The 72,089-nt window shown below is 38.6% G+C and overlaps 3 protein-coding genes and 1 pseudogene across 3 annotated transcripts; all 4 read right to left on the reverse strand.

Moving 5' to 3' along the window:
• Positions 1-3,288: 3,288 nt before the first annotated feature.
• LOC118589506 (olfactory receptor-like protein I9) lies at positions 3,289-4,233 on the reverse strand. The gene has a single exon (XM_036196841.1). The coding sequence runs from the start codon at positions 4,231-4,233 to the stop codon at positions 3,289-3,291; it is 945 nt and encodes a 314-aa protein (XP_036052734.1).
• A 23,088-nt stretch (positions 4,234-27,321) lies between these two features.
• On the reverse strand, positions 27,322-32,959 carry LOC118588701 (annotated as a pseudogene).
• A 10,636-nt stretch (positions 32,960-43,595) lies between these two features.
• LOC118589553 (olfactory receptor-like protein I9) lies at positions 43,596-44,540 on the reverse strand. Its single transcript, XM_036196943.1, has one exon. It carries the CDS (start codon positions 44,538-44,540, stop codon positions 43,596-43,598), a length of 945 nt encoding a protein of 314 aa, XP_036052836.1.
• A 10,849-nt stretch (positions 44,541-55,389) lies between these two features.
• On the reverse strand, positions 55,390-56,337 carry LOC118588702 (olfactory receptor-like protein I9). Its single transcript, XM_036195254.1, has one exon. The coding sequence runs from the start codon at positions 56,335-56,337 to the stop codon at positions 55,390-55,392; it is 948 nt and encodes a 315-aa protein (XP_036051147.1).
• Positions 56,338-72,089: the final 15,752 nt, after the last annotated feature.

The following is a 72,089-nucleotide window of genomic DNA, read 5'->3' on the forward strand; positions in this document are numbered from 1 at the left end:
TCTAAACAGTCTATTAAATAAGAAATACAGACCCAGGGTGAATGTTGTAAAGATCAGAGAAATAGGAATAGCTGCCAGCTAACCTCACATGCCATCCTAACTTCCCAAGAGAACCAGGTTCTTCCTGTCTAACCCATGCCTTTATTGCCTTGATATTCTGCCTTCTCATTGACTCAGCCCACTTCCTCATCACTGCCTGTCTGTACAGACCTCTAGGTGTCTGTGGTTGGTACTGGGATTTAAGACATGTGTCACCATGCTTGGTTGTGTCCTTGTGCACATAGAGACTCTGCATGCCATGTAATTGAATTAAGGGTGTGTGATACCACTGCCTGACTTTTGTTTATGGCTGGCTATGTCCTCTGATCTCCAGACAAACTTTATTTATTAACATATAAATAAAAAATCACCACATTTCAACACAAATAAAGTATCATCACCTCCATAGCATCAGGTTTCTCCCTATTATCATGATATCTCCCTCTATCATGGTATCTTTTTGCTTGCTCTCCCATTCTGTCCCTGTTCCAGCTCAACTATACTGTTCCCTTGTGTCCTCATTCCCCAGTCCCTTACTCTATATTATCACCCTTATCCTCATTTTACTCATGGAGATCTCATCTATTTCCCCTTCCCAGTGTGATCCATGTGCCCTTCTTAGGGTTATCCTTGTTAGCTAGCTTCTCTAGAGCTGTGGCATGTAGTCTGGTTATTCTTTGCTTTATATCTAGTATCCACTTATGAGTGAGTATATACCATGTTTGTCTTTCTGAGTCGGGATTACCTCACTCAGGATGATATTTTCTAGTTCCATCTGTTTGCCTGCAAAGCTCATGATGTCATTGCTTTTCTCTGCTGAGTAGTACTCCACTGTGTACCACATTTTCTTTATGCATTCTTCAGTTGAGGGGCATCTAGGTTGTTTCCAGGTTCTAGCTATTATGAATAATGCTGCTGTGAACATAGTTAAGCATGTGTTCTTGTTGTATGATTGAGCATTCCTTGGGTATATGCCCAAGAGCGGTATAGCTAGGTCTTGAAGAACATTGATTCCCAATTTTCTGAATCACCATACTGATTTCCAACGTGGTTGTATAAGTTTGTACTCTCACCAACAGTGTATGAGTATTCCCCTTGCTCCACATCCTCTCCAACATAGGCGGTCATCAGTGTTTTTGATATAGTCATTCTGACAGGTATAAGATGGGATCTCAGAGTCATTTTTATTTGCATTTCCCCGATGACTAAGGATACTGAACAATTCCTAAAATATCTTTTGGCCATTTGAGATTCTTCTGTTGAGAATTCTGTGTAGTTGTTTGCTTTTAATTGCCTCCCTGGTATTCTCAGTCTCACAATCTTCCTGCTCCTGTGATGCTCCCTGAGCACAGGAGGCAGTAGCTATGTTGCCCATTTACCCATTGAAGCAGGATTCCCCACAATACATTGATCTTTGCATTGTGTGCAGTTTGTAACGTATTGTTTAGATAATGTTAGATGATTTCAGACATGTACATAATTCTCATACCCCAGTTCCCTAAGCTCCCTGACATAATCATCCTCCCCACAAATCTCTTTTCACATTCATGACTATTCATTTTTTTTGCGACCCACTGAGTTTAATTAGTACACTCTCCATGTAGATTTTGGGTTTGGAGCTATATGTTGTAGCCTGGTGGCTCCAACATTTATTTTATTTTTGAGAATTTCATAAGCTTCAGGCCATAACTTGGAATTTCAACAACAAGCCAAACTTCAGAATAGCAGAAAACATTACATGAGAAGACTTACTATACATATTATATAAGGAACACTTACAACTCAATAAAATCCATTAACTGTCCAGAAGCTTATTAGTTTGATGTAATCTAATTTGCCTCTATTTGATATTGTTTTTGTGCTCTTTTGTTTATTTTTCTGTCTGTGTTCACCCTCAAATCTTGAATCTTTTCATTGATGTTTCCTTCTAATAATGGTCTCATATTTCCGTGTCTTACATCTAAGACATCTATTTCTTGGGCTTCAGAATTTTAAAATAATTATTATTATATTTTTTATTATTTAGAAAATTTTCAATGTTAAGTATATGTGAATCATATTCTCACCCTCCATGTATTCTTCCCCTCCCTTCTCACCCAATTTTAAGATCTTCCTAAAAAGCAAACCAATACTAAAACAAATCCCTCGAAAACCAAGAAAGCAAAAATAAAATCATGCCCCTAAAGGAAGAGAAAAGTAAACAAAACAAAACAAAAATCTGTAACTAAATATTTTTTATCTGGTTTCGAGAAAATACATTAAGGTGTTTCTGGCTACTGATTAATATCTGTTTTAGATAAAAATAACCATAATCAGAGCACAATACTAAAGGATTACCAAAGCCTGTTAAGGGTCAAGACAGGTTAGACAACCAATATCAACAATGAAATAAAGATAGGCTCTAGGGATTTAAGTGATGTAATTATTTAATGGCAGACTGTAGAAAGAACTTGTGAAAGATTGAAAAATGGCTGGTTGAAGTAAAATACTTGAATATTATTAGGTATTAATCAGAGATCATAGAGTACCCATTTATAATTACACAGTCACAGTAGACATTTGGACAAAATGAGAAAACCGTGGGATAACCATGGGGATCAGATATGATTTTAAGTCTACACTACATTTTCCAGGATCACATGGGCAAGACAATGAATGCATATTTGTATCCCCTAAACTTATTTACCTAATTCAACAACTTGTATAAACTCCCTGTAATTTGTGTAGTGAAAGTTACATTTTGAGATCTTTAAACTGAAACATCCAAAGTGATGTAAAATTCTGTAGCAATGTCCAATGTTAGTATTAATATTTTCTAGAAGAAAATGTATAAATGTCCTGACCAGTGGGATCTACAGCAGAGAATCTTGAAGGGGGAATGGTTAATGAAAGGGACAAGAGACACAAACAATTGACAGCAAGACAGTATTCTGATCAAGGTGCAAAATTTTATTTTTCTCAGGTGTGTTTTATAGTAAGCAGACCAGGAAACTTTCTTTGGGAAAAGATCAGGGGACTGTTGAGTTGCCAAGAAACCCAACCAAGCAACAAAGCATTGTTACTAATGGTAACTGTAGCTGAAAGATAAGGAAATGCTAAGGTATTTTCTAATAGCTCAAATCTTGTCCAGGCATGTCAAATGTTTCTGCTTAGTGGCTTAATACTGGACAACAGAAACTTAACTCAGGCACGCAATATGGCATGGCTCTTAAAACTGACCATGGCATATACAAATCTGAAGAGTTACCATCACAGGAATGAGGGACGTTGCTTATAGCAAACTACTCTTTCTAATGCTCCCTTCACATCTCTGTTCCTCAGGCTGTAGATGAAGGGGTTCAGCATAGGAATCACCACTGTGTAAATCAAAGACATGACAATCTCCTTCACAGCAGAGTTATTAGCTGAAGGACATAAGTAGAGACCAATGACTGGCCCATAGAATAGTGATACTACAGACAGGTGGGAGCCACAGGTAGAAAAGGCTTTACGGACACCTTGAGAAGAAGGGACCTTGAAGATGAAGGAGACAACTTTTGCATAGGAAACAATGATGAGAAGGAAAGGGAGTACAACTATAGGGCCTCCCAAGATATATATCGCCAATTCATTATCATGAGTGTTAGTACAAGCCAGTTTCAGCAGAGTAGACATATCACAGAAATAGTGGGGAATCACATTGTCCTCACAGAATGACAATCTAGCCATGAGCAGAGTGTGCAGCATGGCATGGAGTGTGGTCAGCACCCAGGACAGCACCACAAGACTCACACAGAAGTTAGGACTCATGACACTGGTATAATGAAGGGGGTAGCAGATGGCCACATAGCGGTCATAGGCCATGACTACAAGAAGGAAACTCTCCACGACTCCAAAAATCAAGGAAAAGTACATTTGTGTCAGGCATCCTGCATAGGTGATGGATGGGTCCTGGCTCTGCATGTTCTGCAGCAATTTGGGCATTGTGACCGAGGAGAAGCAGAGGTCAGAGAAGGACAAGTTGCTGAGAAACAAGTACATGGGTGTGTGGAGATGGGAGTCCAGTAGAATGAGGATGATGATGATGAGGTTCCCCAGGACAGTTGTGAGATACATGGCTAGGAACAGGACATAGAACAGGTGCTGTTGCTCTGGGGGTATCGGCAGGCCCAGGAGGAGGAATTGGGAGATGACAGTTTGGTTTCTTCTAGTCATCTGTTTACTCCAATGCCTTTTCAAAAAAAAATAATAGTGGCACTTAACTATCCAAATGAAGATGAATATATTTCAAATTCATTGGATAAAGAACAGAAGATGTGACAAATTTACATGCTCTACAAATATTATCACAATAACTATCCTGCCCAGATCAACATGTCTCTATTAATATTTATTAAGGAGTTACTAAATCTGTCTAACATATCTTAGCAGCTAGTCTTTTCCTAAACAGTTTTTGCAAATTTGATTTTCATGAAACATATTTGTTTCTCTTGAACTTACCTGGTTAGTCATCCTAGACATATTTGATCCCCTTGTGCTTTATCATTCTCTCACAGTGTATTAGTTCTAAAGACATTTTTCATTATCTATCTATCCTTCTATCTATCTGTCTGTCTACCTATCTATCTATTATCTGTCTATCTGTCAGGCTCTCTGCCTGTCTATCTATTGCTCCAAGAAAAAAATTTATGTACATTAAAGTTTTATATTGCCACTTAAAACTCACCTGTAGGTGTCTTTCCTAACTACAGACTATATATCCTATCATTAATGAATTATCTTCCATTGGGTGTATCAAGGATGTCTGTGTCACAATAGATTCCCAAAGAAACTGATGACCCTACTCTTGTTGTACCTTCCTTTGTTGTCTTTTATGTTAGTAAATGTAATCCAAAATTTAAAAGGATATATTTTATTGCACCAATTCATTTCTTTAACTTTAAAGAAATTCTAATTCTATTTCTCTTTTTCATTGTATTTCAGCCCCCTGCATTCCTCACCACTAGACCATATTCCTATAAGGCTGTGCATCTCTAGCAATATCATATAAGATTATTAATTCATACCCCCCCATTTCCTGCCTCAGTGCCCTCCTTCTACATGCTGCATTTACACCTTTGCAATCTAAGACAGCAATCTGATTCTCTCTTTTCTAATAAATGTTTCAAGGAATTATCATTGCTTTTAAGATAAAGGCACATTCTTTTTGAATGCACAAATGATACTTCATTGCTGGACCTGTGCCTACCTTGGGCTCACAGTGACTCTTGCATTCCACTTATCTGTGGATAACAACTGAAGCCAAGATTTCCAGTCCATTCTTCAACTTTTTTCCTTGTAACTGTTAACTTCTTCTAACGACTCTTGCTTTATCTGTCTTATTCCTATTTATTTTCATATATAGTAGCTACTGCTTGCTTGGAAAAAATATTTGCCTACCTGCCAGGTAAGACCTACTGCCATGGTCTCATAGCATTCTGAACTCAACCTACAGTCCCTTGGTGCTCCTGATCACTGGTTTACAGCTGACCTCCCTCCAGAATTCAAATTCCATGCAAGAATAATCATGTCTCCTTTTATCTTATAACAGGGACAACACTTGTCATGATATCTGGATGTTTCCTGAATATTTATTGCCTGTAATGCAGACTAGGTATGTAAAGGTAAGATTCTTCATCTTTAAAAATAGAAAATTCCCATTAAAATTAGAATGCACATACTTATTTAAATTTTTGCAGAATGCAAACTCACTGGCTTCACCACTCAAAATATTGACACAATGTGATCAAGTTCAGAAAGGTAATATGGTATTTACTAAACACTGAGGGTATGAGGGTATGACTGTTTTCAGCAATTATGGTGACTCAAAGTGCCACAGAGGATGTCACTAATATTGATGTAGGAAAATCAATATGATGATCATTTTATAAATTATTGAAAATACAAAAAGAAGCACAAGGTATGTACAGGCATGCAAAATTTATCTTGAGTTCTCCCTCATATATACATAACACCAAGTAATGGATCCTTTCTTAGTCCCTGATTCCAACTCTTGACAAGTGTCAGTTCTTAATACTGTTAGGAAGATATCTCAAACAGATATTATTAACGTTGAAGTCAGTAGACCTATCAAATCACCCTTCAAAACATGACAAGCCTCATGGAGCAAGTTGAAGGATATACAAGAAAATGTGCTGTCTTCTCAAGAAAAATTCTCTCTCCAGACTTCTCTGGATCAAGCCTGCAGCCTCTACTCTTCCTAGAGACTCTTGGGGCTGGCTTTGTAGATATTAGACCCTCAGTTGTCAATATTGTCTAAGTTGTATGCTGTATCCTTAAAATAAATGGCTCTTTCTGTTCTGTCTTCCTGGTTTCTTCTAGACAGTCTTGACTAATGAACAAACCAGCATGTTTTAAGATGGCAAAGGAAACAAGGGGGGCATTAAGAGACATGTGATGCTAGGTATGTAGCTCAACTGTATAATACTTGGCTAGCATGCCCAACATGCCATAAAACCACACATAAGAGATTTTCACTCTGTTGATGGGTATTGAATGCAGCTGCATTCATTGATGTATACTTTAGAATCATGTTTCAGTATTATGGAGGGATGACACATGTACAGAACACCATAACCCAGTTTCCCAAATTCTGCTTCAGCCATTAAGGGTATCCCAGGTGTCTCTGTTGTCCCAGTTCTCTTATGGAATATAAGAGTTGGAGACAAGAGAATCTCTAAAAGATTGCAGGACAGCTAGCCTGGCATATGACTTGGCAAACAATATAACATTGTGTGTTGTGAAATGTGAGTTCATGGATGTCAGATACCCTCTGACCTCTACATAGACAGAGACAGCAAGAGACAAAGAGAGACAAAGACATACACAGAGACAGAGAGGAAGAGAGAGATTTAAAAACAGAAGAACTACAAAACATATCCCTGTGTAATAGTGCAGACCGAGGTCCCAGCACTTTGCAGCTTGAGGCTAGAGATCACCACAAGTTTGAATCCAACCTGGAATAGAGAAAGTCTCTCCCCACAAAAACCCAAAGTAAGATACGGAATTGAAATCAATATCCCAGCCCTGTTATTAGCTTGAAATGATATGTTTTGGGAGAAAGGATAAAGAAAGAGTAATTACAAAGACACTCATAGATAATAAGATGTTTATTAATGTTGATCACAAAACATATACTCCACTATATAACAATAATGTGAGTCAGAGAGATGGCAAAGATGAATATTATCACATCCAAAAAACTATCCTGAGAATATGCAAGTTTATTTTTAAAGATAAAATACTCTCCAGTTGGAAGGTCAGCAAAGAAATAGCCCAGTCTCCTGATAATTACCTGGATGGCCAAGGGTGATTCCTAAATCATGATGAAAGATCCTGCTCTTCTTATTCACTATGGGCATAGGAAGTCACCAGGTCTGCAGTCCTCTCCAATGTCTATACCACATTTCACACACCTCCCCTGCTCTGCACCCTTACATAAGATGCTCTGTGTCCCAGAGGAGTCCAGGTGCTGCAGCAACTCATTAAAGGCAATCATTATCCAGGACCTCTAAATGACCAGTTCTCTCAGAGTCCTACTGAAGTGACTGATAATAGATAATAGCCAGTGATCACATGTGACTACATTTTAGGGGATGGTAGTGTGGGAGAGAAACTCATGGAGAGTTTGAACAGTTGCTGAAAGTAACCAGAAAGTACATTTTCAAGGACATAACATAATATTTCGTATAACATAATTTTTTTGTAAGTGGCTTTTAAAGACACACCATTTCTCTTTAAAAAAAAAAAACAATTAATTTTTTTACACACCAGACAGTTTCCCATCTCTCCTTTCTGCCTACTCCCTCCCTTTGCTCTCTCATCCACTCCTCATATATATATATATTTAGAAAAGGGCAGGCCTCCCACTGACATAAAAAAACATGCCCTTTCATGATGCAGTAAGACTACAAACCTCCCTTTGTATTAAGACTGGGCAATGCAACCCAGTTTGAGGAATAGGGTTCCAAAAGCCAGTAAAAGAGTTAGAGACAGGCCCTGCTTATACTTTTAGGAGTCCCACAACAAAACCAAGCTATAAAACTGTCACATAGAGGCAGAGAAGACACCATTTTCAAAGGTTACAATTTGGCATTCTGTGGATACATTGTAACCCTCTGTAAACATGTAAAAATGCAGAGAAGACATCATTTTCAAGGTTGCAATTTGGCACTCTATGGATACATTGTAACCACCTAAAAACAAGCCCTTTGAGGAATGATTGTGTTACTGGCATACATAAGACTTCTATGACCCACTTTCTATACCTGATAATATATATTAAGAATAGGAATGTGTGAAAATTACACAACCCCACATCATGTTTAATTGCTAAGAAAAAAATGAAGCACACATTCCTACTTTTTAGGTGACTATTGACTCCTTAGCTTTAAGAGAAATCTTAATGTCTTCCATCACCACCATCTTCTGAGCTACTCTATTTGTTATATTCCTGCCTAATAACAAAGTCTATGTCCCTGTTATTTTGAAGCAATAGCTTAGAGCCATAGTTCTGCATTTGACTAATCCTTTATTGTATATAGCAAACATCAGTTGGATGAAATTAGTGATGCTGTGTTATAATGCAAGTTTTCCTTGTTCTCCCACTCTGTTCCTGATCCAGCTGGTACCTCCTACTCCCCTAAGCTCGCTTTCCCCTGACCCTTGCCCTCCAATTACCCCCATAGCCCCCAGTTTGCTCATGTAGATCTCATCCATTTCTCTGTCATTTGGCGATCCCTGTGTCTTTCTTAGGGTCCTCTTTACTAGGTAGCCTTTCTGGAGTTGTGAGTTGTAGTCTGGTTATCCTTTGCTTTACATCTAGTATCCACTTATGAGTGAGTACATACTATGTTTGTCTTTCTGAGTCTGGGTTACCTCATTCAGAATGATTTATTCGAGGTCCATCCATTTGCCTGCAAACCTCATGCTGTCATTGTTTTTCTCTGTTGAGTAGTACTCCATTGTGTATATGTACCACATTTTATTTATCCATCCTTCAGTTTTCATTTTTGGGAATCTGCATCTCCATTATTCTTACATTATTTGGGCTAATATAGGTCATAATAATATTTACTTTGGAACATGCAAAGATTCCTATTTCTTAGAGAATGTCGCAGGAACCCAGGAAATTACACAGTATTACTTGTTTTACTTTTGCATATCAACAATGTGTAGCTGGAGTTTTCCTGCATTGCCCAGAGTCAGGACAAATCTCTCTCACCCGCCAGGCCCATAGACACTCAGACCCAACCAAGTAAACACACAGAAACTTATATTGTTTACAAACTGTAAGGCTGTGGCAGGCTTCTTGTCATCTACTTCTTCTATCTTAAAATAACCCATTTCTATTAATCCATAAGTTGTCACGTGGCTCGTGGCTTACCAATACCTTACATCTTTCTTGTCACAGCGGTAGCTGGCAGCATCTCTCTCCAGCCTTTCACCTCCCAGAATTCTCTTCTCTCTTGTCCTGCCTATACTTCCTGCCTGACCACTGGCCAATCAGAATTTTATTTACACAGAGAGATATCCACAGCACTTCCCCTCTTCTTTTTCTTTTTTTTTTTTTTAAGGAAGGTTTTAACTTTTACATAGTAAAATTACATATAACAAAACAATTATCAAGCAAGAATTATAGTTACAATATTAAAGAAGATATCCTATCTATCTTATATTTGTGAGTCCAAGGTTTTATATCTAATTTATTTTTTATCATAACTCAGAAAATTATAACTATCTAGTCTTCAACCACATCAAAGACCTCAGAAGGATATCATATTACCTGAGAACCAGGAGATGGATACAAGCAATTTTCAGGAGTCTTGCAGGCGAGACAGAGACAGCTGGCAGCCTGGACTGTCACCTAATGTTCCTGTGTAAAGTTGGGGCATTTGTCTTCAGCCCACAGGGCAAGAGTCTCTTGGTCATTTTTTTTTCAGTGTCCTGTTTCCTCTGCGAAGCAGGAACCTGAGGGACCATTTTGTCAAGCAAAGTTCAATGGTCTCCTTTCTATGGGTCCTGCATGTCCAGTTGATCAAGCAGTCCAGGCAAGAATAGTTTCTTGCCCAAATGGCTATTTTTGGCAAGGTGAAGATAAATTCCGTATGAAGTGTCTTCAATGACCATCCTCCTCTCTGAAGTAAATCCGTGCTGCCAGGAGCAGACATGTCTCATTGTCCAGAAAGTCTAAATTTTAAAAATATTTTAAATGCCATATTCTGTAGGTCTTTGAAGTGTTTGAAGATTACCTGTCTATCTGAAATATATCTATGTATTCCTAGAAAACTTAACATGACTATAAGTTTGACTATCATAGAAGACTAATTGATCTGTATTTCTTAATTATCCATTACAATATAAATGAGTTGCATAAACATAATACCTCAAACGAGAGTAGAAATATATATATATATATATACAGTATAACAAAATTAACTCTAAGTGTGTATCAATAGACTAAAATCTATACCAATTTAAGACATTTTAAACAAGTTGTTGTTCTTTAAAAGTTCATTAATCTACCCTTTCATACCCTGTCATCCTATATCTATGTCATATGCCCTTTCTTTTCTTTTTTTCTTTAGAAAGAGATTGCATTTATAATCAACCTGTTTTAAATAAAACTATTGGTTTTTTTTTATGTACCACACCAGAGGGCTCTTCTGATTTGGGACACAAAATCTCTTAACCATTTTTTTTTTTTTTTAGCAATATGTCTGGGTTTAGAGAAGGGGTGAGCCAATTCCATCTCCAAAGCCAGCTTGATAATTTTGGGAAATTGGGTGTAGTTTTTCTTACTACTTCCTGCTGGAGGTGGGCGCTGTATCTTATGGGGACACAAAGAAAATTTTAGGATTATGGAGTAGTCCATGAGGGTAAACCTCTGAGCCAGTTGCCTTGGAACCATTCTGGATGTTGGATAATCTGGGCCATGGTGTCATCAGAGACAATTCATGGGGTCTTGTCTGATCAAACCTGATGTTTCTTAATCTGGAACAATTAATATGGAAACAAAAGCAGAGACTCTTTTCCAAAGCAACATATCCTTATATCCAAATTTTGAAATTAAGGTACCTTTAAAATTTACATATTTGTTTAACTCAACAGATTTTAAGATCAAATCTTTTCCTGTAGTTAAAAAAACACAAACCAGATTCTCTGGGGCCATCAACTATCAGAAGCAGTTCTATCAAGCAGTGCATAGCCCAGAAACAGTGTTTTTCTTTGTTTTGTTTTTGTTTTTTGTTTTTTAAACTAGCAAAGGCTAAATCCAACATGCAGCAGAGTAAAGTGCTGCTTGTAGATTCCTCATTCCTGCCACACTGCAGATCAGACACACACAACAGGAACCCGCCATAGTAGCTCAAACCAGCAGGCTGCCGCTAACTTGAGAGAGACAACTAGGAAGCTGTTTTAGCTCCATTTTAGAATATTTTTTCTCAGGTTTTAGGTGGAAACTCTTGCCCCAGGTTGGGCGCCATTTGTAGTTAGAGTTTTCCTACCTAGCCCAGAGTTAGGACAATTCTCTCTCACCCGCCAGTCCCATAGTCGCTCAGACCCAACCAAGTAAGCACAAAGAGACTTATATTACTTATAAACTGTATGGCTGTGGCAGGCTTTTTGTTATCTACTTCTCTTATCTTAAAGTTACCCATTTCTATTAATCTATACTTTGCCACGTGGCTTGTGGCTTACCGGTGTCTTTACATGTTGCTTCTCATGGCAGTGGCTGGCAGTGTCTCCTCCAAGTCTTCCAGTTCCCAGCCTTCTCCTCTTCCTTGTCCCGCCTACCCTATCCTTCCTGCCTGACTATTAGCCAATCAACACTTTATTTATACAGAGTGATATCCACAGCAATGCACTGATACAGATACAGAAAGTGTTGGGGTAATGGTGGCGGATACAATTAAGGTTTTTCTTAGAGAGATGAAGAGCCAAAAACAGCTGATTAGAAGTGGGAATCTGGGCTTCTTCTTATATCTTGGTCTGAAGACAGATTAACATGATCTTAAGGAGTTCATCCAACATTGTTCTTATTCCTGTCCTTAACATATTTTGACAGGTACAGAAAGTTGAGTCATAAATTCTGGTCCTTGTTCATATCATGTTTATATATCTTGAGTGCTGTTTATACAGACTTGTGTTTTACTCAGAGAATGTCACTTGGGAACCTTTCCAAAGCACATGTTTTTCATGGTGATGTTTCTGTAATAGCAACTAATGGCTGCTTCTGTACATTTTCATATTCATAGTCACTAATTATTCTTCAAAATACAGACTCTGGAAATATTCTTAAGCAGCTCTTCCCTGACCAAGTTGTGAATAAGCATCTATGTGTGAATCTCTCTTCTTTACATTCTCCTGGGTGTAGTTAACACATGATCAATAACTGCAATCTGTCACAACTACAGACTCTGAAAGAATTGGTCCTAGAAAGGTCCTGGATAATTACACTAATGATTTGTTCATTATCTGGACTCCTTTGCGACTCAGAACTTCTTAAGCCCAGAGGTAACTAAAAGGACACATAAGTAAAAGGGTGATTCAGGTCTAGGTGTTGACTAGAGACTGTTATTTCTGTTAGCACAGTGAATAAGGGGAAGCATGATATCTTATGAGAGACTGTGCCTCACCTTCAGATATTCTTGATGAATTGGCAGGTGGGTGAATGGGCTGATGTTTCACTGTCCTTCCAACACAAGAGTTTCAATATCTTGCAAGGTCTGATGTTTTGTAAGATTTTTCAGAGATAATAATGTTCCTTATTTGTAATCCCTCATCTTCGGGGGCTTTGCCACACCTTGGATATATTTGAATTAATGGTTGTCATTTGTAACATTTTGTACACCATGTGGTTCCTCTTATTAAGAACTGTATAATTAAATTATTCTCTAAGATCATATCATACTCTGTCAACATGGAATTCCCGTGATGATAAAGACATATTTTTAAGTTTGCTGTGGAGCATTAAATAACCGTAAGCAGGCCTCCCATCAAAGTTGTTTCAATTTACCTCATGGGAATCACCAATGTGTCTATTTTTAGGGATAATGTAAGTGCTGCCTGCTCCAGCATCCATTATCATCACATGATGTTTTATTTATAAAGTAGAATCTGAGCTACAGAACCACAATCCACATATTTACAGAATTCTGGGTGACTTGTATTTAATGTTAACCACACTGACTCCTAGGAGACTCCTATGAGCTATCCTGGTTGAGAATTACTGATTTAATGGCTAAAGAAGATAGGAAGCTCCCTGGATCACTGGGGACAACTCTGACAGTTGAAATCTCTGGTTTGTGACCTCTACATAGATCCCTATACTGCATGGGTCCCTCTCACTTACAAGGGAAGTAGAATTTTGACAAGCTATTTTTACTTTACTTCAAGTCTGCTATTCTAAAGGCTAATGATATTGAAAACCACATTTACAACACCATTAGATTAGTATTTCACCAAAATCAGTACCAGAGCGTAGTCTATCCATACATGAGTTAATCATGGCATGAAATCTTATGCAATAAAACATGATCTTCTCTACATATTTATTCTCTATGATGTCACCATGCAGTGTTCACAATTACAATCAGTGAACTAAGCTTCACTGAGTTCTGTCTGCAGGGTGAAGACCTCAACAGTGGGCTCAGTATAGTTCTTATAGGAAAGGCTTGCAACATTCACTAATGTCCTTTCTCTGCTTTCTTGGTCAGTTTCAAAAACATATGGAGTTTGTTGGTGTTGTTCATAAGAAAACATGTGTGTGTGTGTGTGTGTGTGTGTGTGTGTGTGTGTGTGTTTGTGTGTGTGTGTTTATGTTTGTATGTGTGTATGTGTGAGTGTGTGTGTGTGTGTGTGTGTGTGTGTGTGTGTGTGTGTTGGTCCAGATAAGTTGTTTTAAGCTAAGTATCACATGATGCTGAGAACTGATAAATGTTTGTCTTTGAGGCCAGTCAGAACATAAAACCCGAGGCTGAGTAGAGGTTGCACAACTGAACACAAGGCAGTCTGGAGGCAGAGTTCTTACTCAGGAGACTACATTCATTCTCTTATCTTTGACTGTGGGAGGCTGATGCAATTGCAGTATTTTTTTACTTCAAGTCTGCTTTCCTAAATCTAATATCATTGAAAACTACATTCTTAGCAACATTAGGATTTGTATTCTACAAAAATCAGTGCCAGAGCCTAGTCCTACTCACACATAAGTTAGTCACAACATAAATTCTTGTAGAATGAAACATAAGAATTTTATATTGAGTCATCACCATTACTGAGCAGAGCAGCACGTCAGATCTATCCCTATATTCCTATATTTTTTATAAATGCAAAATAGCATTAGTCACTTTGCCAAATGTCAAAATTAGGGCTAAATGATCAAGTCTAGTGATTATTAATATGGAAAGTATGTTTTGATACAGGGTCTCACTGTGTTACCCTGAATGGCCTGGGAATCTATGTAGACAAGACTAGCCTCAAACTCACAAATGTTTGCCTCCAGAATATTGGAGGTAAAGAAATGTGCCACCACAAGATTTAGTATGCATATGGCTCTAATTTAGTGGGGGTGGGGTGGGCTGTAGCCTTTAAAGTTTAAGGAGTCTGTTTCAGATTGAAACACAACCAAAAATAAAAACATTTATGAACAATTTTCACACACAAGCATCATGGCATGGGCTGGTCATGCTGCAAGATGAAGGAGGACAAGGACTCTCCTGCATTTAGTGTACAATCTGGTGGAAAGCCTACATGCATAGTGACCAGGGGCATTGAGGCATGTGAGGAGAACATGGGATGTTGTGAGATCATGCTAACAGATCTCAATCTGGTGTGGAAATTTTCATTAGCAAGTGGCGTATAATATCTATGAAAGATAAATGGGGACAACATTGGTGAAGGGGCTAAAGAGGAGAGGAAATTACAGGTGAGAGAAAGAGCAAGAGTAAAATGTTGGAAGCAAGAAAATGTGACTTTTAAGACTAGCATTAGAGAGTTTGGATTTTGCCCAGCCGGTTTTCAGTCTTGCTTTGGTCCAGTATTTTCTCACTATACTCGCCCCCTTTTTTTTTTTTGAAAGAGTAGTGTATGACCTGTGTCATTACATGTTGGAAGTATGTGATGTATCTGTTTTTTTGAATTTGATTTTACACTAGATTGTACTTAAGAGATTGCATGAATCTTAGAAGAGACTTAGGACTTTGACTTTTAAACAAGTTTGAGACTCTTCAATACTATGTGTACTTTTGAAGTTGAACTGAATGCACTTTTACATTACAGTATTGCTATAAGACAATGGGGGTCAAGGGTAGAATGTGGTAGTTTGAATGGAATTTTTCCCCATAAGTTCACACAGAGTGGCATTATTGGGAGGTGTGGCCTCATTGGAGGAAATGTCATTGTGGAGGCAGGCTATGAGGTCTCTTACACCCAAGCTATACTGAGGTCAGACCACTTTCTGTTGCCTAGGTCAAGATGTAGGATTCTAAGATGTAGTTCTTGCTCCAGCACTGTGTCTGCTTACGCACCATCATGTTGCACCATGATAATAATGAAGTACATATCTAAAAATGTAAGCCACCCCAATTAAATGTTTTCCTTTATAAGAGTTGTCATGCTCATGGTGTCTCCTCACATCAATAGAAACCCCAACTAAGACAGATGAAGAAAGCATACATCTGAGAATTTTATTGCATTCATGTATTTCTCTCACTACCTATATCCTATTTAGTGAGTCCTATAGACCCTAAACTTCATTATTTCTTTAATTCATCTTTGTCTTAAATATTAATACCTAGACAAGGGTATCATCTCACTTGGAGTACTGACCTCTCAATTGAATTCTCTGACTCTGAACAACAGGAATCATCTCAGCTTTCCTTTGCTCTTTACAGGTAAGAGAAAATCCAGTCATCTATTCTCTTTGAATGAATCCTTCGTTGATTTTCACTGCTCTTCAGACAAAAGCTAAATTTCTATCAGAGGCACACTTGACTTTGCAGTGCCCAGTCTACCCTGCCTCCACCAATGAATTTGTCCTCATAGTGACTTACATTCCATTCTGCAGCTATGCTGGATTTTAAGGGCTATCTTTCAATGATCTGGCTTTCTGGTATGGAGTTCATCTACCTAGCAGTACCTTTCCATTGCTCCCACTCACCATAATTACCCTTTTCCTTCAGATACGTAAGAGTGGCTTTCTAAGATAAATCTCCTGAGTCTAGAGTAAGTGAGCCATGTTGCAATTTTCCCAGTGTCCTGCACTCATCCTACAGCTCTTGATACCTTCATCAGATATTTACCACTGACACCCCCCAGATTGTAAACTATATTCAGAAAAGGCATGTATGCCTTTGTCTTGAAGTACAGACACCCTGCAGTCTGACTAATATGCCTTTAATATCATCAGTTTCCTTTTGTACTAGAAGTGTACTCGTGCACTTTTAAAGACACCAATGCTCTATCAAACTCAAACAACAACAGCTGTTAATTCTTCCTCGACATGAATTTGCTACCATTAGCCCTTTACCCCTAATTTTGACTTCCTGTTATAAATGTACAAGTATGTGACTTTGCAAACATGGGCAGTATAGTGGAGTTTTATGTATGAGATTTACTGAATTTACCAAATCAAATAATACTCTAAACATCTTTATACTTGATTCCATGTGATATCAGTATGTTCAACAGAAATATGGTGGCAATTTTAGTAGGTGTGAGAGTATTTCTACCCTTGTGTGACCTCATTCAATATGCATGCCCACAGTGCTCATTAACTTTATGAACCAAGTCAGCTTGGCCCTACATTTCATTTTGTACCAATTGTGCCACCTGGTTAATATTTACCTCAGTATACTTTGTGTGAATAAATTACCTGATGTTATGTAGTTGGCTTCATACAGTAAATGGAAGGTATTAACAGAAGAATCTGCAATCTCCCAAGAAAGAGAAGACTCTGCTGCTGAGTGCCTTTACCATCAGGCCTGTAGTTCTAGGACTGCTTTAGACATCATCTCACTTCCCTAACTTCCAGATTCCTGATTGGCCAGTCTCTGTAGTCCAGGGAAATGGTTTATTAAAACAAACTTCTCTCTCTCTCTCTCTCTCTCTCTCTCTCTCTCTCTCTCTCTCTCCCTTTATGCCCTTATATAACTAATATATGGTGTAGTATCATTGCTTTCAATATCTAGAATATTCTGACTTCAATAAATTCCACTGTGCCTAAAAAAATCTGACAAATGGAACAGTAAGGGCTGCAGGAAAGCTGGGCTGTGGTGGGACACATCTCTGGTGTCAGGGGTAGGAGGATCTCTGTAAGTTCAAGGCCAGCCTGGGCTACAGAGTATGTTCTGGGAAGGCTGCAAAGCTACACAACAAAACCTTATCTCAAAAATAAGCTTCAGAAGACCAATTGCTGGGGTCTCCCTCCTAAATTGTTTAATTCAGCTGCAGTAATAACTTTTCCACTTGCAAGTTAGCTGCTGCTGTTAAAGGGGAAAATACCCACTGAAAGATCACTCAGTCCGGCAGAAGTTTGCTCCCCTTGTCCCTGAGGAGAGCAGCTAGTCAACAGAGTGATTAGGAATCATAGATGAGAAAGTTCTATGTAGATGCTGTGTGGAGGAGACAACAGTTCCCAGGCTATAGTTAACATAAGAATCACCTAATATGATGTTTCTAAAATTTAGTGTGCCTGAAAATCACCAAGGTATTTTATGCAAATATTGATTTTCATCTTTTTATTAAGATTTCATAAAGTGGGAGATCCCAGCCACTTCCTGAGTCTCAAAGACCAGCCCCCAGCTCCCACCCACCCTGGAACTCCCATCTGGACCAGAGGTGAGTGCCTGGGGTTATAGCCAGAGAGGCCCCACCTCTAGGTCTCATACCTGGGCACCAGCCATCCCAGGAAGACCTGCCCAACTTGGCCCCAGTTTCTGGCCATTTGGTGGGCCCTGCAGGAAGGTTCCCATTTTCCAAGACTGCAGGCAGACTCTGCAATCCCCACACGCTGTACCCCCACCAATCTGCCCAAGACCCAGTGACTCCCTGAGACTCAGAAACCAGCCCCCAGCTCCCATCTGGCCAGCACTCCCATCTGGAACAGAGCTCCCATCCATCCCAAAGCTTCAATCTGGACCAGAGAGAAGCTCTCTAAATCTGTCAGCTCTTATTGGACCAAGAGAGCTGATGAGAACAAGAATGAATCCATGAGGAGATGGGCAGATGTCAAGGCACAAGTACATACAAAAATGATTAGCAATACAACATCACCAGAACCTAGCCCTCCTCCAACAGCTAGACCTGAATTTCAGAGAATGGAAGAAGCAGAAGAAAACAACCTTATAAATAACATCATAAAGAGGCTAGAGCCTTATATAGAAAAATGAAAAAGAAGTGGAGGAACAGACAAACAAAAAAATGGGAAGAATGCTATAAAAAAACTAGAGGAAAGAACAAATAGAGTAGAAGAAAACAATAAGTCCCTGATAGAAAATCATGAAAAAGCAATAAAACAGATGAGGGAAACAGTCCAAGACCTGAAAAGTGAAATGGAACAAATGAAGAAGACAATAGCAGAGGAAATGCTGGAAATAGAAAAACTGAGTAAACAAACAGGAATTTCAGAGGCAAGTATAACCAACAGAATGCAAGAGATGGAAGAGAAGATCTCTGGTGTTGAAGATACAGTAGAAGAAATAGATTCATCAGTCAAAGAAAAAACTAAAGCCAACAAAGTCATGACCCAAAATGTCCAAGAAATTTGGGACACCATGAAAAGACCAAACCTATGAATAATAGGGATAGAGGAAGGAGAAGAATACCAGTTCAAAGGCACAGAAAATATATTTAACAAGATCATAGAAGAAAACTTTCCCAACTTAAAGAAAGAAGGAAATGCCAATGAAGATACAAGATGCCTATAGAACACCAAACAGAATAGACCCCCAAAATATTCCCCATGCCACATAATAATAAAAGAACTAAATGAACAGAATAAAGAAAGAATATTCAGGGCAGCAAAGGAAAAAGGCCAAGTGACTTATAAAGGCAACCCCATCAGAATAACACCTGATTTCTCAATGGAGACTTTGAAAGCCAGAAGGACCAGTACAGATATAATGCAGACACTAAGAGATCATGGATGCCAGCCTAGACTAATATACCCAGCAAAACTTTCAATCACCATAGATTCAGTGAACAAGAACTTCCAAGACAAAACCAGATTTAAACAAGACTTATCTACAAACCCAGCCCTACATAAAGCACTAGAAGGAAAATTCCAACCTAAAGAAGGTAGATACACCCATGAAAACACAGGCAATAGATAACACCACAGCAGTAAACCCCAAAGAAGAGAAGTACACACACACTACCACCAAAAAAATAAAAATAATAACAGGAACGAAAAATCACTGGCCATTAATATCCCTTAATATCAATGTACTTAATTCCACTATAAAAAGACACAGACTAACAGAATGGATGGGAAAACAGGACCCAACTTTCTGCTACATACAAGAAACACACCTCAAATTGAAAGACAGACAGCTCCTAAGAATAAAAGGCTGGGAAAAGACTTTCCAATCAAATGGTCTTAAGAAGCGAGCTGGTGTAGCCATCCTAATATCCAGCAAAATAGATTTCAAACTAAAATCAATCAAAAGAGATGATGAAGGACATTACATACTTATTGCAGGAAAGATCCACCAAGATGAAGTTTCAATTCTGAACATTTATGGCCAAAACACAATGGCACCCACTTATGTAAAGGAAACATTGCTAAAGCTTAAATCACATATAAACACCAACACATTAATGGTGGGAGACTTCAATACCCCACTTTCACCTCTGGACAGATTGGCCAAATTCAAACTTAACAGAGAAATAATGGACTTAACTGATGTTATGACTCAAATGGACTTAATCAATATCTCCAGAACATTCCACCTGAACAAAAAATAATATACCTTCTTCTCAGCACCCCATGGAACCTTCTCTGAAATCGAGCACATACTTGGCCACAAATCAAATCTCAACACATACAAAACAATTGGAATAACCTCCTGTGTTCTATCAGACCACCATGGGTTAAAGTTAGATTTCAAAAACAACAACAACAAAAAAAAAACTACAGAAAACCTACAATCTCATGGAAATTGAATAATGCTCAACTGAATCACCAATGGGTTAAGGAAGAAATAAAGAAAGAAATTAAAGACTTTGTAAAGATCAATGAAAATGAACACACCACATACCCAAAATTATCAGACCCTAGGAAAGCAGTGCTAAGAGTGAATATCATAGCACTAAATGCCCACATAAAGAAGATGGAGAAATCTCACACAAGTAACTGAACAGCACACCTGAAAGCCCTAGAACAAGAAGAAGCAAAGTCTCCCAGGAAGAACTGACTCCAGGAAATTATCAAATTGAGAGCTGAAATCAATAAAATAGAAATAAAGAGAACAATACAAAGGATTAATGAAATAAAGAATTGGTTCTTTGAGAAGATCAACAAGATAGACAAGCCCTTATCCAAACTAAACAAAAGACATAGAGATAGCATCCAAATTAACAAAATCAGAAATGAAAAGGGGGACATAACAAGAGACAATGAGGAAATCGAGAGCATCAACAGGTCATAATCCAAAAGCCTGTACTGCACAAAGCTGGAAAATCTAAAAGAAATGGATAATTTTCTGGATAGGTACCACATACCTAAGTTAAATCAAGACCAGACAAACCATTTAAATACTGCAATAACGCCTAAGGAAATAGAATCAGTCATTAAAAGTCTCCCAACCAAAAAAAGCCCAGGACCAGATGGTTTCACTGCAGAATTCTATCAGATCTTCAAAGAAGACTTAATACCAATACTCTTTAAATTGTACCACACAATAGAAGCAGAAGGAATATTACCAAACTCCTTCTATGAGGCTACAATTACCCTGATTCCTAAACCAAACAAAGATGCAACAAAGAAAGAGAACTACAGACCAATCTCCCTCATGAACATTGATGCAAAAATACTCAATAAAATACTTGCAAACAGAATCCAAGAACACATCAAAACAATTATCCACCATGAGCAGGTAGGCTTCATCCCAGGGATGCAAGGGTGGTTCAAGATTCAAAATTCAATCAATGTAACACACTATATAAAAAAACTCAAAGAAAAAAACCACATGATCATCACACTAGACGCACAAAAGGCATTTGACAAAATCCAACATCCCTTCATGACAAAGGTCTTGGAGCAATCAGGAATACAGGGAACATACCTACACATAATAAAGGCAATCTACAGCAAGCCAACAGCCAACATCAAATTTAATGGAGAGAAACTCAAAGCAATACCACTAAAATCAGGAACAAGGCAAGGCTGTCCCCTATCCCCATACTTATTCAATATAGTACTTGAAGTTCTAGCCAGAGCTATAAGACAACATTAAGAGATTAAGGGGATACAAATTGGAAAGGAATAATTCAAGTTTTTCCTATTTACAGATGACATGATAGTATACATGAGTGACCCCAAAAATTCAATCAAAGATCCAATACAGCTCACAAAAACCTTCAGCAACATAGCAGGATACAAAATCAACTCAAAAAAAAAAATCAGTAGCCCTCCTATATACAATAGACAAACAGGCTCAGAAGGAAATCAGAGATACATCACCCTTTACAATAGTCACAAATGATATAAAATACCTTGGGGTTACTCTAAATAAGCAAGTGAAGGACCTATATGACAAGAACTTTAAGTCCCTGAAAAAAGAAATTGAAGAAGATGTCAGAAAATGGAAAGATCTCCCATGCTCATAGATAGGCAGGATTAACATAGGGAAAATGGGGATCTTACCCAAAGCAATCTACAGATTCAATGCAATCCCCATCAAAATAACAACACCATTATTTACAGACCTGGAAAGAATAATACTCAATTAAATATGGAAAATCAAAAAACCCAGGATAACCAAAAGAATCCTGTACAATAAAACAACCTCTGGAGGCATCATGATCCCTGACCTCAAGCTCTACTATAGAGCTACCGTAATAATAACAGCTTGGTACTGGCATAAAAACTGACATGTGGACAAATGGAATAGAATTGAAGACCCTGACAATAACCTGCACACCTATGGACATATAATTTTTGACATACAACCCAAAATTGTACAATAACAAAAAGAAAGCATCTTCAACAACTAGTGCTCTCATATCTGGATGTCAATGTGTAGAAGGCTGCAAATGGATCCATATCTGTCACCATGCACAAAACTTAAATCCAAGTGAATCAAAGACCTCAACATAAATCCAGTTACTCTACTATTATTTGGCAAACTGAACAGCAATAAAATGACTTAATGTTGTATTGCTATACCCATAGATCAGTGCATCATTCAAACCTCATCAAGGAAGCTTCTTCTTGCAGTAGAAAGAAAGTAACGTGAAGACACACAACTAGACAATGTGAAGAGGGTGAGGGGCTTTGGAGTGCTCAGCCCTAAATGGGATATGTATATCCCACCCCTCCCCTCAAGGTTCAGGGGTTGTTCAAACAAAGCATTTGAGAGCCAAAGGTGGGAGACAACCCCAAGGAAACAGCATTATCCAGACCCAACAGGACAGATGCACATGTGCATTCACTGAAACTGTGAAAGCACACACACGACCAGCACAAGTCAGGCCAGATTACCCAAGCTATTTGAAATGGAAAGTTGCCACCACCATGTTGGGAACCTGAGGTGGGTAGAGCCAGCAGCCATGGAGGTGTTTCAATCTTTCAAAGATGGATATTACACAGAGAATCTGGCTTGTGTTGTCTTTGGGATTTTTAACTGCAAAAAAATATTTGATTGTAAAAGCTGTTGAGTTAAACAAATATGTAAATTTTAAAGACACCTTGACTTCAAAATTTGGATGTAAGGATATGTTGCTTTGGAAAAGAGTCTCTGTTTTTGTTTCCACAGAAAGCCAGAGGCTGTGGATTTGTTCCAGATTAAGATACATCAGGTTTGATCAGCCAAGACCACCTGAAAGGTCTCCAATGACACAATGGCCCAGATGATCCAACATCCAGAATGGTTTCAAGGCAACTGGCTCAGAGGTTTACCCTCACGGACTACTCCTTAATCCTAAAATTTTCTATGTGTCTCCATAAGATACAGCGCCCCCCTCCAGCAGGAAGTAGTAAGAGAAACTGCGCCCAATTTCCCAAAATCATCAAGCTGGCTTTGGAAATGGAATTGGTTCGCTCCTTCTCTAAACCCAGACATATTGTTAAAAGAACAGGTTAAGAGATTCTTGTGTCCCAAAACAGAAGAGCCCTCTGATGTGGGACAGAGAAAAACCACTATTTTATTTAAAACAGGTTGATTATAAATGCAATCTCTTTCTAAAGATAAAAAGGGGATATGTATATAGATATGATAGGATGAAAGGGTAGATTAATGAACTTACTTCTAAAGAGCAACAACTCATTTAAAATGTTTTACATTTGGTATAGAATTTAGTCTATTGATACAAACTTAATTTTGTTATACTGTGTGTATATTTCTACTCTTGTTTAAGGTATTATGTTTGTACAGCTCATTTAAAATTGTAATGGATAATTAAAAATAGATTAATAACTGGTCATCTATGATAATCATATTTGTAGCTATGTTAGTTAAGTTTCCTAGGTAAACACAGAGATATTTCAGATAGACAGGTAATCTTCAAACACTTCAAAGGTCTACAGAATATGGCATTTAAAATACTTTTAAAATTTAGACTTTCTGGACAGTGAGACATGCCTGCTCCTGGCAGCACCAATTTACTTCAGAGAGGAGGATGGGCATTAAAGACACTTCATATGGAGTTTATCTTCACCTTGGCAAAAATAGCCATTTGGGTAAGAAACTGTTCTTGCCTGGACTGCTTAATCGACTGGACATGCAGGACCCATGGAAAGGTGACCACTAAACTTTGCTTGACAAAATGGTCCTTCAGGTTCCTGCTTTGCAGAGGAAACTGCCAGACATTCTACAGGACACTGAGAGAAGTGACCAAGAGACTCTAGCCCTGTGGGCTGAAGATAAATGCCCCAACTTTACAAAGGAACATTAGGTGACTGTCCAGGCTGCCAGCTGTCACTGTCTACCCTGCAAGACTCCTGAAAGTTGCTTTTATACTTCTCCTGGTTCTCAGGTAATGTTATATCCTTCTGAGGTCTTTGATGTGGTTGAAGACTAGATAGTTATAATTATGATACAAGATAAGTTAGATATAAAACTTTTAGACTCACAAATATAAGATAGATAGGACATCTTTAAAATTGTAACTATAATTCTTGCTTGATAATTGTTTTGTTATCTGTAATTTTACTATGTAAAAGTTAACCCTCCTTTTTTAACAAAAAAGAAAATGGGAAGTGCTGTGGATATCACTCTGTATAAATAAAGTGTTGATTGGCTAGTAGCCAAGCAGGAAGGATAGGGTAGGTGGGACAAGGAAGAGGAGCAGGCTGGGAACAGGAAGGCTGGGAGGAGACACTGCCAGCCGCTGCCATGAGAAGCAACATGTAAAGATATCGGTAAGCCACAAGCCACGTGGCAAAGTATAGATTAATAGAAATGGGTTACTTTAAGATAAGAGAAGTAGATAACAAAAAGCCTGCCATGGCCATACAGTTTATAATTAATATAAGTCTCTTTGTGCTTACTTTGTTGGGTCTGAGTGACTATGGGACTGGCGGGTGAGAGAGATTTGTCCTGACTATGGGCTAGGTAGGAAAACTCTAACTACAGTGCATCCTAGTGCCATGTTCTACATCCCTGCCATTGTGCCTGAAACTGCCACTGACAGTTAAAAGCCTTGCCTTTTCTATTTGCCCGTATGTTTAACAATCATCAGCTGACTGAGTTTCTGTGCATAGCAATAGTACATTATCATCTTAGGGAACATGGGCCTTCATTAGGTTTGCCTGAATTGGGTTGCTATAGATTATATTAACATTTATTTTGGGACATTGAATGATTAAAGATGTTAAAAACACTTCCCAAGGATTTTACACAGAATGATTTTTTTTTTTGCCCAAGAATCATGTTTCCCTTTGGTTATCAGCACCAACCACACCGGGCAGAGAAATATCACTATTCGTTGATAATGGTTTACATAATAACCCAAAGTGTCTGGGTGGTAGGTTCAACTTTGTGTTCAGTGATACCAGTGCTCAATCTCCTGACATAAAAAACCATATATTGAATATACTATTCACTTTTATAAAGTGTGTAATTATTTGTATATTCAAAGCTGTGCAAATATCCCACAATCATTTTTAAAACTACGCATTACTCCTGAGTTTATTCAAACTTTGCATTAATTACTTGTCTTGTTGCTGTGACAAAGTACACAAAAAAAGCAACTTAAGGAGAATGGGACAATTTTGGCTATAATTCCAGGAAATACAACTCACTACAGCGGCAGAAGCAGGAGGCAGCTGGTCACATTGAGTTCAGAGTCAGGAAGAAGAGTGTTGAATGCCTGGGCTCAATTATGTCTTCTCTTTTTCACTTAGTGTGAAACTCCAGACCACGGAATGTCAGTGCCCATATCATGTGTAAGTTTTCTTACCTCATCTAACCTAGCTAAATGACCCCTCACAGACAGGCTCAGAGGTTTGTTTCCATTGTGACTTAAATCCCATAAATTGATAGTTAAGATTAACCAATACTTAGCTACCTTACACTTTCCATATTTTGTCTATTCTGACTCAGCCACAGGCAATTCCAATCTATCTTGTATCTTTTTGGATTTTCTTGACCTTGACATTTTTGCACACACACACAATCATACAGAGTATTGTATTCGTTTTGTTTCAGCTAATGTGGTTGTCTGAATGAAAATGACCCCCATAGACTCAGAGGAAGTAGCATGATGTGGCCTTGTTGGAATAGGTGTGGCCTTATTGGAGGAACTGTGCAGTTGATGGTGGTCTTTGAGGTTTTAGAAGCTCAAGCCACATTCAGTGGCTCTGTCTCTTTCTGCTATCTGCTGATCCAGATGTAGAACTCTTAGTTACTTCTCCAGCACCATGTCTGTCTGTATGCTGCCATTCTTTTTACCATGATGAAAATAGACTAAATCTCTGAACCTGTAAGCATCCCAAGTTAAATGCATTTTTTAAAATAGAAGTTTCTGTGGTTGTTTAATTGGGGCTAGCTTACTGTTTCAGAGGTTTAGTCTATTATAATCATGGCTGGACTTGGTAGCATGCAGGCAGACATGGTGCGGGATAAGGAGCTGAGAGTTCTACATCTTGATTCACAGGCAGCAGAAGGAGAACTGTTGTACTGGACATAGATTGAACATATATGAGACCTCAAAGCCTGCCCCAAATAATGTCACACTTCCTCCAACAAAACCAAGCCATACCTACTCCAACAAGGCCATACCTCCTACTAGCACCACTCCCTATGGGCCTAGTATTCAAACACATGAGTCTTTAGGGGCCATTCCTTTTCAAACCACTACAATGTTGTAGGAAATAATGGATACAGGAATTTAAGGAATAAGATAATGCCAAAATTTGTGAACAAAGAACAAAAAATGCCAGGAAGCATAGGAAGTTGAGGTATTCTGATATTGAGTTGAATTACACATAGTATTTAAAAAGGATAGAGAGTCAAAGCAGTAATCTGGACAAATGGTACAATCCTGGAATAACTTAACTATCATAAGCAACAAATATCATAGTATATCTATTATTTCTTTTTCTCACTGACTCTTTTATTTCATTTTTCTTTATTAAGAAATATTCTACTTACTCTACACATCACCCACAGGTCCCCTCTCCTTTCTCCTCCCATCCCCACGCCTCCCTTCCCAGCTACCCCAAATCCCCACATTCTTCAAATCAAGGTCTTCCATAGGGAGCCAACAGAGCCAGGCACACTGAGCCTAGGCAGGTCCTAGCCCCTCCCCACTGCACCATGGCTGAGCAAGGCATCACACTGCAGGCACCAGGCTCACTCTATTATAATTTTTTCCAGAATCACCTGGTCAAGACAATGAGAAAGGTGATTATGTTCCCCAAGACTTACTCCCCATGTGAAGCTACTTGGCTTAACTTAATAATGTTGTGGATAATTAGTATGACCTATGAACATGGAGGGCTTCCATGGTGGGGAAATTCTACAGAATATTCCAGTGTTCACATTAATAGGTTTTTGGGATGAAATTGTGTTAAATTTCCAAGTTTTACCATAATAGTTTTAGTTGAATTTTCTTTTTGCAAAAGATTCTTTCTGAAGCCTCCTTTATATCTCTATTCCTCAGGCTGTAGATGAAGGGGTTCAGCATAGGGGTCACCACTGTGTACAGCAAAGACATGACAGTCTCCTTCACAGTTGAGTTATTAGCAGAAGGACATAGAGACCAATGACTGTCCCATAGAACAGTGATACTACAGACAGGTGGGAACCACAGGTAGAAAAGGCTTTACGGAAACCTTGTGAAGAAGGGACTTTGAGAATGGAGGACATAATTCATACATAGGATATGATAATGAGTGCAAATGGAAAAACAAGGAAGATGATGACCGCAATAAATATCACCACCTCATTAACATGGGTGTCAGAGCAGGACAGCTTTAGCAGAGTGGACATGCCACAGAAAAAGTGGGGGATCACATTGTCCTTACAGAATGACAATCTGGCCATTAGCAGGGTTTGCAGCATGGCATGGAATGTGGTCAGAACCCAGGACAGCACCACCAGACTCAAACAGAGCGTAGGACTCACGATGCTGGTGTAATGAAAGGGGAAGCAGATGGCCACATAGTGGTCATAGGCCATGGCTACAACGAGGAAATTCCCAAGGTCTCCAAAAAACAGAAAGAAGTATATTTTTTTCCATGCAGCCTGTATAGGGGATGGATGGGTCCTGGTTCTGCATGTTGTGTAGCAATTTGGGCATTGTGATAGAGGAGAAACAGAGGTCAGAGAAGGGTAAGTTGCTGAGAAACAAGTACATGGGTGTATGGAGATGGGAGTCCAGTATATAACAAGTTGCTTGGACATGAACATACGTGGGTTCTTGGGCATAATTTGTTTTTCACCTACAATACATAAAATGTTTAATCATGTAAGGGAAATAAGAAACATCATGTTTTTTACTTGTTTTTATTGTAATAATTCACTGGAAAGATAGAGTGTAACCACACTGTATTTGTTATATTGCTTGGAAGAATTTGTTGGGGGTATATAAAGTGTAAAAGAAAAATAAAGAAGTTTGAAGGAAATCAACAGGAAAAAGGAGGAATGGAAACAACTGTGCAGAAGAATAGAACAAAAAAGGAATAGTGTAGAACAAGCAACAGAAAGAAGAATAAAATGAAGGAGGTTATCCCTCAGAGAAGAAGTCTGTGTGTTTTTCTTGCTGTTTCTGCATCTTGTTCTCAGTCTCTCTGATATGCAGAAGGCTGGACTCTCTGCACAAAAGCATCTTAATGTTGTCACTCAGCTCTCTCTGGACCTCCCACTCTCCTGCTTTTATGTCTCAGTAAAGAGAATTCCAAATTGTATCACAAGCCTGAATTTTAGTGGATTCATTTATTTTTTTTACCTTCAATGTAGAATGTCAGATAGCTTCCCCTCTATGTTCATCTGCTGCTCCTATTACCAGAAGACCATATTCCCAGAGCACTGTGACATCTGTCTCCTGGAACCTCAAAGCAGATGTTTCCTTTGTGTGAATAACCATGCTTTCAAACCTTCCTTCAATATGTTTCATCCATACAGTAGCATCTGAGATGGTAATCTGTTGTTGTGTTTTTCTGATTATTGCTTCATGGGGATTATCATTGTTCTTTAGAAAAAGACATGATCTTTATCATGCACACAGTTTCAAATTTTATCCTGTTCTGCTGTAATTCCTTTGTTGGGAGTTGTAGTATCTTGTGTCTAGTTTTCAAAACTTGCTATTCCATTTTACTACCATTCTTTGTAACCTGTGATTCTTCTCTTGGCATATTCTTCATGCATGTTAGGAGATAGTTACTTAATCAAACCTTGAACACGTGATGAGACTGGGAGTGTCCTGGTATCATGTTCCCAAACAGCCCATACTCTCCCCAGGGCATCAGGTTCCTCCAATCAATGGGTTATAGCTGATTTCGCACCAGGTTGCCAACTCCATGCAGAAAAGACTCTTATCTGCCTTGCAGCAGGGCCAATACCTGACATGAAGCTTGGTTGAAAACTAGTATTTCCTGAATATATGTTGGCTGTGCTTCAGCCTGAGACTCATTCATTTAATGTTAAAGATATAAAATTTTCATTTCAATTAAACTATTCTTTCGAAAATCTTTTCAGGATACCAACTTACTATATAACAATTTAGCATGGAAATGTGACGTTCTGTGATGAATTTCAGGCAGAAAATTTAGTGTTTCAAAAATATGTGCATAGATCAGGTGTACAATTTTTTTCTCTAAAAATTGGTGAGTAAAAGTAAATTTTTTATTCTTCTGTTCTGAGAGTTTCTTGGAAGTTGGTGTAGAAAAATGAACATTATGGATATTACTATAAATATTTAAAATACAAAAAGAAAGCTGTACTTGTTTCAAAATCTCTGGGTTTTTTCCTCCCTCATGTATCCAATTATGTCTGCCTCATAGACACACCAACTTTGGTCCTGATACTAGGTTTTGAGAAATGTCAGTTTTAAGGTTTCTCTGAAGTTTCATTTCAACCTTGTTAATATTTTAGTCAGAATATTTGAATAAAAATGGTTACTATTCATACTGTAATGAAACTCATACAATAAACAGAAGGATATCAGAAGACAGTGTACTCTCCTGAAGAATTTTGCCTCCAGACTGCTTTGGGCTTACACCTTCTATCTCCAATATTTCAAGGAACTCCACTCTGCTGACTGTCCCTGCAGATACTGAATTTATACAGGTAAGAATAATCTCCTGATCCCCATTTATTTTTGTGAAGCATTTTTATGATATTTCTGGCCACTGTGTTTTTTTTTCCAAGCTGTCTGTACATTAGTGATCAAGTAACTACAGTTTCAGTTTCTCATTTATCCTTTTACTTTGCCTTTTCATCAACTGTTTTGATATACAAGGTATTTTCTTTTCTTTTTTTTTGAGCTGGGGATCAAACCCATGGCCTCATGCTTGCTAGTCAAGTGCTCTACCACTGAGCCAAATGCCCAACCCCCAAAGTATTTTCTTTTTAAAATTTTTATATAATGAACATTGCACTCCTTTAAATCATACTACAGTTCATAAAATTCTATTTTCTCCCCAATACAGCATGCTCCAGATTCTTTATATTCAGTTCCCTGATACAGCTTACTTTTATTTGTTTATTATTTTATAAACCACAAAAGTTTTCTTTTAAAGCAACTCAGGAGAATTACACACCAAAACTCTAATAAAATCCTCATTTTCCCCAAATGAAACTGAAAAATATATAAATGTAATAGCCTATTATTTTTATGACATTGCACAAAAACATTCTCAGACATAGCTGCCTTGGCAATATCCAGCAAGATGAACATATGAATCTTATCTGATGGCTTTGCATTTCCATTTCTAAGTCTACAGCCAAAATATATGAACTGACAATATAGTGATGAGTATAAATGGCATTGAAAATCAAACTGTTAATCAAATCAGTGAATCTTCACAGCAATATTGCAATTGCAGTGAGACCTATTCTGTGTACTATTTGGATAATCTTTGGGATTTATTAAGAGAAAAACTATAAACAAAGAAATATAGTGTACAATTTATAATGCTGTTTAAGATACTGTAGTGATTTGAATGAAAATGACTCCTCTTGGCTCGTGTACTTAAATGTTTGTTACCAGAAAGTGGAACTTTTTCAAAGAATTAGAAGGATTAGGAGGTGTGCCCTTGCTAGAGGAAGTCTATCACTGGGGATGAGCTTTGATGTTTCACAATTTCATTTTGTCTCTGCTTCTACTGAATGTAGATCAGGATGAACAACTCCCAGCTCCTTCTTCAGCATCATGACTGCAATGCATGCTGTCACGCTCCCTGCTAATAAGATAATGGACTAGCCCTCTAAAACTGCAAGCAAGCCCCCAACTAAATGCTTTCTCTTTACGAGTGTTGCATTGGCCATGGAAACTAAAAATAAATAAAAAAGAATAATATCCTGGTATATTTCTTCTGGACAACCTTCTCTAATAATAATCAACCTGTCTCAATTCCAGCAAAAAAAGCACAGGAGTTTTCTTAAGAGATGATGGAGCTCAGTGGTACATGTCTTGCCTAGCATATGTCTAAGGTACAATATTTGATGTCTAGCACCAATCAATCAAAGAAAGAAAAACATCCTCAAACAGGCAAACAAAAATGAAAGTGAAGAAGAGGAGAGATAGATAGATAGATAGATAGATAGATAGATAGATTGATAGATAGATAGATAGAGACAGAGAGAGAGAGACAGATAGAGACAGAGAGAAACAGAGAGACAGAGACAGATAGAGACAGAGTAGAGACTGTATGAGTCAAAATCAAAGGCTGGGATCTTCTTCCTGTCAGTGATATTTATGGAATTCACTGTTTGCATATTTGAGTGTTACAAAGGAAGAGACATTTAGGAACAATCATACTGGTTCTGAAATTCTGCTCTTTCTGTGAATGATTTGGACCTGTGTCTTGTGTAGGATCATATGGAGAAATTAGAAACCAGAGACCTTACCTGGAGTTGTTGCCAGTGATGACCTAATGACGGTATCTTCTTCAGCTGTCAAAGATACAATTTTAGATCTCAACAGCATATGAAAGGTTTAATGGAAGTGTTTCTAGCAATAAATAGGCAAGTAACTCTTCAAATAATAGTGTAGACATGGGAGGAATCACCTCAGAGAGCCTGAAACAAGCACATGCTTCTTTTTATATTTACAATAATGTATAAAACAAATTAATTATCACATTTATTTCTCATATCAACTTCCATCACACTACCTGAACAGAAGCCCAAGGAAATTATTTTTAGTCACCAATATTACAGAAAACTGTACATTTGAACCATTCACACATTTTTCATAAATCCTAAGTTTCCTGTCTGAAACTAATCACAGACCCTAATTATGTATGTCTGTGAAGTTCAGATTCTACATGATAAACGAGCACGCAGGTGAAGTCAATAGTACCGCCAGTGGGTTGTGTTTAGGAACAATTGCATCCATTACTATTGATCATGTAGATTTTTGAGCTCTGTCAGATAAATTTCATTACTTGTTCATTGTTTATTAAAGCTCCATAGGTGAAGGTGTATTAAAGATTTAAGAACCACAGAGGGTATGTTAAAACTAGCAGACTGGGCACAGCAGTTCATACCTATTCACAGCCTGTGAGAGTCTGAGTTCAAAGCACGCTTAGACAAGAAAGTGAGTCCCTTTCTCAAAAACTCAAACAAACAGTTATGCTGCAAGGGTATGGCCTTTGAGAACTGTACGTAAGGTGTCATTGTAGAGAAGTCCTTCATTACTAAAGAGATTATAAATGGTGTCCATGAAACAAAGTTCTTCAACAACAGCAAATTCTTCAGGGGAAGAGATAACAAAAATTTTTAGCATACCTGAAAACTGGTGCTGCATAACATCACACAACCGATATCTTCAGGCAAAGAACTATAAGAAAGAGCTTAGCCTTACCTAGAGTACACAAGATGATGCCCAAGTTCTGATAAAACATACTGCTGTTTATCCACTGTTGACACAGGTTGTAACAAGTCCCATACTCATCCCCTAAGTCCACACCTCTGCTTCTCTCATATCTCCTTTTAGTCATCCCTGAGCCTGAGAGGCTCTGCATCCCAGAGGAGTCCAGTAACTCATTAAAGACCATAATTACCAAGGATCTCTGTAGGACCTGTTTACCCAGAGTCCTTCAGTGGTGACTGACTTATTATCACTGCCAATCACAAGGGATTGTGCACTTGGAGAGAAACTCATGAATGGATGCTTATTTGTTTACTTGTTCGTGTAATGCCTATTCTTTGTGGAGTGTGGAGGGGAGCCTGAGGAAGAGAGTTTGCAAAATCCCTAGAAGTAATCAGAGACTACACTGATTGATAGAAAATACATTAGAGGTCATAACTTACTAAAGAGGCCACAGTGGCTTTTGAAGATACAGCTTGGGAACATTCCCAGGTAGCGAGAAGACTGTTAGTATAACTTGGCCACCTGAAAAGCAGGCTTATGTGAGAAATAGTCATGTTGCTAGGATGGCTCAGACTTCTGTGACCAGCTTTCTTTACCTGCCAGTAAGCTAAAGACAGAAATAAGACAAAATCTAAAGTGGCCCAGACCATGTTTAATTTGTATTCTAATTAAGATATAAAAGAAAAACCTAGATTCCCACACCATTTGGTTACTCACTTTTCATCCTCACTTCTTCACTTGGTGATATTGCATCGCCATCCTCCAACCATTCTCTGTAGGCTTCACTTCATGTCCTAATGCCAAGGCTTATTCCCTGTCAACAGCCCTGACACTGTAGATAACTTGTAGTTTCTTACTTCTGGTTCAGCTCCATGTACATGGCAATGATCAGCTAGGCAAGGTTCTGTACATTGCAGACGTTCATCGAGGGAATATGAATTCTTTCTCACTGGTCTTGTATTTATTGTTTGTGAGAGGTGATATAATGTCTGTTTTTGGACATGCAAAACTAATTTTGTAGACAGAAGCCCCCACAGAACTTAAATTATCCCCACAATATCCTACATTTACAAGACTTTAACAGGTATTAGATCTTGCAAATACTTCTCACAAAGTAGAAGAATGAAAAAATTCAAGACACAAATCCCAAGAGCTTTCCTGCATACCAATAATAAATTTATGGAGCAGAAAATCAGGAAACAAAATCCCATTTATAACAGCTTCAAAAATACCTAGGTGGGGAAAGAGCTCAAAAATGAATAATTTAAAACCATGGAGAAAGAAAGCTGAGGGAACCAACATCTAACTGGACTTAAGTTTGCTCAGTAGGAAGAAATTCATTCTTGGTACCCTAAAACTTAACCATCGACCCGTGGCTGGTGAGGTCATGGGTCTAGAGGAGACATATGACTCTTCTTTCCTAAAGTAGTGTAATTTCTAACTGCATCCCCATACATGCTCTTATATCCATAGGGTAAGTGTAGTTTGGGACCCTCACCAAGGGATCTTGAAAGAAAGAAGCAGACCGAGACTACTAGAGAGATCTATAACTGGTCAAAATGCAGAGAACAAGTGACTATGGCGTCCCCACACCTGATAGACACGTCTGCAACCCAACCCCCACCCCTCAGGTTCAGGGACCGTGGTGGAAGATTAGAGGACCAAGATATCTGCCACAAAATAGTGTTTTCCACGTATGACAGAGACACTGCACCTGTGAAAGCCTTAGTGAGGCTGCCTAAATAAGGCCAGCAAAATGACAGCAGCAGCTGACATGCTAATGTGAATGGGGGACTATCATAAGGTTCTACCCTTAGAGAAAGCTACAGGCAATTAATGGCTGCTGAGAGGGAGGATCATCCTTTGCCAGGGATGAGCCCCTGATTAGTTGGTTATCCAGTTCACAGTGGTCAGTGCCCCCTGCCCCCCCCATGTATGAACAACTCTAAATGGACTCAGAAGTCTGTATGGATGTGTATATATGCATCTATATGTATACTTATAATAATAATAATAATAATAATAATAATAATAATAGTAATAATAAAGAAGAGGTCATGAATTTGGGAGGGAAGTGGGGAAAGTGGGAGGACTTATACAGGGAGAAGAAAGACTAGAAATGATGTAAATATATTAATGTATGAAGATGTCATAAAACATTTTAATTAAAATAATAAAACTAAATATTTTTAAAAATAAAATGAGTGAAGTAAGCAAGATGTAGGAAGAAAAATATTGCATGTTTTCTCTTATTTGTGGATCTTACATTTAAAATTTTTATTTTATTATGTCTAACTATGCATAAGTGCCTGGTTGTGGAAATCCTCTAAGATCAGAGGCATCATATGTTCGGGAGCTGGATTTACAGTCTTTTTGAGTAACTTTTATGTTGATGCTTGGACCAAATTAGGCCATCTGCAAGAGAGTACATGGTTTGAACTGCTGAGCCATCTCTCCAGACCTGATCTTTTTTTTCTGTTTTTTTTTTCTTTTTGGATTTTTAAAATTTTATTTGTGTTTTAATTTTACACATCAGCCATGGGTTCCCCTGTCCTCCCCCCACACGCCCCTGGCCCCACCTTCCCACCATCCACTCCCCTCCATTCCCATCTCCTCCAGGATCAAGACTCCCCTGGAGATTCATTGAAACCTGGTGGATTAAGTACAGGCAGGTCCAGTCCCCTCTTTCCAGGCTGAGCAAAGTGTCCCTGTGTAAGCCCAAGGTTCCAAACTGCCAGGTCATGCACTAAGGACAGGTCCAGGTCCCACTGTCTGGGTGCCTCCCAAACAGTTCAAGCTATTCAATTGTCTCACTTATCCAGAGGTCCTGATCCAGCTGGGGGCTCCACAACCTTTGGTTCATAATTCATGTGCTTCCATTCGTTTGGCTATTTGTCCCTGTGCTTTTCCAATCTTGGTCACAATAATTCACACTATTACAGTCCCTCCTCTTTCTTGACAATTGGACTCCTGGAGCTCTACCTGGGGTCTGTCCGGGGATCTCTGCATCCACTTCCATCAGTTATTGCAGAATACTCAACTTCATATGGAAAAACAAAAAATCCAGGATAGCCAAAAGAATCCTGTACAATAAAACAACCTCTGGAGGCATCATGATTCACGAACTCAAGCTCTACTATAGAGCTACAGTAATAAAAACAGCTTGGTACTGGTATCAAAACTGACATGTGGACCAATGGAATCGAATTGAAGACCCTGACATTAACCTGCACACCTATGAACATACAATTTTTGACAAAGAAGTCAAAAATGCACAATGGAAAAAAGAAAGCATCTTCGACCAATGGTGCTGGCGTAACTGGATGTCAACATGTAGAAGTCTGCAAATAGATCCATATCTGTCACTGTGCACAAAACTTAAGTCCAAGTGGATCAAAGACCTCAACATAAATCCAGTTACTCTCAACCTGATAGAAGAGAAAGTAGGAAGTACTCTTGAATGCATTGGCACTGGAGGTCACTTTCTAAATATAACACCAGTAGCACAGACACTGAGAGAAACAATCAATCAATGGGACCTGTTGAAACTGAGAAGCTTTTGTAGAGCAAAGGACATGGTAAACAAAACAAAGCGAGAGCCTACAGAATGGGAAAAGGTCTTCACTAACCCCACAACTGACAGAGAGCTGATATCCCGAATATATAAAGAACTCAAGAAATTAGATATCAAAATGCCCAACAGTCCAATTATGAAATGGGCTATGGAACTAAACAGAGAATTCTCAACAGAGGAAATTCAAATTGCTGAAAGACATTTAAGGAATTGCTCAACATCCCTAATTATCCAGGAAATGCAAATCAAAACAACTCTGAGATACCAACTTACACCTGTCAGAATGGCTAAGATCAAAAACACAGAAGACAGCTTATGCTGGAGAGGATGTGGAGCAAGGGGAACTCTCCTCCACTGCTGGTGGGAATTCAAGCTTGTACAGCCACTTTGGAAATAAATATGTCGCCTCCTTAGAAAATTGGGAATCCATCTCCCCCAAGACACAGCTGTAGCACTCTTGGGCATATACCCATGGAATGCTCAATCATACCACAAGGGCATTTGCTCAGCTATGTTCATATCAGCATTGTTTGTAATAGCAGAACCTGGAAACAACCTAGATGCCCTTCAACTGAAGAATGGATATAGAAAATGTGGGACATATACACAATGGAGTACTACTCAGCAGAGAAAAACAATGACATCATGATGTTTGCAGGAAAATGGATGGATCTAGAAAAAAATCATCCTGAGTGAGATAACCCAGACTCAGAAGGACAAACACAGTATGTACTCACTTATAGGAGAATACTAGATGTAAAACAAAGATGACTAGACTGGTACACAACTCCAGGGAGGCTACCTAGAAAATGGGACCCTAGGAAAGACACAGGATGTCCCAATGACAGACCTGATCTTAGATTATCTATCTGTCTATCTATCTATCTATCTATCTATCTATCTATCTATCTATCTATCTACTATCTGTCTGTCTGTCAGTGTATCAGTCTATTTGTCTGCCTCTCTCTCTCTGTCTGTCTGTCTCTCTTCCTATCTATTTGGCCCTAAGCTTTGAAATTCAATAGGAAAGCAAATAAAATACTTCAAAGTGTAAGTAAGCACGGGCTAGGACTTTCTGAAAAGAACTCCCATAACTATAAATAATCCCAAGAATTGATGAACAGGTTATGTAAAATTGAAAATCTTCTTTGCAGCATTCAGGTCAAGAGATAGTCTACAGAATGGGAAAATATTTTCAACTACATATCCAGAATATGATGAATATCTAGGATATATAAAAACTGAAAGTAACCGAAAATCACACACATCAATTATCTAAGCACTGACTGGTCAATGAATTGATACAGGATGAATTTTCAACAGAAGAAACACAAAATTGAGAACAAACAGCAGAAGAAGTTGTTTCTCTGAATCTGGAACCCTTCACTCACTATGGTTTTTCAAACTCTGTGTATTTACCTCCAAATTACATGATTTCATTTTTCTTTTCTTTTTTAACTTTCTTTTTATTTATTCTTATTTTCTTTCACATCATGCATCTCAATCCCATTCATTTCCCTTCCCTGCGTAACTGCCCTCTACCCTTGCAGCCCAACCCCTTTAAATTTAAGAGAAAAAGGAAAAAGAAAAGAAAAAAAAGGGGGAAAAGCTGTAGTGTGACACAGTAAGTCACACAGTAAACACTTTGGTCCTTATATCTTTACTTGTAAACTTTCATTGCAAAGAGTCATTGGTCTGGTTCAAGGCCTCTGGTTCCTGCTAAACTATAGATGCTGGGCCCTCACTGGGACTCTTCTTAGTTATCTTGCTCTTGCCCTCTGTTGTGGCAGTCCTGCAGCTTTGGGTCTGCAGGAACTGTCCCTTCATGGGCTCCAGCAGTTTACTGATGGGTTGAATGTTGGCTTGGGCCAACCTACAACCCTGTTTCTGGTTCCATGGTTGATCAGTCCTCCAGCTCTAAGTTGTCCTCCCCACCAAGGTGAGCTCTCCTGCATTGCCTTGGTGAGTTCACCCTTTGCAGTGTTGAGCAAGGGGCGGTGCCAGTGCTCCTGCTTTCATATCCTCCAGGTTGGATCTTGCACACTTACACCTCCAGGGGCAGCTCTACTGTGTTGCACAGGCATGGCACAAGGGCCACTCTCATGAGTGCTGCAGCAAATTGAGGGCAGGGCTAGCTCTCTCTCATTCTTATGGCCTCAGAGCCAGCTCTCCCACCTGCCTCAGGTGTTAATGGGAGGGGTGGGGGCATCTTTCTCCCTCCCATGCTACCACACTATAGGTGAGCAATGGGGATAACTTTTTCATGCTTACAGTTTCAGGGCTGCCTTGCCCACACCTCTGACAAAAGGATTGGCTCTTGTGCTACCCAGGCAAGGTGCAGTGTCCACTCTCCCTATTGTTGCAGCTGGTAGCAAGCTTGGGCATCTCTTCCAGCCTTATGACCTCAGGGTCAGCTCTGCTTCCTGACTTAGGCATTGAGAGATCAAGGGGGGGCACCTCTTCCTATCCATGCTGCCACATGACAGATGATGGGGATAGTTCCCCCATGTTAACAAGATTTCATTTTTATTAAGAGCTGAATGATATTCCATTATGTAAATGTACCACATTTTGATTATTCACTTATTAGTTGATGGATATCTAGCACAGTGGTTCTCAACTTATGGGTTGACGGGTTGCATATCATTATCCTGCATATCAGATATTTCCATTATGATTTGTAATAGTAACATAATTACTATTATGTAGTAGTAAAAAATAATTCTATGGTTGAGATTGCAACAACATGAGTAACTGTATTAAAGTCTTATGGCATTAGGAAAGTTGAGAAGAATTGATATGGGATGTTCCTACTTCCTGGCTATTGTACATAGAGCAACAATGAACATGAATGAGCAGGCATCTCTGTGGAATGATATAGAGTCCTTGGGGAATATGTACAGGAAATAAACAAATGGGTAATGTCTATTAATTTTATTGTTTTATTGTTACTAAGTTATTTAATTTCTGCATTTGTAATTAAATATAACCACACCACTCCCCCTTCCGTTTTCTCCCTCGACTCTATTCCATGTTGCCCTCTCAATGCAATATCCTTTTCTTAATTTATTATTGTTACATCTATCTATCTATCTATCTATCTATCTATCTGCATTCCAAAACTAAAAAAATACCACCTTCTGAGCTCATATTTGTTGTTTGTGTGAATATGGTTTCAGTGCTCACCACTTTGCATTGGAAAACTAATCAGGGCTCATACCTGGGAGAACCTAATTCACACTCTCTCAGCCTGTAGTTCTTTATCTAGTCATGGGAACCTGTGAGATATTCCTCCTCACATACTAATATGTCAACAGATATTGTCATTGTGCAGTCTTCAATTACGTAGACATTTCTAAGAAAAGCATTCACACAGCAGACTTCCTGGTATTCTTTTTTGATATTTTTAATTCATTTTACATACCAACCATAGGTCACCCTCTCTTCCCTCATGCTGCTCCCCAAGTCTTCCTCCAACCCATCCCCCATTCCTTACTCCTTAAATGTAAGGCCTTCCATGGGGAGTCAGCAGAGCCTGGTACATTGAGTTGAGGTAGGTCTAAGTCCCTCCCTCCTGCATTAAGGCTGTGTGCAGGGTGTCTCACCTTAGGTAGTGGGCTCCACAAAGCCTGCTCATGAACCAGGAATAGATCCTGATCATACTGCCAGGGGCCCCCTTAATTATATCAAACTACACAACTGTCTTGCTTATGCAGAGGGCCTAGTGTAGTCCCATGGAGGCTCCACAGCTCTTGGACTAAAGTTCATGAGTTCACACTAGCTTGGTTTGGTTGTCTCTGTAGGTTCCCCCATCATGATCTTGCTGCCCCTTGCTCATAGAATCCCTATTCCCTCTCTTCAACTGGACTCCTGGAGCTCATCCTGGTGCTTGGCTGTGGATCTCTGCATCTGCTTCCATCAGTTACTGCATGAAGTCTCTTTGACGACAGTTGAGTATTTACCAATATGATTACTGGGGTAAGCCAGTTGAGGCACTGTCTCCACTATTGGTCGTAGTCTACACTGGTGTCATCCTGGTGCATTCTTGGGAACTTCTCTATGTCGATGAAATTCTAAACAGTCTATTAAATAAGAAACACAGACCTAGATACAGGGGCGATTGCTGTAAAGAACAGAGAAATAGGAATAACCACAAGATAACCTTAGCTCACCATGCTGTCATAGCTTCCCAAGAGAACCACGTTCTTCCTATCTTACCCATGTCTTTATTGCCTTGATGTTCTGCCTTCTCATTGACTCAGCCCACTTCCTTATCACTGCCTGTCTATACAGACCTCTAGGTGTCTATGGTTGGTACTGGGATTAAAGGCATGTGTCATCATTCTTGGCTGTGTCCTTGAACACACAGAGACTCTGCCTGCCATGTGATTGGATTAAGGGCATGTGCTACCACTGCCTGACTTTTGTTTATGGCTGGCTATGCCCTCTGATCTCCAGACAAACTTTATTTATTAACATACAAATAAAATAACACCACATTCCAGCACAAATAAAATATCACCACTTCCTTAGCATCAGGTCACTCCCTATACTCATGATACCTCCCTCTGTCATGGTATCTTTTTGCTTGCTCTCCCACTCTGTCCCTGTTCCAGTTCAACTATCCTGTTCCCTTATGTCCTCATTCCCCCATCCCCTACCCTATATTGTCACCGTCATCCTCAGATTACTCATGGAGACCTCATCTATTTCCCCTTTTCAGGATGATCCATGTTCCCCTCTTAGGGTTCTCATGTTAGCTAGCTTCTCTAGAGCTGTGGCATGTAGTCTGGTTATTCTTTGCTTTATATCTAGTATCCACTTATAAGTGAGTACATAGCATGTGTGTCTTTCTGGGTCTGGATTACCTCACTCAGGATGATATTTTCTAGTTCCATCTGTTTGCCTGCAAAGCTCATGATGTCATTGCTTTTCTCTGCTGAGTAGTACTCCACTGTGTACCACATTTTCTTTATGCATTCTTCAGTTGAGGGGTATCTAGGTTGTTTCCAGATACTGGCTATTGTGAATAATGCTGCTGTGAACATAGTTAAGCATGTGTTCTTGTGATATGATTGAGCATTCCTTGGGTATATGCCCAAGAGCGGTATAGCTGGGTCTTGAAGAAGATTGATTCCCAATTTTCTGAATCGTCATAGTGATTTCCAAAGTGGTTGTACAAGTTTGTACTCTCACCAACAGTGTACGAGTGTTCCCCTTGCTCCACATCCTCTCCAACGTAAGCTATCATCAGTGTTTTTGATGTTAGCCATTCAGATAAGGAAAAAGATGGTATCTCAGAGTCCTTTTTATTTGGATTTCCATGATGACTAAGGATACTGAGCAATTCCTCAAATGTCTTTAGGCCATTTGTGATTCTTCTGTTGAGAATTCTGTGTAGCTGCTTGCTTTTAATTGCCTTCCTGGTATTCTGACTCTCACAATCTTCCTGCTCCTGTGATGCTCCCTGAGCACAGGAGGCAGTGGCTATGTTGCCAATGTACCCATTGAAGCAGGACTCCCCACAATACATTGATCTTTGCATTGTGTGCAGTTTGTAACTTAGTGTTTAGATAATTTTAGATGATTTCAGACATGTACACAATTCTCAGACCCCAATTTCCTAAGCTCCCTGACATAACCATCCTCCCCACAAATCTCTTTTCACATTCATTACTATTCATTTTTTGTGACCCACTGAGTTTAATTAGTACACTCTCCATGGAGATATGTATTTGGAGCTATTTGTTGGAGCCTGGTGGCTTCACCATTTATTTTATTTTTGAGAAATTCATCAGCTTCAGGCCATAACTGGTAATAGTCAACAACCAAGCAAACTTCAGAATAGGAGTAAACATTACATGATAAGATTTACAATACATACTATATAAGGAACTCTTAGAACTCAACAAAATCCATTAACTGTCTAGAAGCTTTTTAGTTTGATGTATCCAATTTGCCTCTTTTTGATTTTGTTTTGTGCTCTTTTGTTTGTGTTTCTGTCAGTGTTCACCCTCAAATCTTGAAGCTTTTCATTGATGTTTCCCTCTAATAATGGTCTCAGATTTCCATGTTTTAGGTTTAAGACATCAATTTCATGGACTTCAGAATTAAAAAAAATATTATTACATTTTATTTTTACTATTTTAAACAATTTTAAAATTTAAATATATGTGAATCATATTCTCACCCTCCAGATACTTTTCCCCTCCCTTCTCACCCAATTTTAAGAGCTTCTTAAAAATAATACAGCAAGAAATCCCTCCAAAACCAAGAAAACAAAATAAAATCATTGCCCAAAATGAAGGGAAAAGTAACCGAAACAAAACATGAAACTGTAACTAAATATTTAAAAAAAAATTTAATACTACTTTACTTTTCTTCATTGCAAAACTCTTTTGTTTTGAAGTTTTTTGAATTATATTTGGATTCCCCTGTCCTCCACCCCCACCATTTCCCCAGCCCCTCCCCTCCATTCCCATCTCCTCCAGGGCAAAGACTCCCCTGGGGATTCAGCTCAACCTGGTAGATTCAGTACAGGCAGGTCCAGTCCCCTCCTTCCAGGTTGAGCAAAGGGTCCCTGTGTAATCCCAAAGTTCCAAACAGCCAGCCCGTGCACTAAGGACAGGTTTGGGTCCCACTGCCTATCATTTAATCTGCTTTTGAGACAATACATAAAGGTGTTTTTGGCTACTGATTAATACCAGGTTTAGAAAAAAGTACAATAATGAGAGCAATATACTAAAGGTTTACAAAAGCCTGTTAACCAATATAGACAATGAAGTAAACATAGGGTCTAGGGAATTAAGTGATGTAATTATCTAATGGCAGACTATAGAAAGAACATGTGAAAGATTGGAAAAGGGCTGGTTGAGGTAAAATACTTGAATATTACTAAGTATAGATCTGAGATCATAGAGTACACATTTATAGTCACACAGTTACAGTAGACATTTAGACAAAATGAGAAAATACTGAGATAAACACAGGGATCAGATATGACTTTAAGTCTACACTACAATTTCCAGGACCATATTGGAAAGACAACAAGTGCATATTTGGATATCCTAAACTTATTTCCTAAATTCAACGACTTGTATAAACTCCCTGTGATTTGTGTAGTGAAAGTTACATTTTGAGATCTTTAAACAGAAACATCCACAGAGATGTAAAATTCTTTAGCAATGTCCAATGTTAATACTTTTATTTTCTAGAAGATATTGAATAAAAGCCTGAAGAGTTACCATCATAGGAAAGAGGGAATTTGCTTTTTGCAAACTACTCTTTCTAATGCTCCCTTCACATCTCTGTTCCTCAGGCTGTAGATGAAGGGGTTCAGCATGGAAGTCACCATTGTGTACATCAAAGACAGGACAGTCTCCTTCACAGCAGAGTTATTAGCCGAAGGACATAAGTAGAGACCAATGACTGGCCCATAGAATAGTGACACTACAGACAGGTGGGAGCCACAGGTAGAAAAGGCTTTACGGACACCTTGTAAAGAAGGGACCTTGAAGATGAAGGAGACAACTTTTGCATAGGAAACAATGATGAGAAGGAAAGGGAGTACAACTATAGGGCCTCCCAAGATATATATCGCCAATTCATTATCATGAATGTTAGAACAAGCCAGTTTCAGCAGAGTAGACACATCACAGAAATAGTGGGGAATCACTTTGTCCTCACAGAATGACAATCTGGCCATGAGTAGGGTGTGCAGCATGGCATGGAATGTAGTCAGCACCCAGGACAGCACCACCAGACTCACACAGAGCTTAGGATTCATGATGCTGGTGTAATGAAGGGGGAAGCAGATGGCCACATAGTGGTCATAGGCCATGGCCACAAGGAGAAAATTCACAAGGTCTCCAAAAAACAGAAAGAAGTATATTTGTGCAAGGCATCCTGCATAGGGGATGGATGGGTCCTGGCTCTGCATGTTCTGCAGCAATTTGGGCATTGTGACAGAGGAGAAACAGAGGTCAGAGAAGGACAAGTTGCTGAGAAACAAGTACATGGGAGTGTGGAGATGGGAGTCCAGTAGAGTGAGGATGATGATGATGAGGTTCCCCAGGACAGTGGTGAGGTACATGGCCAGGAACAGGGCATAGAACAGGTGCTGGTGCTCTGGGGGGATGGGCAGGCCCATGAGGAAAAACTGAGAAATGACAGTTTGGTTCCCGTCTATCATGCTGTCTCAGGGACCTTTAAGAGAAATCATGACAAGAGCTTTCAAATTAAATATGATCATGTCTTCTTGTTACCCATCTTTCATGTGTTAGCTAATATGAATTTCCCAACCATCACAATAATTGCACATACATTCCCATGTTTGTTATCTCTATAATGCTGAAGATTTGAATATTTAGTTCTTTCTATCATATTTTAGTGTTCATTATTTCCTAAGCATTTTATGAATTTTATTCTGAGATACTCAGTTCACCAGTTCACAATCTGTTGTGGTGTTTTTCTGATTATTGCTTCATGGGGATTATCATTGCTCTTTAGAAAAAGAAATAATCTTTACCATACACATAACCTAATTTTATCCTATTCTGCAGTAATGCCTTTGTTGGGAGTTATAGTATCTTGTCTCCAGTTTTCAAAACTTGCTATTCCTTATTACTACCATTCTTTGCTATATGTGATTTTTCTCTTGGCATATTCTTCATGCATGTTAGGAGATAGTTACTTAATCAAACTGTGGACACCTGATGAGACTGGGAGTGTCCTGGTATCATGTTCCCAAACAGCCCACACTCTTCCCAGTAAATTGGATTCCTCCAATCAATGGGTTATAGCTGATTTCACACCAGGTTGCCAACTCCATGCAGAAAAGACTCTATCTGCCTTGAATTAGGGCCAATACCTGGCAAGAAGCTTGGTTGAAACCAGTGTTTTCTGAATAAATGTTAGCTGTGTATCAGCCTGAGGATAATTCATTTAATGTTAAAGGCATAAAATTTTCATTTCATTTTTTAAAATCTTTTCAGGATACCAACTTACTATATAACAATTTAGCATGGAAATGTGACATTCTGTGATGAATTTCAGGCAGAAAATTTAGTGTTTCAAAAATATGTGGGTAGGTCAGGTGTACAATTTTTTCTGTAAAAATTGTGACTTAAAGGAAAATTTTTATTCTTCTGTTCTAAGAGTGTCATGGAAGTTGATGTAGAAAAATTAACATGTTGATTATTAATGTATATATATATTTAAATTAAAAAAAGAAGGGTGCACTTGTTTTAAAATCTCTCAGGCTTTTCTTCCCTCATCTATCCAATTATGTCTGCCTCATAGACACACCAACATTGTCCTGATACTAGGTTTTGAGAAATGTCAGTTTTAAGGTTTCTCTGAAGTTTCATTTCAACCTTGTTAATATTTTAGTCAGCATATTTGAATAAAAAAGATTACTATTCATACTGTAATGAGACTCATACAATAAACTGAAGGATGTCAGAAGAGAGTGTACTCTCCTGAAAATTTTGCCTCCAGACTGCTTTGGACTTACAGCTTCTATCTTCAAAATTTCAAGGAACTCTACTCTGCTGACTGTCCCTGCAGATACTGAATTTATACAATTATGAATAAGCACCTGCTACATTTCTTCTGGACAACCTTTTCTAATAATATTTAACCTGTCTAAATTCTGGTAAAGAAAGTAGAGTAGGATTCTTGAGATATGTGGGAGCTCAGTGGTACAATTCTTGCCTAGCATATGTCTAAGGTACTATATTTGACGTCTAGCACCAAACAATCAAAGAAAGAAAAACATCCCCAAAGAAGTAAACAAAAATGAAAGTGACTGAGGGGAGAGAAAGAGAGGGAGAGAGAGAGAGAGAGAGAGAGAGAGAGAGAGAGAGAGAGAGAGAGAGAATCAGAGAGAGAATCAGAGAAAGAGACAGAGACAGAGACAGATAGAGACAGAGCAGAGGCTTTATGAGTCAACATCAAAGGCTGGGATCTTCTTCCTGTCAGTGAAATTTATGGAATTCATTGTTTGTATATATGAGTGTTACAAGGGGAAGAGACATTTAGGAACAATCATACTGGTTCTGAAATTCTGCTTATTCTGTGAATGATTGGGACCTGTGACTTGTGTAGGAGAATAGGGAGTAATCAGAAACCAGGGACCTTACCTGGAGTTGTTGTCAGTGATGACCTGATGACTGTATCTTCTTCAGCTGTTGAAGACACAATTTTAGATCTCAACAGCATATGAAAGGTTTAATGGAAGTGTTTCTAGCAATAAATAGGCAAGGAAGTCTTCAATTAATAGTGTAGACATGGGAGGAATCACCTCAGAGAGCCTGAAACAAGTACATGCTTCTTTTTATATTTACAATAATGTATAAAACAAATTAATTATCACATTTATTTTCCCATATCAACTTCCATCACACTACCTGAACAGAAGCCTGAGGAAATTATTTTTAGTCACCAATATTACAGAAAACTGTTCATGAGACCCACTCACATATTTTACATAAATCCTAAGTTTCCTGTCTGAAAATAATCACAGACCCTGACTATGTATGTCTGTGAAGTTCAGATTCTACATGATAAACGAGCACGCAGGTGAAGTCAATAGTACTGCCAGTGGGTTGTGTTTAGGAACAATTGAATCCATTACTATTGATCATGTAGAATTTTGAGCTCTGTCAGATAAATTTCATTACTTGTTCATTGTTTATTAAAGCTCCATAGATGAAGGTGTATTAAAGTTTTAAGAACCACAGAGGGTATGTTAAAACTATCAGGCTGGGCATAGCAGTTCATACCTATTCACAGCAAATGAGAGGCTGAGTTCAAAGCACGCTTAGACAAGAAAGTGAGTCCCTTTTTCAAAAACTCAAACAAACAGTTGTGCTGCAAGGGTATGACCTTTGAGAACTGTACGTAAGGTGTCATTTTAAAGAAGTCCTTCATTACTAAAGAGACTATAAATGGTGTCCATGAAACAAAGTTCTTCAACAACAGCAAATTCTTCAGGGGAAGTGATAACAAAAAATTTTAGCATACCTGAAAACTGGTGCTGCATAACATCACACAACCGATATCTTCAGGCAAAGAACTGTAAGAAAGAGCTTAGCCTTACCTAGAGTACACAAGATGATGCCCAAGTTCTGATAAAACATACTGCTGTTTATCCACTGTTGACACAGGTTGTAACAAGTCCCATACTCATCCCCTAAGTCCACACCTCTGCTTCTCTCATATCTCCTTTTAGTCATCCCTGAGCCTGAGAGGCTCTGCATCCCAGAGGAGTCCAGTAACTCATTAAAGACCATAATTACCAAGGATCTCTGTAGGACCTGTTTTCCCAAAGTCCTTCAGTGGTGACTGACTTATTATCACTGCCAATCACACAGGGATTGTGGACTTGGAGAGAAAGAATCTCCTGAATTGATGCTGATTTGTTTACTTGTTCATGTAAAGCCTATTCTTTGTGGAGTATGGAGGGGAGCCTGAGGAAGAGAGTTTGCAAAATCCCCAGAAGTAATCAGAGACTACACTCATTAATAGAAAATACATTAGAGGTCATAACTTACTAAAGAGGCCACAGTGGCTTTTGAAGATACACTTTTGAAACATTCCCAGGTATCGATCAGCCTGTTAGTATAACTTGGCCTCCTGAAAAGCAGGCTTATGTGAGAAATAGTCATGTTGCTAGGATGGCTCAGACTTCTGTGACCAGCTTCGTTTATCTGCCAGTGTGCTAAAGACAGAAACAAGACAAAATCTAAAGTGGCCCAGACCATGTTTAATTCATATTCTAATTAAGATATAAAAGAAAAACCTAGATTCCCACACCATTTGGCTACTCACTTTTCATCCTCACTTCTTCACTTGGTGACATTTCATCGCCATCCTCCCAACCATTCTCTGTATGCTTCACTTCATGTCCTAATGCCATGGCTTATTCCCTGTCAGCAGCCCTGAAGCTGTAGATAACATGTAGTTTCTTACTTCTGGATCAGCTCCATGTACATGGCAATGATCAGCTAGGCAAGGTTCTGTACACTGCAGACGTTCATCGAGAGAATATGAATTGTTTCTCACTGGTCTTGTATTTATTGTTTGTGAGAGGTGATAGTAATGTCTATTGTTGGACATGCAAAACTAATTTTGTAGCTAGAATCCCCCCAGAACTTAAATTATCCCAAAATAATCTACATTTACAAGACTCAGACTCTACTTAACAACTCTTAGATTTTGCAAATACTTTCCACAAATTAGAAGAATGAAAAAAAAATCAAGACACAAAACCTAATAGCTTTCCTGCATACCAATAATAAATTTATCAAGCAGAAAAACAGGAAACAAAATCTCATTAATAACAGCTTCAAAAATTACCTAGGTGGGGAAAGATCTCAAATATGAAAAATTTGAAACCGTGGAGAAAGAAATCTGAGGTAACCAACATCTAATTGGACTTAAGTTCTGCTCAGTAGTAAGAAATTCATTCCTGGTACTCTAAAACTTAACCTGTAGCTGTTGAGGTCATGGGTGTAGAGGAGACCTTCAGCTCTTCTTTCCTAAAGTAGTGTAATTTCTAACTGCCATCAACATATATGTTCTTGTATCCACCTGTAAGTGTAGTTTGGGATGCTCACCAAAGAATCTGGAAAGAAAGTAGCAGACCGAGACTATTAGTGAAATCTATAACTGGTCAAAATGCAGAGAACAAGTGACTATGGCGTCCCACACCCGATAGACACGTCTGCAACCCAACTGCCACCCCTCAGGTTCAGGGACCGTGGTGGAAGATTAGAGGACCTAGATATCTGCCACAAAATAGTGTTTTCCATATATGACAGGGACTCTGCACCCATGAAAGCCTTAGTGAGGCTGCCTAAATAAGGCCAGCAAAATGACAGCAGCAGCTGACATGCTAATGTGAATGGGGGACTATCATAAGGTTCTACACTTAGTGAAAGCTACAGGCAATTAATGGCTGCTGAGAGGGAGGATCATCCTTTGCCAGGGATGAGCCCCCGATGAGTTGGTTATCCAGTTCACAGTGGTCAGCGCCCCCCCCCCCACATGTATGGATAACTCTAAATGGACTCAGAAGTCTGTATGGATGTGTATATATGCATCTATATGTATACTTATAATAATAATAAAGAAGATGTCATGAATTTGGAAGAGAAGTGGTGAAAGTGGGAGGTCTCATACAGGGAAAAGAAAGACTAGAAATGATGTAAATATAATATTAATGTATGAAGATGTCACAAAATATTTCAATTATAATAATAAAACTAAATCATTTAAATTTTAAAGTAAAAAAGTGAAGTAAGCAAGACTTAGGATGAGAAATATTGCATGTTTTCTCTTATTTGTGGATATTACATTTAAAATTTTAATTTAGTTTTTTTTACTATGAATAAGTGCCTCTGTGTGGATGTCCTCAAAGAACCGAGGCATCATATGTCCACAGAGTTGGATTTACAGACTTTTTGAGGAACCTCTCATGAGGATTCCTTGGACCAAATCAGGCCATCTGTAAGAGAGTACATGATTTGTACTGCTGAGTCTTCTCTCCAGCCCTGATATCTCTGTCTCTGTCTCTGTCTCTGTCTCTCTCCCTCCCTATCTATTATTTGATCTTAAAGTTTGAAACTCAATAGGAAAGAAAGTAAAATACTTCAAAGCATAATTAAGCACAGGCTAGGACTTTCTGGAAAGAACTCCCATAACAAGCAATAATCCCAAGAATTGATAAACAGATTATATGAAATTCAAAATCTTCTTTGCAACCTTCAGGGTCAAGAGACAGTCTACAGAATGGGAAAATATTTTCAACTACATATCAAGAATATGATGAATATCTAGGAGATATAAACAACTGAAAGTATCTGAAAACCATAACATTAGATAATCTAATCACTGACTGGTCAATATACAGAAGGAATTCTCAACAGAAGAAACACAAAATTGAGAACAAACAGCAGAAGAAGATGTTTCTCTGAGTCTAGAACACTTCACTCAGAATGTTTGTTTCAAAATCTGTGTATTTACCTACAAATTACATGATTTCATTTTTCTTTTCTTTTTTAACTTCCTTTTTATTTATTCTTTTTGCTTTTCACCATGCATCTCAATCCCATTCATTTCCTTTCCCTGCATATCTACCCTCTACCCTTACAGCCCACCCCCCAATAAAATTTAAGAGAATAAGGAAAAAGAAAAGAAAAAAAGGGGGGAAATCTCATCAGGGAAGCTGTCATGTGACACAGTAAGTCGCATAGTAAACACTTTGGTCCACACATCTTTACTTGTAAACTTTCATTGCAAAGAGTCATTGGTCTGGTTCAAGGCCTCTGGTTTCTGCTATACTATGGATGCTGGGCCCTCACTGGGACTCCTCTTGGTTATCCTGCTGTTGCCCTCTGTTGTGGCAATCCTGCAGCTTTGGGTCTGTAGGAACTGTCCCTTCATGGGCTCCAGCACTTACCTGATGGGGTGAATGTTGGCTTTGGCCAAGCCATAACCCTGGTTCTGGTTGCATGTTTGCTCAGTCCTCCAGCTCTGCCTTGAACTCCCCACCAAGGTGAGCTTTCCTGCATTGCCTTGGTGAGTTCACCTTTGCAGAGATGAGTAAGGGGCGTGACTAGTGCTCCTGCTTTCATGTCCTCCAGGTTGGATCTTGCACACTTATACCTACTGATCTATCTTTATCTATCTATTAATCTCTATATATACCTACCCATCTTTATCTATCATCTATCAATCTATCTATCTATCTATCTATCTATCTATCTATCTATCTATCTACATTCTAGGAATAAATAAATACCACCTGCTGAGCTCATATTTGTTGTTTGTGTAGATATGGTTTCAGGGCTCATCACTTTGCATTGGAAAACTAATCAGGGCTCATACCTGGGAGAACCTAATTCACACTCTCTCAGCAGTTAATGGCTGCCTGTAGTTCTTTATCTAGGCGTGACAACCTGTGAGATTTTTCCCCTCACATATTAACATGCCAACAGATATTGTCATTGTGCAGGCCTCATTTAAAGTAGACATTTCTAAGAAAAGCATTCACACAGCAGATTTCCTGGTATTCTTTTTTTTAAAATTAATTTTACACACCAACCATAGATCACCCTCTCTTCCCTCATCTTGCTCCCCAAGTCTTCCTCCAACCCATCCCCCATTCTTTCCTCCTTAAATATAAGGCCTTCCATGGGGAATCAGCAGAGCCTGGTACATTCAACTGAGTCAGGTCTAAGATGCTCCCTCCTGCTTAAAGGTTGTGCAAGGAGTCTCACCATATGTGCTGGGCTCCACAAAGCCTGCTCATGCACCAGGGATGGATCCTGATCCTACTTCCTGGGGCCCCTTAAGTATATCAAGCTACACAAGTGCCTTGCATATGCAGAGCGCCTAGTCCAGTCCCATGGAGGCTCCACAGTTGTTGGTCTAAAGTTCATGAGTTCTCACTAGCTTGGTTTGTTTGTCTCTCTAGATTCCCCCATCATGATCTTCATGTCCCTTGCTCATAGAATCCCTATTCCCTCTCTTCAACTGGACTCCTGGAGCTCGTCCTGATGCTTGGCTGTGGATCTCTGCATCTGCTTCTATCAGTTACTGCATGAAGTCTCCTTGATGACAGTTAGAGTATTTACCAATATGATTACAGGGGTAAGCCAGTTGAGGCACTGTGGCCACTATTGCTGGTAGTCTACGCTAGTGTCATCCTGGTGAATTCTTGGGAACTTGCCTTAAGTAGATGAAATTCTAAACAGTCTATTAAATAAGAAACACAGACTCAGATACAGGGAGTGAAAGCTGTAAAGATCAGAGAAGTAGGAATAGCCACCAGCTAACCTTACCTCACATGCCATCATAACTTCCCAAGAGAACCAGGTTCTTCCTGTCTAACCTGTGCCTTTATTGCCTTGCTATTTGGCCTTCTCATTGACTGAGCCCACTTCCACATCACTGCCTGTCTGTACAAACCTCCAAGTCTATATGGTTGGTACTGGGATTAAAGGCATGTGTTACCACTCTTGGCTGTTTCATTGAGCACATAGAGACTCTGTGTGCCATGTAATTGAATTAAGGGCATGTATGGTACCACTGCCTGACTTTTGTTTATGGTTGACTATGTCCTCTGATCTCCAGACAAGCTTCATTAATTAGCATATAAATAAAATATCACCACATTTGAACATAAATAAAATATCATCACATCCCTAGCATCTGGTTTCTCCCTATTGTCATGATATCTCCTTCTGTCATGGTATCTTTTTGCTTGCTCTCCTACTCTCTCCCTGTTCCAGCTAAACTATCCTTTTCCCATGTGTCCTCATTATCCAACCCCCTATCCTATATTTTTACTCTTATCCTCATTTTACTCATGGAGATCTCATCTATTTCCCCTTCCCAGGGTGATCCATGTTCCCTTCTTAGGGTCGTCCTTGTTAGATAGCTTCTCTAGAGCTGTGGGCTTTAGTCTGGTTATTCTTTGCTTTACATCTAGTATCCACTTATGAGTGAATACATACCATGTTTTTCTTTGTGAGTTTGGGTTACCTCACTCAGGATGATATTTTCTAGTTCCATCTGCTTGCTTGCAAACCTCACGATGTCACTGCTTTTCTCTGCTGAGTAGTACTCCACTATGTACCACATTTTCTTTATGCATTCTTCAGTTGAGGGGCATCTAGGTTGTTTCCAGGTTCTAGCTATTATGAATAATGCTGCTGTAAACATAGTTGAGCATGTGTTGTTGTTGTATGATTGAGCATTTCTTGGGTATATGCCCAAGAGCGGTATAGCTAGGTCTTGAAGAACATTGATTCCCAATTTTCTGAATCACCATACTGATTTCCAAAGTGGTTGTATAAGTTTGTACTCTCACCAACAGTGTACGAGTATTCCCCTTGCTCCACATCCTCTCCAACATAAGGCTATCATCAGTGTTTTTGATATAGCCATTCTGACAGGTATAAGATGGGATCTCAGAGTCATTTTTATTTGGATTTCCCCGATGACTAAGGATACTGAACAATTCCTAAAATATCTTTTGGCCATTTGAGATTCTTCTGTTGAGAATTCTGTGTAGTTGTTTGCTTTTAATTGCCTCCCTGGTATTCTGACTCTCACAATCTTCCTGCTCCTGTGATGCTCCCTGAGCACAGGAGGCAGTGGCTATGTTGCCAATGTACCCATTGAAGCAGGACTTCCCACAATACATTGATCTTTGCATTGTGTGCAGTTTGTAACGTATTGTTTAGATAATGTTAGATGATGTCAGACATGTACACAATTCTCATACCCCAGTTCCCTAAGCTCCCTGGCATAACCATCCTTCCACACAAATCTCTTTTCACATTCATTACTGTTCATTTTTGGTGACCCCATCAAATTTAATTAGTACACTCTCCATGTAGATATGGGTTTGGAGCTATTTGTTGGAGCCTAGTGGCTCCAACATTTATTTTATTTTTGAGAATTTCATAAGCTTCAAGCCATAACTGGTAATAGTCAACAACCAAGCCAAACTTCAGAATAGCAGTAAACATTACATGATAAGATTTACAATACATACTATATAAGGAACACTTACAACTCAATAAAATCCATTAAATGTCCAAAAGCTTTTTCGTTTGATGTAATCCAATTTGCCTCTATTTGATATTGTTTTTGTGGTCTTTTGTTTGTTTTTCTGTCTGTGTTCATCCCCAAATCTTGAAGTTTTTCATTGATGTTTCCTTCTAATAATGGTCTCATATTTCAATGTCTTATGTTTAAGACATCTATTTCTTGGGCTTCAGAATTTTTAAATAATTATTATTATATTTTTATTATTTAACAAATTTTAAATGTTAAGTATATGTGAATCATATTCTCACCCTCCATATATTCTTCCCCTCCCTTCTCTCCCAATTTTAAGATGTTCCTAAAAATCAAACCAATACAACAACAAATTCCTCCAAAACCAAGAAAACAAAATAAAACCATGCCCCTAAAGGAAGAGAAAAGTAAACAAAATAAAACAACAATCTGTAACTAAATATTTTTTATCTGGTTTTGAGAAAATATATCAAGGTGTTTCTGGCTACTGATTAATATCTGTTATAGATAAAAATAACCATAATCAGAGCACCATACTAAAGGTTTACAAAAGCCTGTTAAGACTCAAGACAGGTTAGACAACCAATATAGACAATGAAATAAATATAGGGTCTAGGGAATTAAATGATGTAATTATCTAATGGCAGACTATAGAAAGAACATGTGAAAGATTGGAAAAGGGCTGGTTGAAGTAAAATACTTGAATATTATTAGGTATTGATCTGAGATCACAGAGAACACATTTATAATCACACACTTTGGACAAAATGAGAAAATCCTGGGGTAACTGCAGGGATCAGATATGATTTTAAATCTACACTACATTTTCCAGGATCACATGGGCAAGACAGTGAATGCATATTTATATCCCCTAAACTTATTTGCCTAATTAAACAACTTGTATAAACTCCCTGTAAGTTGTGTAGTGAATGTTACATTTTGAGATCTTTAAACTGAAACATCCACAGTGATGTAAAATTCTGTAGTAATTTCCAATGTTAATATTAGTATTTTCTAGAAGAAAATGTGTAAATGTCCTGACCAGTGGGATCTTTAGCAGAGACCCTTGAAGGGGGAATGGTTAATGAAAGGGACAAGAGACACAAACAATTGACAGTAAGACAGTATTCTGATCAAGGTGCAAAATTTTATTTTTCTCAGGTGGGTTTTATAGTAAGCAGACCAGGAAACTTTCTTTGGGAAAAGATCAGGGGACTGTTGAGTTGCCAAGCAACCCAACCATCAACAAAGCATTGTTACCAATGGTAAATGTAGCTGAAAGATAAGGAAATACTAAGTTATTTTCTAATAGCTCAAATCTTGTCCAGGCATGTCAAATGTTTCTGCTTAGTGGCTTAATACTGGACAACAGAAACTTAACTCAGGCAGGCAATATGTCAATGGCTCTTAAAAATGACCTTGGCATGTACAAATCTGAAGAGTTATCAACATAGGAATGAGGGAAATTGCTTTTTGCAAACTATTCTTTCTAATGCTCCCTTAACATCTCTGTTCCTCAGGCTGTAGATGAAGGGGTTCAGCATGGGAGTCACCACTGTGTACATCAAAGACATGACAGTCTCCTTCACAGCAGAGTTATTAGTTGAAGGACATAAGTAGAGACCAATGACTGGCCCATAGAATAGTGACACTACAGACAGGTGGGAGCCACAGGTAGAAAAGGCTTTATGGATCCCTTGAGAAGAAGGGACCTTGAAGATGAAGGAGACAACTTTTGCATAGGAAACAATGATGAGAAGGAAAGGGAATACAACTATAGGGCCTCCTAAGATATATATCGCCAATTCATTATCATGAGTGTTAGAACAAGCCAGTTTCAGCAGAGTAGACACATCACAGAAATAGTGGGGAATCACGTTGTCCTCACAGAATGACAATCTAGCCATGAGCAGAGTGTGCAGCATGGCATGGAGTGTGGTCAGCACCCAGGACAGCACCACCAGACTCACACAGAGCTTAGGACTCATGACACTAGTATAATGAAGGGGGTAGCAGATGGCCACATAACGGTCATAGGCCATGACTACAAGAAGGAAACTCTCCATGACTCCAAAAATCAAGAAAAAGTATATTTGTGCCAGGCAGCCTGCATAGGGGATGGATGGGTCCTGGCTCTGCATATTCTGCAGCAATTTGGGCATTGTGACAGAGGAGAAGCAGAGGTCAGAAAAGGACAAGTTACTGAGGAAAAAGTACATGGGAGTGTGGAGATGGGAGTCCAGTAGAATGAGGATGGTGATGATGAGGTTCCCCAGGACAGTGGTGAGGTACATGGCCAGGAACAGGGCATAGAACAGGTGCTGGTGCTCTGGGGGAATTGGCAGGCCCAGGAGGAGGAACTGGGAGACGCCAGTTTGGTTTCTTCTAGTCATCCGTTTACTCCAATGCCTTTTCAGAAAAAAAAATAATAGTGGCACTTAACATTCCAAATGAAGATGAATATATTTCAAATTCATTGGATAAAGAACAGAAGATATAACAAATTTACATGCTGTACAAATATTATCACAGTAAGTATCCTGCCCAGATCAACATGTGTCTATTAATATTTATTAAGGACTTATTAAATCTATCTAACATATCTTACCAGGTAGTCTTTTCCTAAACAGTTATTTCAAATTTGATTTGCATGAAATCCATTTGTTTCTCTTGAAGTTACCTGGTTAATCATCCTAGACAAATTTGATTGACTTGTGCTTTATCATTATCTCACAGTGTGATGGTTCTAAAGTAATTTTTCATTATCTATCTATCTTTCTACCTATCTGTCTCTTATCTATCTATCTATTATCTGTCTATCTGTCAGAACTTCTGCCTGTTTACCTATCTCACCAAGGAAAAATTTTATGTACACTAAAGATTTATATTGCCAATTAAAACTCACCTGCAGGTTTCTTTCCTGACTACAGACTATATATCCCACCATTAACGAATTATCTTCCATTGGGTGTATCAAGGATGTCTGTATCACAATAGATTCCCAAAGAAACTGATGACCCTACTCTTGTAGTGCCTTCCTTTTCTGTCTTTTATGTTAGTAAAAGTTATTCAAAATAAAAAATGATGTATTTTATTGCATCCACTCATTTCTTTAACTTTTAAGAAATTCTAATTCTCTTCTTTCATTGTATTTCAACCCCCTGAAACCCTCACCACAAGACCATATTCCTATAAGGAGGTGCATCTCTAGTAATATCAGATCAGATTATTAATTCATACATCCATTTCCTGCCTCAGTGCCTTCCTTCTACATGCTGCATTTACACCTTTGCAATCTAAGACAGAAATCTGATTCTCTCTTTTCTAATAAAAGTTTCAAGGAATTATCATTGCTTTTAAGATATAGGCACATTCTTTTTGAATGCACAAATGATACTTCATTGCTGGACCTGTGCGTACCTTGGGCTCACAGTGACTCTTGCATTCCACTTATCTGTGGATAACAACTGAAGCCATGATTTCCAGTCCATTCTTCAACTTTTTTCCTTGTAACTGTTAACTTCTTCTAACAACTCTTGCTTTATCTGTCTTATTCCTATTTATTTCCATATATAGTAGCTACAGCTTGCTTGGAAAAAATATTTGCCTAGCTGCCAGGTAAGACCTACTGCCATGGTCTCATAGCATTCTGAACTCAACCTACAGCCCCTTGGTGCTCCTGATCACTGGTTTACAGCTGACCTCCCACCAGAATTCAAATTCCATGCAAGAATAATCATGTCTACTTTTATCTTATAACAGGGACAACACTTGTCATGATATCTGGATGTTTCGAGAATATTTATTGCCTGTAATACAGACTAGGTATGTAAAGGTAAGATTCTTCATCTTTAAAAATAGAAAATTCACATTCAACTTAGAATACACACACTTATTTAAACTTTGCAGAATGCAAACTCACTAGTTTAAACACTCAAAACCTTGACACAATATGATCAAATTCAGAAAGTAATTTTTGGCATTTACTAAAAACTAAGGGTGTGAGGGTATGACTGTTTTCAGCAATTCTGGTGTCTCAAGGTGACACAGAGGATGTCACTAATATTGATGTAGGAAATCAATATGATGGTCATTTTATAAAATATTGAAAATACAAAAAGAAGCACAAGGTATGGACAGACATGCAAAATTTATATTGAGTTCTACCTCATATATACATAACACCAAGTGATGGATCCTTTCTTAGTCCTTGATACCAACTCTTGACAAGTGTCAGTTCTTAATGCTGTTAGGAAGATATCTCAAACAGATATTATTAATGTTGAAGTCAGTAGACCTATCAAATCACCCTTCACAACATGACAAGCCTCATGGAGCAAGTTGAAGGATATACAAGAAAATGTGCTGTCTTCTCAAGAAAAATTCTCTCTCCAGACTTCTCTGGATCAAGCCTGCAGCCTCTACTCTTCCTAGAGACTCTTGGGGCTAGCTTTGTAGATATTAGACCCTCAGTTGTCAATATTATCTAAGTTGTAAGCTGTATCCTTAAAATAAATGGCTCTTTCTGTTCTGTCTTCCTGGTTTCTTCTAGACAGTCTTGACTAATGAACAAGCCAGCATGCTTTAAGATGGCAAAGGAAACAAGGGGGGCATTAAGAGACATGTGAGGCTAGGTATGTAGCTCAACTGTATAATACTTGGCTAGCATGCCCAAATGCCATAAAACCACACAGAAGAGGCCTTCACTCTGTTGATGGGTATTTAATGCAGCTGCATTCATTGATGTATACTTTAGAATCATGTTTTAGTATTATGGAGGGATGACACATGTACGGAACACCATAACCCAGTTTTGCAAGTTTTGCTTCACCCACTAATGATAGGCCAGTTGTCTCTGTCGCCCCAGTTCTCTTATGGAATATGACTTGGAGATAAGAGAATCTCTGAAAGATTGCAGGCCAGCTAGCCTGGAATATGACTTGGCAAACAATATAACATTGTGTGTTGTGAAATGTGAGTTCATGGATGTCAGATACCCTCTGACCTCTACATAGACAGAGACAGCAAGAGACAAAGAGAGACAAAGACATACACAGAGACAGAGAGGAAGAGAGAGATTTAAAGACAGAAGAACTAAAAAAGTTATCCCTGTGTAGTAGTGCAGACTGATGTCCTAGCACTTTGGAGTTTGAGGCTAGAGATCACCACAAGTTTGAATCCAACCTGGAATAGAGAAAGTCTCTCCCCACAAAAACCCAAAGTAAGATACGGAATTGAAATCAATATCCCAGACCTGTTATTAGCTTGAAATGATATGATTTTGGAGAAAGGATAAAGAAAGAGTAATTACAAAGACCCTCATAGATAATAAGATGTTTATTAATGTTGATCACAAAATATATACTCCACTATATAACAATAATGTGAGTCAGAGAGATGGCAAAGATGAATATTATCACATCCAAAAAACTATCCTGAGAATATGCAATTTTATTTTTAAAGATAAAATACTCTCCAGTTGGAAGGCCAGCAAGGAAATAGCCCAGTCTCCTGATAATTACCTGGATGGCCAAGGGTGATTCCTAAATCATGATGAAAGATCCTGCTCTTCTTATTCACCATGGGCATAGGAAGTCACCAGGTCTGCAGTCCTCTCCAATAACTACACTGCAATTCACACACCTCCCCTGCTAGGCACCCTTACATAAGAGGCTCTGTGTCCCAGAGGAGTCCAGGTGCTGCAGCAACTCATTAAAGGCAATCATTATCCAGGACCTCTAAATGACCAGTTCTCTCAGAGTCCTACTGAAGTGACTGATAATAGATAATAGCCAGTGATCACATGGGACTACATTTTAGGGAGAGTTAGAGTGGGAGAGAAACTCATGGAGAGTTTGAACAGTTGCTGAAAGTAACTAGAAAGTATAGTTTCAAGGACATAACATAATATTTCGTATAACATATTTTTTTTTGTAAGTGGCTTTTAAAGACACACCATTTCCCTTTCTTTAAAAAACAATCAATTAATTTTTTTTACACACCAGACACAGTTTCCCATCCCTCCTCTCTGCCCAGTCCCTCCCATTGCTTTCCCTTCCACTCCTCCAACATATATATTTAGAAAAAGGGAAGACCTCACACAGATATAAAAATAAACATGGCCTATCAAGATGCAGTAAGACTATAAACCTCCCTTTGTATTAACACTGGGAAATGCATCCCAGTTTGAGGAATAGGGTCCCAAAAGCCAGTAAAAGAGTTAGAGACAGCACCTGCTTATACTTTTAGGAGTCCCACAACAAGACCAAGCTATACAACTGTCACATATAGGCAGAGAAAGCAACATTTTCAAAGGTTACAATTTGGCATTCTGTGGATACATTGTAACCCTCTGTAAACATGTAAAAATGCAGAGAAGACATCATTTTCAAAGGTTGCAATTTGGCATTCTATGGATACATTGTAACCACCTAAAACAAGCCCTTTGAGGAATGATTGTGTTACTGGCATATATAAGACTTCTATGACCCCACTTTCTATACCTGATAATATATGTTAAGGATAGGAATGTGTGAAAATCACACAACCTCACATCATGTTTAATTGCTAAGAAAAAATGAAGCACACATTCCCACTTTTTAGGTGACTTTTGACTCCTTAGCTTTAAGAAAAATCTTATAACCCATCACCACCATCTTCTGAGCTACTCTCTCTATTTGTTATATTCCTGCCTAAAAACAAAGTCTATGTCCCTGTTATTTTGAAGCAATAGATTAGATCCATAGTTCTGCATTTGACTAATCCTTTATTGTATATAGCAAACATCAGTTGGATGAAATTAGTGATGCTGTGTTATAATGCAAGTTTTCCTTGTTCTCCCACTCTGTTCCTGATCCAGCTGGTACCTCCTACTCCCCTAAGCTCGCTTTCCCCTGACCCTTGCCCTCCAATTACCCCCATAGCCCCCAGTTTGCTCATGTAGATCTCATCCATTTCTCTGTCGTTTGGCGATCCCTGTGTCTTTCTTAGGGTCCTCTTTACTAGGTAGCCTTTCTGGAGTTGTGAGTTGCAGTCTTGTTATCCTTTGCTTTACATCTAGTATCCACTTATAAGTGAGTACATACTATGTTTGTCTTTCTGAGTCGGGGTTACCTCATTCAGGATGATTTATTCTAGATCTATCCATTTGCCTGCAAACCTCATGCTGTCATTGTTTTTCTCTGCCGAGTAGTACTCCGTTGTGTATATTTACCACATTTTATTTATCCATCCTTCAGTTTTCATTTTTGGGAATCTGCATCCCCATTATTCTTACATTATTTGGTCTAATATAGGTCATAATAATATTTACTTTGGAACATGCAAATATTACTATTTATTAGAGAATGTCCCAGGAACCCAGGAAATTACACAGTATTACTTGTTTTACTTTTGCATATCAACCATATGTAGCTGGAGTTTTCTTGTGTGGCCCAGAGTCAGGACAAATCTCTCTCACCCGCCAGGCCCATAGACGCTCAGACCCAACCAAGTAAACATACAGAAACTTATATTGTTTAAAAACTGTATGGCCGTGGCAGGCTTCTTGTCATCTACTTCTTCTACCTTAAAATAACCCATTTCTATTAATCTATAAGTTGCCACGTGGCTCGTGGCTTACCAATACCTTACATCTTTCTTGTCACAGCGGTAGCTGGCAGCATCTCTCTCCAGGCTTTCACCTCCCAGAATTCTCTTCTCTCTTGTCCTATCTATACTTCCTGCCTGGCCAATGGCCAATCAGAATTTTATTTACACAGAGAGATATCCACAGCACTTCCCCTTTTCTTTTTTTTAAGGAAGATTTTAACTTTTACATAGTAAAATTACATAAAAAAAACAATTATCAAGCAAGCATTACAGTTACAATATTAAAGAAGATATCCTATCTATCTTATATTTGTGAGTCCAAGGTTTTATATCTAATTTATTTTTTATCATAACTCAGAAAATTATACCTATCTAGTCTTCAAACACATCAAAGACCTCAGAAGGATATAATATTACCTGAGAAGGATGCAAGTATTTTTCAGGAGTCTTGCAGGGGAGACAGAGACAGCTGGCAGCCTGGACAGTCACCTAATGTTCCTGTGTAAAGTTGGGGCATTTGTCTTCAGTCCACAGGGCAAGAGTCTCTTGGTCATTTTTTTCAGTGTCCTGCAGAATGTCTGGCAGTTTCCTCTGTGAAGCAGGAACCTGAAGGACCATTTTGTCAAGCAAAGTTCAGTGGTCTCCTTTCTATGGGTCCTGTATGTCCAGTTGATCAAGCAGTCCAGGCAAGAACATTTTCTTGCACAAATGGCTATTTTTGGCAAGGTGAAGATAAATTCCGTATGAAGTGTCTTCAATGACCATCTTCCTCTCTGAAGTAAATCAGTGATGCCAGGAGCAGACATGTCTCATTGTCCAAAAAGTCTAAATTTCAAAAATATTTTAAATGCCATATTCTGTAGGTCTTTGAAGTGTTTGAAGATTACCTGTCTATCTGAAATATATCTATGTATACCTAGAAAACTTAATATGACTATAAGTTTGACTATCATAGAAGACTAATTGATCTGTATTTCTTAATTATCCATTACAATATAAATGAGTTGCATAAATATAATACCTCAAACAAGAGTAGAAATATATATACAGTATAACAAAATTAACTTTAAGTTTGTATCAATAGACTAAAATCTATACCAATGTAAGACATTTTAAACAAGTTGTTGTTCTTTAAATGTTCATTAATCTACCCTGTCATCCTATATTTATATCATATGCCCTTTTTTTTTCTTTAGAAAGAGATCGCATTTATAATCAACCTGTTTTAAATTAAAATATTGTTTTTTTTTATGTCCCACACCAGAGGGCTCTTCTGATTTGGGACACAAAAATCTCTTAACCTTTATTTTTTTTATTATTTTTATTTATTTTTATTTTTTATTTTTATTTTTAGCAATATGTCTGGGTTTAGAGAAGGAGTGAGCCAATTCCATCTCCAAAGCCAGCTTGATAATTTTGGGAAATTGGGTGTAGTTTTTCTTACTACTTCCTTCTAGAGGGGGGCGCTGTATCTTATGGGGACACAAAGAAAATTTTAGGATTATGGAGTAGTCCATGAGGGTAAACCTCTGAGCCAGTTGCCTTGGAACCATTCTGGATGTTGGATAATCTGGGCCATGGTGTCATCAGAGACAATTCATGGGGTCTTGTCTGATCAAACCTGATGTTTCTTAATCTGGAACAATTAATATGGAAACAAAAGCAGAGACTCTTTTCCAAAGCAACATATCCTTATATCCAAATTTTGAAGTTAAGGTACCTTTAAAATTTACATATTTGTTTAACTCAACAGCTTTTAAGATCAAATCTTTTTCTGTAGTTAAAAATCACAAAGACAACACAAACCAGATTCTTTGTGTAATATCCTTCTTTGTAAGACGGAAACGCCACTGTGCCTGCTGGCTCTACCCACCTCAGGTTCCCAACATGGTGGTGGCAACTTTCTATTTCAAATAGCTTTGGTAATCTGGCCTGACTCATGCTTATCTTGTGTGTGCTATGACAGTTTCAGTGAATACACATGTGCATCTGTCCCGTTGGGTCTGGATAATGCTGTTTCCTTGGGGTTGTCTCCCACCTTTGGCTCTCAAATACTTTGTTTGAACAACCCCTGAACCTTGAGGGGAGGAGTGGGATATAGACGTCCCATTTAGGGCTGAGCACTCCAAAGCCCCTCACTCTCTTCACATTGTCTAGTTGTGTGTCTTTGCATTGATTTCTTTCTACTGCAAGAAGAAGCTTCCTTGATGAGGTTTGAATGATGCACTGATCTATGGGTATAGCAATACTTCATTAAGTCATTTTATTGCTGTTCAGTTTGCCAAGTAATAGTAGTGGGTTTCCCCTAAGGTGTATGGCATCTAGTTTTGTTTTCTTGGTCTAATTCACACTGCTAAGTATAGGTCCCATCTGATGGAGCAGGTCATACATCATTTACACAGTGGTTGGATGTTCCTATAGTATTCATGGCATGATTGAGCTTGATTGCATCACTGGGCATTTCTTGTGGGCAGGAAGTTATTGTGGGTCACATAATTCATAGATGAGTGAAACTAATGACTATTTTTCTCACCTAGTAGTATGCATAGCATCTTTGAGCACTTGGATGCTAGCCAAGTGCTATGACATAAATATGTAGTGTCTTCCACAGTAGTGTTTTAATGTCAAGTTGGGAAGGGTGATCAATGGCATTGGCAATAGCCTGTACTAATTAGGGTGTGTGTCTATGGGAGTCCATTTGGTCAATGACTCAAAACACATAATTCATTTATTGGTACTAAGCTCAGGGAAAGATTTTCTGAATAGGACTGTATTTTCTCAAGAATGAATACTAACAGCTGACCCTTAGGCCTAATGAAACTACATAGCTTTTGTACATGAAGGAAACCATAAATTTGTGAAGGGGAAGGCCATAGAGTGGGAGAAAATTCTTATCTAAAACATTCAAAGAACCTAAAAAGCAGAGCATCTAGGAAACAAACAATCCAGTCAAAACTGGTTTCTAGATCTTAAGAGAGATTTCTTTTTAAAAAATACTTTCATTTATTCTTCTCTCATATAATACATCCCAAGTGAACCCTTCTCTCCTCCAGTTGCACTCATACCACAGAACCACTGCTCTCCCATTTCCCTTCACCAAATAGATCTATATTAATCACTGAGCACAAGACTCAAAACCACATGAATCAAAGACCTCATCATTAAACCACACACTGCATCCTATAGAAGAGAAAATAGGGGGTAGCCTTGAATATCTTGGCACAGGAGACAACTTCCTGAATAGAACACCTGTAACAGAGACACTAAGATCAACAATTAATAATGGAACCTCATGAAACTGAAAATCTTCTTCTGTAAATCAAAGGACACTGTGGATTGGACATAACATCAGCCTACAGAATGGGAAATCTTTTTACAAACTCCACACCTGATAGTGGATGCATATCCAAAATTTATAAAGAATGCAAGAATCTAGACACTAATCAACTACACAATCCAATTAAAAATGGAATACACATCTTACCAGAGAATTCTCAGTAGAAGAATCTCAAATGGCTGAGAAACACTTACAGGAATATTCATCCTCCTTAGCCATCATGGAAATTCAAATCAAAACTACTTTAATGTTCCATCTTATAACTGTCAGTATGAGTAAGATCAATGGCAGAAGTGACAGCTCATGCTCGTGAGGATATGGAGCAAGAGGAACAATCCTGTACTGATTGAGGGAGTATAAACTTCTATAGCCACTGTGGGCATCAATATTTCAGTTCCTCATAAAATTGGGAATCCATCTATCTTAAGACCCAGGTATACCACTCTTGGGCATATACTTAGAAGACTCTCCATTTTGCCACAAGGACATTTGCTTAACTATGTTCATAATGGCTTTTTCCCACTAGACAGAAACTGGAAACAACCTAGATATCTCTCAAATAAAGAATGGGTAAAAAAAAATGTGGTATATTTACATAATGGAGCATTCTTTAGCTATTGAACTTGTCACCTACTATAACCAGGACTAGCTCCCTTTGGTGGAATTGGGGCACCAATCCATCCACTAAACCTTTGATCCAGGCCAGTCCTGGCTGGAAGATGTGGTGGGGTGGCTCAGAGCTTGTGGGAATGGCCAAACAATGACTAGTCCAACTTTAGGTCTGAGCCAAGAGAGGGAGCACATGACCTGTCTGAGTGGCCAGGAACTGGAAGCTGGATGGCTCAAAGATCTAAGATAGAATCAAACATGACCTACCAAAAAAGTGTTTGAAATTATTCCTAATGATATTCTGCTTTACTAATAGACTGGTGTGTGTCTCAATCATTATCAGAGAAGCTTCCTATGGCAGCTGATGGAAACCAATGCAGAGAACAACACAAACAAGGGTGGATCTTGGGGAACCTTACAGATGATGGAAAGGAAGTATTGTAACACACACACACACACACACACACACACACACACACACACACAGAGAGAGAGAGAGAGAGAGAGAGAGAGAGAGAGAGAGAGAGAGAGAGGAGTCAAAGATATCAGAAGAACATGGCCCACAAATTCAGTTAAGCAGGGATCATAGAGTCTCACAGAGACTGAAGCAGAAATCATGGAGCCTGCATGTTTCTGTGCTGGGATCTCTGCATACATGCTGTGGTTGTTTATCTTGGTGTTTTTGTGGTACTCCTAACAGCAGGAGTTGGGGTGTCTCTGACACTTTTGCTTGCCCTTTGGGAACCTTTTTCTCCTACTGAGTTGCCTCGTCCAGTCTGGCTATGAGGGTTTGTGCCTTGTCTTAAAACATCTTGTAGTGCCGTGTTCAGTTGACATCCCAGAAAAGCCTGTTCTTGTCTGAAAGGAAATGGAGGAGGAGTGGCTATGGGAAGGAGGGGAGGTGGGAGAGGGACTTGGAAGTGTGGAGGGAGGGGAAGCTGTGGTCAGGACGTACCATATTAGAGAAAAATAAATAAAGTGCAAAACGATTACTGAGCACCAACAAAGCAACATGATATATCCTTTATTTATATTTATAAAGCATACTGCAGTCAACACAGAAATTTGAATAAAGTCACAAAGCCTTGGGATAATAAGAATGTAAACAATGGAGATTTGATAAAACAGTGACTCTTACCTAATGGTTTTCTAGAGTCACACATGCAAGGTAGAGGACGGTATCACTAAGTCACATAGGTACACTTCCATAACTGAACTACCTAGAAAGAACTGTTTGCAGTGCAAATATTATGAAGCATGTTATTGAATCTGTGTCTCATTTCAGAGATACATTTTGTAACATTTAAATATGTATTTATGTATTTTTTAATATGGATAATTGTGTTTTAAATTTTAAATTTTATTTTTTATACAGATATTTGTGTTGTTTTAATTCTAAATATCAGCCATGGGTTCTCTTGTCTGCCTCCCTCCTGTCCCTCCCCCTCCTTTGCCCCAGCTCTACCCCCCATTCCCATCTCCTCCAGGGCAAAGACTCCCCTGGGGATTCAGCTCAACCTGGTAGATTCAGTACAGGCATGTCCAGACCTCACCTTCCAGGATGAGCAATGTGTCCACATATAAGCCCCATGTTCCAAACAGCCAACTCATCCACTAAGGACAGGTCCAGGTCCCACTGCCTGGGTGTCTTCCATATCCAGAGGGCCTGATCCAGTTGCGGGCTCTGCAGCTTTTGGTTCATAGTCCATGTATTTCCATTAGTTTGGGTATTTGTCACTTTGCCTTTTCCAATCTTGCTCTCAACAATCTCGTTCATACAATCCCGTCGCTTTCTCGTCAATTGGACTCCTGGAGCTCCATCTGGGGCCTGGCTGAGAATCTCTGTATTGACTTCCATGAGTTATTGAATGACAGTTCTAGCACAACAGTTAGGGTGTTTGGACATCCAATCACCAGACTTGGTCAGTTCAGGCTATCTCTCAAATATTGCCAGTTGTCTACTGTGGAGGTATCATTGTGGATTTCTGGGGGCCTCTCTAGCATTTTGCTTCTTCCTATTCTCATGTGGTCTTTATTAATCATGGTCTCTTATTCCTTTTTCTCACTAACTGTTCTTGATTATGTTGGGATCTCCTGCTTCCCTAAGCTCTCTTTCCCTCAAATCTTGCCCTTCATTACCCCCACTCATGTCCAGGTTGTTAATGTAGATCTCATTCATTTTTCTGTCACTGGGCAATCCCTGTGTCTTTCCTAAGGTCCTGTTTTCTAGGAAGCCTCCATGGAGTTGTGAGTAGCAGTCTAGTCATCTTTGTTTTACATCTAGATTACTACTATGAGTGAGTACATACCATATTTTTCTTTTTGAGTCTGGGTTACATCACTTAGGATGATTTTTCTAGATCCATCCATTTGCCTGCAAACCTCATGCTGTCATTGTTTTTCTCTGCTGAGTAGTACTCCATTGTGTATATGTACCACATTTTCTATATCCATTCTTCAGTTGAAGGGCATCTAGGTTGTTTCCAGGTTCTGGCTATTACAAACAATGCTGATACGACCATAGCTGAGCAAATGCCTTTGTGGTATGATTGAGTATTCCTTGGGTATATTCCCAAGAGTGGTATAGCTGGGTCCTGGAGGAGATGAATTCCCAGTTTCCTATGGAAGTGACATAATGATTTCCAAAGCTGCTGTACAAGCTTGCATTCCCACCAGCAGTGGAGGAGAGTTCCCCTTGCTCCATATCCTCTCCAGCATAAGCTGTCTTCTGTGTTTTTGGTTTTAACCATTTTGACAGGTGTAAGGTGGTATCTCAGAATCATTTTGATTTGCATTTCCCGGATAATTAGGGATGTTGAGCAATTCCTTAAATGTCTTTCAGACATTTGAGCTTCCTGTGTTGAGAATTCTCTGTTTAGTTCTACAGCCCATTTCTTAATTGTACTGTTGGGCATTTTGATGCCTAATTTCTTGAGTTCTTTATATATTCTGGATTTCAGCCCTCTGTCAGATATGGGGTTGCTGAAGAACTTTTCCCATTCTGTAGGCTGTCGCTTTGTCTTGTTGACCGTGTACTTTGCTCTACAAAAGCTTCTCAATTTCAACAGGTCCCATTGATAGATTGTTTCTCTCATTGTCTGTGCTACTGGTGTTATATTTAGGAAGTGATCTCCTGTGCCAATGCATACAAGACTACTTCCTACTTTCTCTTCTATCAGGTTCAGAGTAACTGGATTTATGTTGAGGTCTTTGATCCACTTGGATTTAAGTTTTGTGCATGGTGACAGATATGGATCCATTTGCAGCCTTCTACACATTGACATCCAGATATGAGAGCACTAGTTGTTGAAGATGCTTTCTTTTTTTTCATTGTACAATTTTGGGTTATATGTCAAAAATTATATGCTCATAGGTGTGCAGGTTAATGTCAGGGTCTTCAATTCTATTCCATTTGTCCACATGTTGGTTTTTATGCCAGTACCAAGCTGTTTTTATTACTGTAGCTCTATAATAGAGCTTGAGGTCAGGGATCATGATGCCTCCAGGGGTTGTTTTATTGTACAGGATTCTTTTGGTTATCCTGGGTTTTTTGATTTTTCATATTTAATTGAGTATTATTCTTTCCAGGTCTGTAAATAATGGTGTTGTTATTTTGATGTGGATTGCATTGAATCTGTAGATTGCTTTGGGTAAGATCCCCATTTTCCCTATGTTAATACTGCCTATCTATGAGCATGGGAGATCTTTCCATTTTCTGACATCTTCTTCAATTTCTTTTATCAGGGACTTAAAGTTCTTTTCATATAGGTCCTTCACTTGCTTATTTAGAGTTACCCCAAGGTATTTTATATCATTTGTGGCTATTGTAAAGGGTGATGTATCTCTGATTTCCTTCTCAGCCTGTCTATTGTATATAGGAGGGCTACTGATTTTTTTTTGAGTTGATCTTGTATCCTGCTATGTTGCTGAAGGTTTTTGTAAGCTGTATTGAATCCTTGATTGAATTTTTGGGGTCACTCATGTATACTATCATGTCATCTGCAAATAGGAAAAGCTTGAATTCTTCCTTTCCAATTTGTATCCCCTTAATCTCCTAATTTTGTCTTATAGCTCTGGCTAGAACTTCAAGTACTATATTGAATAAGTATGGGGAGAAGGGACAGCCTTACCTTGTTCCTGATTTTAGTGGTATTGCTTTGAGTTTCTCTCCATTAAATTTGATGTTGGCTGTTGGCTTGCTGTAGATTGCCTTTAGTATATTTAGGCATGTTCCCTGTATTCCTGATTGCTCCAAGACCTTTATCATGAAGGGATGTTGGATTTTGTCAAATGCCTTTTGTGCGGCTAGTGTGATGATCATGTGTTTTTTTCTTTGAGTTTGTTTATATAGTGTATTACATTGACGGAATTTTGAATCTTGAACCACCCTTGCATCCCTGGGATGAAGCCTACTTGATCATGGTGGATAATTGTTTTGATGTGTCCTTGGACTCTGTTTGCAAGTATTTTATTGAGTATTTTTGCATCAATGTTCATGAGGGAGATCGGTCTGTAGTACTCTTTCTTTGTTGCATCTTTGTTTGGTTTAGGAATCAGGGTAATTGTAGCCTCATAGAAGGAGCTTGGTAATATTCCTTCTGCTTCTCTTGTGTGGTACAATTTAAAGAGTATTTGTATTAAGTCTTCTTTGAAGATCTGATAGAATTCTGCAGTGAAACCACCTGGTCCTGGGCTTTTTTTGGTTGGGAGACTTTTAATGACTGATTCTATTTTTAGGTGTTATTGGACTATTTAAATGGTTTATCTGGTCTTGATTTAACTTAGGTATGTGGTACCTATCCAGAAGATTATCCATTTCTTTTAGATTTTCCAGTTTTGTGGAGTAGAGGCTTTTGTATTATGACCTGTTGATGCTCTGGATTTCCTCATTATCTGTTGTTATGTCCCCCTTTTCATTTCTGATTTTGTTAATTTGGATGCTATCTCTCTGTCTTTTGTTTAATTTGGATAAGGGCTTGTCTATCTTGTTGATCTTCTCAACGAACCAATTCTTTATTTCATTAATCCTTTGTATTGTTCTCTTTATGTCTATTTTACTGATTTCAGCTCTCAATTTGATAATTTCCTGGAGTCAGTTCTTCCTGGGAGACAGGTGTGCTGTTCAGTCACTTGTGTGAGATTTCTCCAACTTCTTTATGTGAGCATTTAGTGCTATGAAATTCACTCTTAGCACTGCTTTCATAGGGTCCCATAATTTTGGGTATGTGGTGTGTTCATTTTCATTGATCTTTAGAAAGTCTTTAATTTCTTTTTTTATTTCTTCCTTAACCCATTGGTGATTCAGTTGACCATTATTCAATTTCCATGAGATTGTATGTTTTCTGTAGTTTGTTGTTGTTGTTGTTGTTGTTGTTGTTGTTGTTGTTTTTAAAATCTTACTTTAAACCATGGTGGTCTGATAGAATGCAGGAGGTTATTCCAATTGTTTTGTATGTGTTGAGATTTGATTTGTGGCCAAGTATGTGCTCGATTTCAGAGAAGGTTCCATGGGGTGCTGAGAAGAATTTATATTCAGGTGGAATGTTCTGGAGATATCGATTAAGTCCATTTGAGTCATAACATCGGTTAAGTCCATTATTTCTCTGTTAAGTTTGAATTTGGCCAATCTGTCCAGAGGTGAAAGTGGGGTGTTGAAGTCTCCCACCATTAATATGTGGGTGTTTATATGTGATTTAAGCTTTAGCAATGTTTCTTTTACATATGTGGGTGCCGTTGTGTTTGGGCCATAAATGTTCAGATTTGAAACTTCATCTTGGTGGATCTTTTCTGTGATAAGTATGTAATATCCTTCATCATCTCTTTTGATTGATTTTAGTTTGAAGTCTATTTTGCTGGATATTAGGATGGCTGCACCAGCTCGCTTCTTAAGACCATTTGATTGGAAAGTCTTTTCTTAGCCTTTTATTCTTAGGATGTGTCTATCTTTGAGTTTGAGGTGTGTTTCTTGTATGCAGCAGAAAGATGGGTCCTCTTTTCATATCCATTCTGTCAGTGTGTGTCTTTTTATAGGTGAATTGAGTCCATTGATATTAAGGGATATTAATGACCAGTCATTGTTCGTTCTTGTTATTATTTTTATTTTTGGTGGTAGTGTGTGTGTTCTTCTTTGGGATTTACTGCTGTGTTGTTATTCATTGCATTTTTTTTCATGGGTGTGTCTGACTTCCTTAGGTTGGAATTTCCCTTCTATTGCTTTCTGTAGGGCTGGGTTTGTGGATAAGTCTTGTTTAAATGTGGTTTTGTCTTAGAAGTTCTTGTTCACTCCATCTATGATGATTGAAAGTTTTGCTGGGTATATTAGTCTGGGCTGGCATCCATGGTCTCTTAGTGTCTGCATTATATCTGTACAGGTCCTTCTGGCTTTCAAAGTCTCCATTGAGAAATCAGGTGTTATTCTGATGGGTTTGCCTTTATAAGTCACTTGGCCTTTTTCCTTTGCTGCCCTGAATATTCTTTCTTTATTCTGTTCGTTTAGTTGTTTAATTATAATGTGGCACAGGGATTGTTTTGGGGGTCTATTCTGTTTGGTGTTCTATAGGCTTCTTGTATCTTCATAGGCATTTCCTCCTTTATGTTGGGAAAGTTTTC

Source organism: Onychomys torridus, chromosome 8, assembly GCF_903995425.1.
Source record: "Onychomys torridus chromosome 8, mOncTor1.1, whole genome shotgun sequence".
Lineage (NCBI taxonomy): Eukaryota > Metazoa > Chordata > Mammalia > Rodentia > Cricetidae > Onychomys > Onychomys torridus.

Coding starts and splice junctions, on each gene's coding strand:
- LOC118589506 (XM_036196841.1), bottom strand. CDS start 4,233: ATGACTAGAAGAAACCAAACTGTCATCTCCCAATTCCTCCTCCTGGGC.
- LOC118589553 (XM_036196943.1), bottom strand. CDS start 44,540: ATGATAGACGGGAACCAAACTGTCATTTCTCAGTTTTTCCTCATGGGC.
- LOC118588702 (XM_036195254.1), bottom strand. CDS start 56,337: ATGACTAGAAGAAACCAAACTGGCGTCTCCCAGTTCCTCCTCCTGGGC.